The 60948-nt window shown below is 44.5% G+C and overlaps 3 protein-coding genes and 1 long non-coding RNA gene across 10 annotated transcripts; 2 read left to right on the top strand and 2 right to left on the bottom strand.

The window, feature by feature from the left end:
- Positions 1-14636: 14636 nt before the first annotated feature.
- On the top strand, positions 14637-19432 carry LOC132469565 (podocin-like). The gene is given in 7 exon segments (XM_060067556.1): positions 14637-14787; positions 17641-17723; positions 18144-18369; positions 18372-18393; positions 18807-18893; positions 19173-19202; positions 19204-19432. Coding segments are annotated over 7 exon segments (828 nt in total).
- Positions 19433-19501: 69 nt separating this feature from the next.
- On the bottom strand, positions 19502-38067 carry axdnd1 (axonemal dynein light chain domain containing 1). Of its 7 annotated transcripts, none has more exons than XM_060066841.1 (24): positions 36889-38067; positions 34470-34609; positions 34049-34155; positions 33872-33950; positions 33676-33761; positions 33530-33586; positions 33088-33196; positions 32800-32921; positions 32362-32502; positions 31997-32101; positions 31710-31830; positions 31517-31618; positions 30478-30644; positions 30297-30357; positions 29654-29888; positions 27744-27960; positions 27379-27472; positions 22437-22618; positions 22190-22271; positions 21539-21868; positions 21195-21332; positions 20912-20976; positions 20523-20653; positions 19502-20143 (listed from the first exon to the last, which is right to left on the bottom strand). In XM_060066841.1, the coding sequence occupies exons 3-24, from the start codon at positions 34141-34143 to the stop codon at positions 20007-20009; spliced, it is 2856 nt and encodes a 951-aa protein (XP_059922824.1). In that variant the 5' UTR covers positions 34144-34155; positions 34470-34609; positions 36889-38067; the 3' UTR covers positions 19502-20006. The 7 variants fall into 7 exon arrangements, 6 of the variants coding, with proteins under 6 accessions (XP_059922824.1, XP_059922822.1, XP_059922823.1 ...); XM_060066839.1 differs by lacking the exon at positions 36889-38067 and adding an exon at positions 34827-35120 and having other exon boundaries at positions 33530-33583; XM_060066840.1 differs by lacking the exon at positions 36889-38067 and adding an exon at positions 34827-35120 and having other exon boundaries at positions 21195-21329.
- Positions 38068-48725: 10658 nt separating this feature from the next.
- Positions 48726-49834, top strand: LOC132469567 (uncharacterized). The gene is made up of 2 exons (XM_060067558.1): positions 48726-49465; positions 49600-49834. The coding sequence occupies exons 1-2, from the start codon at positions 48726-48728 to the stop codon at positions 49649-49651; spliced, it is 792 nt and encodes a 263-aa protein (XP_059923541.1). The 3' UTR covers positions 49652-49834.
- Positions 49835-51809: 1975 nt separating this feature from the next.
- LOC132469077 (uncharacterized) lies at positions 51810-53393 on the bottom strand. Its single transcript, XR_009528338.1, has 2 exons — positions 53049-53393; positions 51810-52427 (listed from the first exon to the last, which is right to left on the bottom strand). It is a non-coding gene; the product is annotated as an uncharacterized LOC132469077 (long non-coding RNA).
- Positions 53394-60948: the final 7555 nt, after the last annotated feature.

Here is a 60948-nt window from a genome sequence, read left to right on the forward strand (position 1 = left end):
TTCCAGCTTCTCTTTATACACACATACATACAACAATTCCTTTGTTCTAATGGAGGTGTTACGTATTTTAAGAATCTAAACTACCCACACATAGACCCAATGAAGCAGGACCAAACATATAAGCCGTAAATACCATACATAGCCACAAGGGGAGCAAGACCTTACTGAAGGCGGCAATAAATACTTTAGCCACAGAAGGCAGCACCGCAGACCAGGCGAGAAAGCCGAGGATTATTTCAAATAGGCTCCCCCCACTACTTCCGGACCACGCTGTTCAGACCATTAAAAGCCTACAGATCGAGCATTGGCTTCAGAAACTTCTCGGCAGCTATAGACATAGATGGGTTTATGTTTTTGATCAGCTAGGAGTCGCTCAGCACGTGTTTAGAATACATCTTCAATCTCTCTTTGCTTCAGAGTATCAGTTTACCATACCGAAAATACTTTATACAAATAAAGTCTCTTTAAAGCTATTCCTTTGGATTCGATCACTTCCCTTGAAGAACTCTGCAGAGGTTCCCGCCCACATCAATCTTTGTCTTACCCCATTTTCAACAAAGTGATTTTGGACACCAGTCTGAGGTTAGCATGCATTAACCCCGTAGCCAAGATGACCAAAGGCTGAAGGCTGAGGTCAACATGCCTTATCCCCGTAGCTTCCTGCTCATATCATGTGTCCCACCATCTGTTCTTCTGACCCCAGGCTCTGCAGGTATCGTGTGTCTTCTACCATTAAGATATAAGGCCTAATAATAATCATAGTTTACCATAGAATATACTCATTAATTTCTACCACAGAGTCATCAAAACTTTGGACTTTGTGTTATTGTAAGAAATATTGTGTTGCAAAAACACTTTGTGTCTTACCCTTACCGTTACCCTAACCTTAACCCCAGTAACATTTCTTCATCATAAACTACAAGTTACGCAAAATGGCATACAAACATCCAGTCCAATATGAAAGAAAAAAGCTAGCTTCATTAAGGAATCGAACCCCTTATCCCCGCGTTAGTGAGTTGTTCTCTGACCACTAACCCATCAGGTCTTAGTACATGTGATTCAAGAGTTAACCACTGGACAATCTTTAAACTTCGGTTGCCTAGAAATTGTAAAGACAGTGATGTGTGTACATTGTGCGAGTATCCGTCACTCGCGATGTGTGTGCAGTCCAAAATGAAAGAAAAAACCTTGCATCACTAGGGAATCGAACCCCCCAATCATCATTCTTTAAACGTTGGTCGTTGGTAACTGTAAACAAAGAGATCTCATTTTGTTAAACTGCTAACTAACAAACGGGTTTATGCGTTCACTGAACTAAGATTATGGAAATAAAAGACCACTTTTCCATCAGAAAAATCATCAGAACCGTTATTACCAACCCATAGACATTAAAAGCCAAAACCTTTCTCACATGCACACCCATCGCGAGTGACGGCTACGCGCACACTTGCACACCCATAGCGAGTGACGTAGGACGTAAAGTCCCGCCCCGGGAGAAGTGGCGTCGATTTAGAGAGTCCCTCCACCACCGACGAAAACTTCTCCCCTCCCAGACCCGTAAAGATAACACATATATCATCTTATTTCTACATTAATCAGAAGTGTGCACATATTTACGTGCTTACAGGTCAAAAGGCGCAATGTTAAACATATTTGTAAGATAATGCGCGGTTAAAAACATGCTTTAAAGAAAATACTCACCATCAGCCTAAAAGGTAGCAGAAACTGATGACTGAAATAATTCACTATCTTGCTCGAGGAGTAATTACTCATACATCATTAGCTTACACTAAGGATTCAATGCAGTTTGAAATTTGTTTGAAATAACGAACCTCATCATCACTCGAATGACTCGATGAGGTAGTATTGGATGTCATGACACAGCTTCTTGGCACATACTGCCCACCGTAGTTTTTGAACAAGCGAGCACTATTAGTTTGAATGCAATATACAATTGTACCACTAGATGGGAGTAATTTTTACACAGTGTCCCTTTAAGCACAATATCTCTCGACCGGAAGGAACTATTAATGTTCTTTGGGAGGAACGCAGGATTAGGTCTGAGCAGCGCAAAGAAGCTGTCCTCGTTTAGCAACAAGCAGCTCGGGCTGCCAGACAGAACGGTCAACTCACAGGCCCGCTTGGCAGAAACCAAAGCCAATAAGAGCGCCGTTTTAAAGGACAGGGCATCCAAAGGGGCCCGAGACAGAGGCTCGAAAGGGTCCCTAGACAACCCGCGCAACACAGTGGGGAGATCCCCGCCAAACCTTTTTCCAATAAGTATTGTAGAAACGCAAGCACGCTTCCCACCTCGCATTGAGATGGGACAGCGTGGTTCCTGTCACACCAATCAGAGAAAGCGCACCACTTCGCCGCATAGAGGGAAGAAGTAGAAGGTGCACGAGCACCCTGGATAGTGTTGATAACCGCTTCAGGCAAATCTTTGCCCTGCAGGATCAACCTCTCAGGAGCCAAACAAACAGCCGTCCCAATACATCGGGCGGGTGGTGCACTGTCCCGTGGGCCTGTGAAAGCGCCTCCGATCGGAACGGTACCGGCCACGGCGCCGTCCGTGAGAGCGGCGCTAGCTCTGGAAACCACAGAGCTGAGCGGTTCTCTGGAGCCACTATAATCAGGGACAATCTCTCCTGTCTGACCCGTTCCAGAAGAGGAAGGATCAGCTGGAGCGGAGGAATCGCATACAAGAGAACCCGTGTGGTAGAAATTAGTGAGTATATTCTATAGTAAACCATGATTATTAATAGGCTTAATATTTTAAATAGTGGAAAACACATGACGCCTGAGTCAGGTTTCACACCAGATGGTAGGTACGCAGAAATGCCCTGGGAACTGCAGGGTCAAGTCATGTTGACCTCCACCTTTCAGGCGTGGGTCATTTTGACTGACAAGCCTAATCCCTGCGTACCTCAGATCGGGGCACGGTTGATAACATGCTGAGATGAAGAGACAAGGCGGAAAACCTCATTAGGGACAAAGGGAACCTCCATTGGATTTCGAAGTTCCTGTATGTGTATAAAGGAGGGCTGGGACCGAAGTCCAGCCAGTGACTTTGCAAACTTACTCAGGCTGTTGTCGATGTTGTTTTTCTGCACGATAAAGTCTTTTGTCAATTCTTGCTCCGGACCCCTCGATTTCTTTTGCACTCTCTCTCTTGAATTAGTCTAAGTGTTTTAAATCTCAGTTAATCTTCATTATATTGGCGTTACGACCAGGAGGAAATAGGGACTCGTCAGCTGCCGGGCCAGAGGACGGGACGCGAACGGATCATACGACCAGAGCTCAAGGGTAAGTTGTCTTGCCATATATAGGATAGAGTCGTTTGATCTGTTCTTGCCCCGTCTGAACGCCGAGCAGCAGGTAAAGTGTCTCTTTGATCAAACGAACTAAAATTATAGATAAACGAGCGAGTGAGAGAGACGGGAGCTCCGGAAGAGATTGACGTGTGCGCGCACATATGCCCTAGGCGCTGTGGTTTTAAATGACCAAGACGCATTGTGATTCCCTATTTTGAAACGAGTAAACGAGTTGTTGTTATTTGGTGTTTTGGTATTTTGTTTAAATAGGCCTTCTGTCAAATCCTGTGGCTGTCTTCTGGAGGAAGGAAGGACAGTGCAGTGTTTTGTTTAAATAGGTCTTCTGTCAAATCCTGTGGCTGTCTTCTGGAGGAAGGAAGGACAGTGCAGTGTTTTGTTTAAATTGACTTTCTATAAAGTCCTGTGGCTGTTTTCTAGAGGATCGAATTAGTGGGAAAGTTCCAATAGGACAGTAACAGGTCCGCAGGTCGATTGAAGTGCCTGTTGGATGTTTGAGAGAATCTCAGAGAGCTGAGTTGGAATTCATTGCCGTTGATGAATTCATTTTTATTTTAGAGGTCTGTTTGGGATGTCGACTAGTTCCGGTGTTGGCATTTTTGAGAAAGCAGATTCTCGCACTTTTGAATAGATACGTTTCTTGTCTATTGGAATTCATTGCCGTTGATGAATTCATTTTTATTTTAGAGGTCTGTTTGGGATGTCGACTAGTTCCGGTGTTGGCATTTTTGAGAAAGCAGATTCTCGCACTTTTGAATAGATACGTTTCTTGTCTGTTGGAATTCATTGCCGTTGATGAATTCATTTTTATTTTAGAGGTCTGTTTGGGATGTCGACTAGTTCCGGTGTTGGCATTTTTGAGAAAGCAGATTCTCGCACTTTTGAATAGATACGTTTCTTGTCTGTTGGAATTCATTGCCGTTGATGAATTCATTTTTATTTTAGAGGTCTGCTTGGGGTGTCGACTAGTTCCGGTGTTGGCATTTTTGAGAAAGCAGATTCTCGCACTTTTGAATAGATAAGGTTCTTGATTGGAGTACCGTTTGAGTTGGTATTTTGAAGAGTCTCTTGTTTGTTCGTAATCTGGTCGAGTGTGTATGTGATTAGCCATTATTTTGAAGGAATAGACTGGTTGTGCGAAACATCGTTTGTATGAGTTCATTTAAACTGCAGATATTGGATCTGAAGGTGGGGCCAGTCTTTAATTCTGATCTTGGTGCTTTGTGGCAATCATTCTTGTTTGAAGTTCTGATTGATTCATTATACATCCGACCGTTCATGTGATTAACCAAAAGGCCAGTTTCTATGCTCGGTCAACTTTTTATTTGTAATTAATTACAAACAATTCGGACATTTTTTAATATAAGATAAAGAAATTGTATGAACCGGCTTATTGTCTGTATTTAAGTCGTGTTAGGATTAAGTCCTCGGAGGTTTTTACGACCCGGTTCATTTTTTGTTGTTGTTGATTCTGTCATAAATAAATTAGGTGGACAGAGAATAGTTAATTTGTTTAAATTAGTTGATAATCATAAATAAATTAGAGGGATAGAGAATAGTTAATTTGTTGAAGTACTGAAAAAATGTGTAAATCCTCTTTGACATCACCGCGCTGACTAACTGCACGTGCACGAGCAAACACACAGGGGTCGAGCAGGAGCCTGCAAGGCAGAGTTGGTAATTGGTAGCAGTAAAGGGTGGGGGCTACATTCCAATCTTTGGGAGAGAGATGAGCGCTTGGGGGGAGTTCACGTTTGTAGCTTAGAGATAGTAAAGTATTTAAACTAACTAGTAGAATAAACTCAAATAAATTGTATTAAATAAATAGTGTATTTCAGAAAAAATAGATAAGTAAAGTAATAAAGTAATAATTAAAAATGGCACCAACAGCGGTAGATATTTTGAGTAGAGACCGTCTATTGCTCAAAGGTGAGATGAAAAAGATCTCTGAGAACTGGGAAGAAAGGACAGAAGCAGCAGGTACTATATGGCCCATGGGAGGGACTTTTGATTCAATAATGTATCGAGACATGGAGGTAGTAATAAGGAATTACATAGATAACAGAAGTGGAAAAACGGCCTTAGCAAAGAAAGACAGGGAAAGGTTAGTGCTAGCTTTGTTCGAAAAGGAGGGAGAGAGGTGGCGCGCAATACAACGAGTGGCCAGAAAAATAATCACAAGGGAAGAGTGTAACAATGCTGACATTTGTTGTAGTGAGGGTGAAAACGAGAATGAAGGAGAGGAGGAGGATGACATTGAACATGTTGGTGAAGGGTCATCACAACCATGTGTAAAACACATTACTAAGAATGCTAAAAGGAAATTAAAGAAGCGGAACAAAAGAAAGGAGGAGTGGTCTAGTGGGACACAAGGGGCAGAGGAGCCTGGCTGCAGTACATCAGTAAGCCCCACACCACTCGAGTTAGATGAGAAACTAAGGAGATCACAGAGAGAAGGAAAAGCACCCGAAACTTCTCCGGGAAATTATCCTACTCTAGTCAACGGACAACAGGCCCATTATCAACCGTGGGGTTCACAGGACTTAAAGGGAGTCATTTCTAAACTCCCTAACATAATTAACGGGGCGTCTAAACGGATTAGAACATTTGAGGAGCTCACAGTGGGAAAGCTAATTGCAGTGGGTGACCTGAAAGCTCTGTTGGCAAGAGTATTGGGGTTATCTAAAATGGAGTCTGTACTGAGGAATGGAGGGTTGGACATAATGGATGGAATGTATGATGGGACTACACTTGATCGCTACAGAGTGGCGATGTGGAACACACTCAGAACGGAGTTCCCTACCCATATCGATCATAAAAACATGAGAGGCCTCCCCATCAATGACACAGAGAATCCTGCATCCTACCTCCAGGCCCAAGTGGACAGATGGCGCTTGGAGACGAATGAGGATCCTGAGATCCATCCGGTGTTCTCTGTCATGTTTAGAAACTCTGTGATAGAGACACTTCCCAGCCAAATCAAAGCCAAACTAGAGGATGTGGTTGGACTGTCTACATCAGGATCTCATAGAAATTTTAATGGCCATTTAGTTCATGCAGTGGATGAATATCGTCAGAATAAACAAAGAATACAGGAACAAAGCAAAGAGGTCCAGAGGAAGCTATATCAACTTCAGCTGGAAGATCTCACAAGGAAGGAAAGAGATAAGGAGAGACAGGCAGGTGTTTTAGAACCAGCTGCTGTAATTTCGCAAGCCGCCCAGCAGGGCGCACTTCAAAACCAATATCCACGATTGGCATTTTCTCTCCCAGTACAACAGCCTCAGAGCCAACTGTCACCTACTCCACCTGTTACACATGTACACATCCATAATTATGGGAACCCCACAAATAAAAATAGACAGAATCAGGGGCCCCGAGGACAGTTTAGAAACAATCAACAACCAGGATCCCAAGGACAACGCAGAGGTCCTTTAATATGTTATGGGTGCAACATGGAAGGACATATGAAGAGAAATTGTTTGACTAACCCTCTTCCATCCCAGCAAGGACAGGGTAACAGCGACCAGGGACAGGCGGGTCCCTTTTTAGGTCAGGGATACTAGGGGTGCCCAGAGAATCCACAGGGGGAGGGTCAGCTTGTAGCAATCACAAAACAAGCTGATGAGGAACCAGTACTGCAGGTTCTGATAAATTATAGAGGCACGCCAATGATGGCCCACACTACACTGGAGCCACTTACACTTGCGTAGGTCCAAATTATGCCTCTCACCTCCCCATGGCAGGAAAATTCACCAAAACTTTAGGATTCTCGGAACACACGCAGTTAATGCCTATGACAGCTCCAAGGATGAGAATCGGTGAATTCCTATTTTAAAGTTGTATATGTGGGTGAGTGAGTGAGTGAGTGAGTGAGTGAGTGAGAAAGAGTTAGCATTGAGTTAAGTTAGAGGGGACAGATGAAGTGATTTGTGAAGAGTGAGACAGAGAAGAGGAAGAGTGTGTAGATTGGCAACGAGAAGTGACGATGAGATTGGAGAAGGCTTTCCGGTTAGAATTTTCTTTGGGGAGATTCATATCTTTCGATGGCCTATTTAAGATTAATAAATCTAGTTTTGGAGAGTGTCCAAAAAACGAATAAACCAGAAAGGAAAGGAAAGGATTACTGAAAGTGAAAATGGTTATGGAGATTTGTGAAAGCAAAGGAAGTAGATAAAGAGAAGTAAAGAAAGTTAGAGAGAAGGAACGTAAGTAATGAAAAAACCCGCAGGTGGGGGCTGGACAGAGAGACAACAGAGAGAAAGAGATTGAATTTGCATTGTGCCTAATACATGATTTATGTGTTTGGATGTACTCTGTAATTGGTTCCTGTATGTAACCCATGTCCACTGTTTTAGAAAAAACCTAGAACCACCGCTGGGATTGGTGATTCTGTGGCTCTTGGAGACTCTCCATCGCGTATATATCATTACATCTTGGTACACAGAGCACTGGTGAGACAACAGGTTGGATCAGAGGGAGAAGGTGTTTGGAGAAGGGAGTGGAATGTATAGAAAGCAAAAAGGGCGGATGAGGACCGACCCGGAGGTAATAAATCAGCGGAGAGGTGGCTGGGGTCGTTTAGCTCAGGAGGTAGAGCCGTTGGCTAGTAACCAAAGGGTTGCTGGTTCGATCCCCATCTCTCCTAGCTGAGTGTTGATGTGTCCCTGAGCAAGTCAAATGGTGATTACAGGATTTAGGAATAATTATTTAGACTCCAAAACATGAGCAATTAGCGTTAAAAAATTGTCTGCACACCACACTCCACAGGAGTCAATGGGTTCAATGGCGCCAGGGTAAAATGACTCAACAAAAGAGGAGCAGACCCAACCCATGGACTCTGCGTGGATAGGTGGATGTTATTTTGGTGCTTGGACCTGACGAGGTCTAGGTGCCAAGATAACAACACAAATAAAATATTTCCCTCGAGATTATGATAAGTAATAGACAATATATTAAAAGTGATCTTATAATTTAGAAAAAACAATCGGCAATACTTAAAAATTAGACCGAATAAGTATGATAAAACGTTATCCAAATTTCTAATTTAGGTTATCCACAATGACATGTCATTCAAAATAAATAGGTAGAATAAAAGGTTTAATTAGGTCGTTCAATTTAAATAGATAGTGAAGGGCAATCGGGTAGGATTATGAAGAGAATTATGATTTTGAGTAATGGTTAAGACAAAAGTGAGTCGCGCAATATTGAAAATGCAAGTTTTAATATTGTGATTTTTGTTTTCTTTCACATCTCCCTAGTAAAGGACAGTAGGTGGGTTGACGCCACATCTGCTGGGAAGGAGTCATACGTGCTATGTTGTCAAATTGGATTCGGAAGTAGTGGGTTTACCTTCAAATGCCACTAATACTGCTGCAATACTTTAATAATTTTAACTCTGATAAATTATCTTTTGTTTTATAGTCGCCCTGATTTGTATTCATTACGCACACATATGGTTGCATAAGGCAGATGCGGCTGATGACTCTGTCTCCATCCCTCCACTTTGCGATCTATACCACCATATAGGTGGGGATTGATCGTATCCCAGGTACGGCATCCTGCAATAAGCCAGTATGGAAGGCTGGTTAGCCAACGACGGGTAAGATTCCACCTTGAAGCCCGGGACAACCTAATTCAGGCACAGTCACGATTACTTGGCAGAGTCACTGTGAGCACTGGCTCACTTTATCATGGAGTGACGGACTGCAACCATCATAGGAAAAGCCGGCTGATGAAAGGTGGAGGGGGAACTGGAGTCAGATATGTCAGCTATGGCAGCAGAAGTGGTCTTGGAACGGGGCATGTCGCGTTTTTATTTAATTTAATTTTTCCTTTGTGGTATAGAAGGCCACTAATGCATGTACGTTTTTTTCGGTTTAGTGCATGACTTTGGAACAGCGTGGTTTCAGGCGGCTGATGGTAAACCCACCCATATTGGGCTTTGGATTTGAACATACAGGTTTCGATTTCCCTTCCCAAAAGATTGGTTTCAGTTTGCTGATGCTTAAGGTTACACGTTTCGACGTTGGTTGCACCAACGGCGTTATTAGATTTGCTTATCATTTACTGCGCATGGCTTTGACCATTGCGCAAGGGGGGAGGTATTGAGGAGAATTAGAAAAAATTTGAAAACAAGGTTTTTCTTCACCATACTTGCAAACAATGATTAACATCCAGCTAAATGAGTGTGAAATATTTGAAAAAACAGTGTTCAACAGATGGGTAGAAGCAGTCCCATCAGAAGACCAAAGTGCGGTTACGGTAATCAAGGTTCTGACTAGAGAAGTCATGCCAAGGTTTGGAATTCCGTCACAAATTAGCTCAGGCAATAGGGCAGTGTTTATTCAGAAAACACTCAAACAAGTGATTTAACATCTGCATGTCAAACAAAGATTAGGCTGTGTCTACATTCCTCAAACCACAAGGTATGGTGGAGAGAGGAATCGGACGCTTAAGACAAAGATTAACAAAATTAAATTAGAGTACTAACTTAAAGAACTAATGCACTACGACTGACACTAATGAGTTATCGCATGAAAACTAACCGAGCGACGCATCTAACCCCGCATGAAATGTTTACGGGTCAACCCATGCCTTCATCTGTCATTCGAGGGCCTCACAAAGGACCTCCATTGGAACAATTGGAAACTGAATTAAGACGCTATATGGGACAACTAACTGGCATACACAGGCTTATTTACTAACAGGAGAAAGACAGAGTTCCAGAGTTGGAGAAGGAGCCACCAAGGGGGGTGGAGCCAGGTGACCACGTGTATCTCAGAGTCTTCAGGAGAAAGTGGAACAAACGAACCCAGGAGAGAAGGACCATACAAAGTCACCAACGCAACATCAACAGCCATCCAAGTGGAAGGAAGTGCCACGTGGTATCATCTCAACCACTGCACGTGAGGAGTGAGGAGGAGGAGCCAGACGCAGACACACGTGGGGCTGACCAGCTGCCCCAGGACCAGATCCAGTCGAGCCAAGAGATACAGCAGCATGGTGATGCTGAAAACGGGGAGCCTGTTTCTGATCCTTTACGGGTTGTGCCAGATTCAGCTGGCACAAGCACAGACCCCGAGGAAGGATGAAACCATTGGGGCAACACAAACCTGGAAGGGCCAGGAATTAGGGGGTAGTAGGCCAACTGAAGAGAGCCAGAGAGGAACACAGGATAATCCGGCCCAAAATCATTCAGGACTGGTTGACAACAAAGGGAAAATAGTCTTGTATTCTCAGATACCACCGCAAGACCAAATCAATGACTTTGTGTATACTGTTATGTCGGATGATGAACACCTATGTGCATTAACCCTCCACCAGAATTATGAACATGCACATAGGAAAGATCGGTGTAAATTACATATCCAATTTGATTCAATGAAATGGTGTCTAAAAGTAACGTCAGGAAGAACATGGGACTACAACGGAAATTATCAATTGAACGTGAGAGAATTCATATTTTTTTTAAAGCAGTGTCAGACAGAACGTTTAATTTCACATTAGAAGCAGAAGATCCTTGTGTAATCAAAAATAAACTATGGCGACAAGGATCTTTACATCAACATCCATGTCTCTTGAAGAGACTCTTGTAGAACGAACAACTGTTAAGCATTGGTCGCCGCTCTACAGCGTTTGAATTTTGCTTAGAAGAACGGACACCGCAGGAGTATGATATAGAGGTCAATTTAAATAGAACACGAACAGAAGGTATTCCATATCAGAAAAAGTATGTTATATGTTCAATGAAATGTTTTCTGCTGGTAGGATCGAGTCAACATAACAAATATCTTGAAGATAAATATGACGGAATGCCATGGAATGTAATCATGAAAAGATGCCGAGAATTTGATATAACTCTATCACAAGAAATAGGCGAAGTAACACGACCAACACAAATCAATTTTCAAATTGAAGAAGGATTAGAATGCTTTCAAAATGACGAAGGAAACGAAAATGCCAGCGATGTAGGTAGTATAACAGAGGAACAATGTAACATAATTTGGAATGTCACGCTATTCGATATAGACGGGAAACGAATGTTATATCAGCCACCTGCGATTAAAAATGTTCAGCTTTTACCAGGCTCTCAGCAGAAGTCTAGAGAGAATTACATGTCAATACTGTGTAGTGATGGAGCATTCGTGAGCCAGGACAGAGTGGTGGCAGATCAGTTTTGGCTTTGCGGTAATAACATTCTTCGTCCCATACTTGCTAAAATGTGGAGAGGACGATGCGCGAAAGTCCAAGTGGTTACGGAAATTGCAATACTACCATCAATAAAAGATGTAGTCGATAACTTAGAAACAGATAACCTAAATAGGCGGAAGAGAGCATACGAGGCAGACGAGAACATACAAATTGATAAAATAGGACAACCCAGGGGAATACCCGATAAATTTAAGGCACGAAGTGAAGTAGCAGCAGGATTTGAGGCACTACTGCCAGCAATCGGAATTGCTAAAAAATGCGGAATGGATCAATTATATCTTTTACAACCAACAGAGGTTCATTAACTACACAGATGATGCATTATCTGCATTGGGCGAACAGCTGACAGCCACAAGCGCTGTGGCTTGGCAGAACAGACAGGCGTTAGATTGGCTTCTAGCAGAAAGGGGGGGAGTTTGTGATCTTATTGGTGAAATGTGTTGTACCTTCATTCCAAATAATACTGCCCCAGATGGATCATTTACACTTGCAATGAACAATTTAAAACGTTTAAGAAAAGAGTTAAAGGAAAACGCAGGCCATGATCAGGGAATGTTTGGATGGCTTGAAACAAAGTTTGGCATGTGGGGAATGATGTTCGCTAAGATAGGTGTAGTGCTCCTAATAGTACTAACAGCAATGGGTCTTATCTTCTGCTGCTGCATTCCCATAGTCAGATCAGTAATAGCATCCAGGCTTTCTAAGGAGATGGCCCTCATGGTGTCTGGCATAGAGGAGTCGGGGGAGTGGGAGAGGATACTCTATGGGGAGATAGATTGGAGTGACACTAGAAAGGAGACCGGAATGTGAGAATCGGACATCAGGGGGAGTTCCTATTCTCTTAACTGGTGCCCTAACCCCCCACATTATATAGCATACCGGTACATGACAATAATCAGAACTATCCCAATCCATGCAAGCTTGTTGACAGTTTTCAGTTTTAATTTCTTTTAGTTTTAATTCCTATTGTTTACTTATTTTTTGAAATATCATTTTTTGAGTTTCATATTGTTATGTCATATATTTTGAAATGCTTATTTTCAATGCATGCTGAAAATACTGTGTTATGTGTGAATTCTAGTTAGACATGTTAGACATTTGATAGATCTTTTTGCCTTAAATCAGGTTGAGACTCCTGAACATGTTTAAAGGTTTTTAACGATGATCAAATGTAGTGCAAAATATGACCCAAACGACTGTTATGTTTTTGTTGTGACCTTAGTAGTCACAAAGGGGGGATTGTGGTAGAAATTAGTGAGTATATTCTATAGTAAACCATGATTATTAATAGGCTTAATATTTTAAATAGTGGAAAACACATGACGCCTGAGTCAGGTTTCACACCAGATGGTAGGTACGCAGAAATGCCCTGGGAACTGCAGGGTCAAGTCATGTTGACCTCCACCTTTCAGGCGTGGGTCATTTTGACTGACAAGCCTAATCCCTGCGTACCTCAGATCGGGGCACGGTTGATAACATGCTGAGATGAAGAGACAAGGCGGAAAACCTCATTAGGGACAAAGGGAACCTCCATTGGATTTCGAAGTTCCTGTATGTGTATAAAGGAGGGCTGGGACCGAAGTCCAGCCAGTGACTTTGCAAACTTACTCAGGCTGTTGTCGATGTTGTTTTTCTGCACGATAAAGTCTTTTGTCAATTCTTGCTCCGGACCCCTCGATTTCTTTTGCACTCTCTCTCTTGAATTAGTCTAAGTGTTTTAAATCTCAGTTAATCTTCATTACCCGTGGCCAAGGTGTGTGCGCCAACGCATCCATCCCTAACGGGAGAAGATCCCGAGGGTTGAGAGAGAACCACCACCTGCAGTGTGTGTTCTCCCTGCACGCGAACAGCTCCACCTGAGCCGTCCCGAACCTCAGTCTGCCAGATCAGTCTGACATTGTCGGGATGTAACCGCCACTCGTCTAAACGAGGACCGCCGCGAGACATGAGGTCCGCCCCGAAGTTCTGGGCGCCCGCGATATGCAGGGCTCTCAGACTGAGGAGATACTGATGAGCCCAAAGACAGAGCTCGACCGCCTTTTGGTGGAGAGTAGAGGAGCGCACTCCCCCCTGTCTGTTTATGTACGCTGCCGCCGACACGCTGTCTGTCCTGATCAGAACGTGGCGACCACGTACCAGGTGAAAGAAATGCTGCAGCACTTTCCTCACTGCAACGAGTTCCAGCACATTTATGTGGACTGTAGGGGGCGTGCGCCACTCGCCTCCCACCGAGTGAGAGAGGCACGTTCCTCCCCAACCCGTCAACGAGGTTGACGGGTTACGTAGGATGTCACTCTGCCCAGGGGAACACCCCTGAAAAGGGCGGGGGGGTTTCCCCAATATTCCAGGTCTGGTGACACCGAACGGGGTACGAGGAGCACCCTGAGCTTGTGTCGCATGGGGTCCAACCGTTGGCGAGCAAACCCAGGGGAACCACGGGATGGGCGGCTGCCATCAGCCCTAACAGGCGCATGGTGGACAGTGCGGAGAGTGCCAACAGGATGGCGTCTCGCCGAGGAGGCGAGAGCATCGCCGTCATGGTGGCTGAGTCTAGGCAAAGCCCCAAGTAGACTATCTGCCGGCCGGGGAGCGGGAAGCTCTTTTCCCAGTTGATGGCAAAACCCAGGAAAGAGAGATTGTTTATCACTGTCATGGTGTCCCTTCTCGCAGCTTCCTCTGAGTTGCTCAGAATAAGTACTGTAAGTTGTTGAGGTAGAAGAGAACCCTCTTTCCCTGACGCCTGAGCGGTCCCAACGCCGTCTCCACACACTTTGAGAAGGTAGCCGAATGGCAGGCACTGGTACTCGTACGCCACCCCCATAAAGGCAAAACTGAGAAACTTCCGGTGCGCCTGCCGAACAGGGACGTGGAAGTAAGCATCCTTGAGATCCAGGGATGTGAACCAGTCGCCCGCTCTCACACATCGGAGCAGCGCTCTGATAGTGAGCATTCTGAATTTCCTCGCGGCAACACATCTGTTCAACACGCGAAGATCCAGAATAGGTCTCTTCTCCCCTGACTTCTTGGAAACCAGGAAGTAGCGGGAGTAAAACCCCACGAGTCACACACTCGTGGGGAGGAACGGCAGTGATGGCCCCCTTCTCCAAGAGACGGGCCACCGTGGTTACTCAAAAAATGCCCTTGATGGTCGCCGCCGGTCCCATGATCTCGCCGAAAAGATCGGCCATCCGGCGTGGTTTCTCCTTGGGGACGACCGTGGAGGTGGAAGCCCTGGTACACAGTACCGTGGGAAATGTGGGCGGTGCCCACGTTGATTGGTGCATAGTTGAAATTTTCAGTGCGCGCAAGCACGCGCACGGGACAAGCCCATAAGGCGAAGTAGATGGCGTGGCCTACATGAAATAGAACTGTCCTTCTCAACACTCTCTGATCTCACTAAAAGGCTAGCAGCAGGAAACAGCAATATCGAGAGATGCGCTATGCATAGAGATGAAAGAATACCGACGTTGAATTTGCAACATTTTGCAACAAATTATTCTAAATCTGCCCACACCTCAGAATTTTGCGGTTTTCACTCGCTACAATGTTGCATTTGTGGCTGCTGGTAATTCAACCACAAAGTAGTAAACTCTACGGGGCTATTTTCATCATTATGTTTGTTTTATTCTTTTGACGCCACAGCGATCCGGGGCTATTCACAAAAGATCCGGGGCTATAGCCTCGAATGCCCAGGTCTAACGACGTGCCTGCATGGAATCCAGGCTGCCTAGCAGCGCGAAATCAAATCACACGCAAGGCAGCATGGGTATACCCAGGCTAACTTACGATGTAATAGCTAGCGAAATAGATCATGATCATTCAGCCTTTGGACCACATAAAGTGTGTGTCACCGCCGCTTAAGTGCATTTCTATTTTTATTGTATGGGATAAAGTGACCGTTTTATATTTTTCATTGACCACTCGATTTTCTTTCTCATGTTCCCCAAAGCCTGTTTTGAAACTTGTGTGTTGCTACTGTTTGACCTCACCATAGCCTACTTTAACCTGTTGATTGTGGATTTTACAGTGAGGCATTTCTTACAGGGATATTGTTCTTTCATATGGTTTTATACACTATTTTGTATAGATTTATACAATAAATAGTAAATGATGATTGGGCTTTGATGTTTGTAAAAAAAAATACGTTATAAGGAAGCCGGTCATGGGACACGGTACAAACAAGGACAAGATGTAAAAACACTCACGTTACGGTTGCGCTGGCTTCCGGGTGCCGGGGGCTGTGGGAGGACCCGACGTGAAGTCCGGAAGAACATTTGTGCAGTGTGGGGGTGACGTCAGACGGGCGAGATCAAGTGTGTGGGAGGAGAGGCGTGTGTTGGGGTACTTGGAGAATATTTAAGGTGTCAGGGAAGTAGGGGGTAAGGATGGGTTTTAGACAAATAGGTCGGGAGTAAGGTGTGTAACTAGCAGAGGTGGGGGTAAGTCATTCATATGCAAGTCACAAGCAAGTCACAAGTCATAACCTTCAAGTCTCAAGCAAGTCCCAAGTCACTGTGGTGAGAATCAAGCAAGTCACAAGTCAAGTCATTGCTCAGGTCAAGCAAGTCACAAGTCAAGTCATACAAAAATCTGATGATCTAACCCAGTTTCCACATTTAAAAATCGGTAAAGAGAGTGGTTCATAAGTTGAGTTTTATTTCAACATTAACAATAACAATGTCTTAACAATAACAATAAATCAAACTATTCAAAACATTCCAAAACCATTATGTGCATAGTTTGAAAATGTTTTTTATGATCATTACCTCCAACCTATGAACAGAATCAAATATAACCTCTAGGTAGCTGTATACGACAACAGTTCAAGTCAATCACTCAATCTCCCTACATGTTGTAGAATAATATTTGCAACACATGGCATCAGACATGAAAAAAAAAGAATATTTCAAAAGTAATATCACATACACATACTGTAGGAAGGGGAAATAGTACAAGCCTGAAAGCTGGTAGCAATCTTGCTGCCTCGCAACATACATCGACTTACAATGCATTGCATTTGCAAAAAAAATAATTTGACAGTACTTTGTCACTGAGTTCTGAATGATGCGGTCACATTATCACCCCACCATGGCTGAACACACGTTCAAGAGGTGCACTTGATGCAGGGACTGCTATAACTCGTACCTCCACCTTGAACAAAAAGACACTTAAAACCACTGAGTTAGAAGCAGTGGCGTAACTATCGGTAAGCAGGGTATGCGGGCGCGTACGGGCCCGGGCCAATCAGGGGCCCCAAAAAAATAAAATAAAAAATCGCTCCATACCCCCCCCCCCCCCCCCCCGTCAACAACCCCGTCAACAATCTGCTGGCGTATCGCAAATCACATATCCAACCTATAATCTAACTTTAGAAAAGTCATTTCGAGTCATCTGTCTCAAGTCTAAGTCAAGTCTCAAGTCATGAGGACCAAGTCAAAGTCAAGTCGAGTCTTTTATCAGTGTTAGTCAAGCAAGTCTCAAGTCCTCAAATTTGCGACTCGAGTCTGACTCGAGTCAAGTCATGTGACTCGAGTCCCCCATAACTAGGGTTGGGGATAGGTAAATCGGAAATGTATAGGGGAGGGTTAATTGAATTAAAAGTGGTATGGGTCGGGCCATGTAGGATATATTCAGGTCCAAATCATGTAGGTGGGGCAGAAGGGTCTGAGGTGAGCGGGTGACAACACCTGGCCCTTAGACCAGCCAAGGGCTTTATTAGTGCCGAGGGTAGGACGGTTGTTTTTAGATTATTGAAAGTTTAGATTATTGAAAGTTTAAATTATTGAAAGTTATTTTGAATTATTGATTTCGGTTTTTTTGTTTATTCATTTTTATTTTTTTGCCTCCTGATGGACATTTTTTGTACCTGAATAAATTCATGCCAACGGCCTTGCTAACATCGGTCGCACTGCCTCCAATCCTTCCACCGCCGCAAGGCCAGCCTGGTAACACACCCCAACACTTGAGGTGACAGAACAGAGATGTTATCGTTTAACTATTTTTCAATGTGGTATTTGGGTACGAGTTCACATTTGAGGCATTTCAACTTCACTTGAGCTAATCTATATTGGGGTAACATAACCTCTATCTCCAGGCCTGCTGTTTTTCCTGCCTTGGCTGGATGTCTTCAAGAAGGAGGACATCAGACTCAAAACTGTCCGTATTCCATCTCAAACGGTATTTTGATCACATGATCCATTTTCAAACTAAACATTTGGAGTAGAACAGGTCCTCCAGAATAGGTTGTTGACTGTAAAGGGGACTGACCAGAAACACTGTTTTAGGAGATTTAACCAATTTCTTGTTCAGTCTGAGGGTTGTGTTCATTGGAAAAAGGTGTTTGTCACCCATGTATGCTTTGCAAGCATAAAACTTACTCTTGATGTTTAGTTCTCTGTTAAGTGGACTAACTAACCAGACATACCATTAATGAGCTTTAAGAACCTTCAAAAAGATGGAATATGAAAGTGGTTTGGCTCCTTAAAAGCATACCTCCATGTATTTTCAAAACCACTGAGTTGCTTTGGATAAAATCATCTGCTTAATAACCAAACAGTGAAATAATTATCAAAATCTTACACACACACCTCTGCATAGGTGGTCACCAGATACCTGGCGCGCGTTGAGGTGAGTGTCGTGTGTCTCTTCCGCATCGAGAACGTCCTCAGCACCGTGTCTCTGTCCAACCCTCGGGAGCTGCTCCAAGCTCTGGTCCAGGGAGCGCTCCGGGACGTCCGGGCCCGCCACGACTTCCACCAGTTTCTGCTCTACAGGAAGCTGGTTGGGCGAGAGGTCCGGGTGGCAGCTGACTCCCTGGCCGGTCGTTCAAAATGGAAAGGGCGGACATGTGAGTCCCTGGCTTAATATGGATGGATGTGAGGCTAGCGCTGTGTTAGTTGTTCAAACAACTAACCGCCTGGAAGTGGTCATTTGAAGACACCAAGCAAACAGTGAAGAAGGGGGGAAAGAGTGGAAGTGATGGATGTGTGGGAGGTCTGGTGTTTATTATACGATTAAATAAAAGCTCAAATAATAACAATAGGATGGCGTCTCCTGGTTTGTCTCGTTTTTCCCTGTATATCTTCTGGTGTGTCTCATTGTTGGTCTCCTGGTGTTTCCTTGTGTTTATCCTGGTCTCTCCTTGTCTCTCCCTGTATCTCTCGTGTTTCACACTGAGTGTCTCCTTGTGTGTCACTCTGTTTGTCTCCTGGTATGTCCCCCCCTTGTGTTTCTTCTTTTGTGTCTCCTGGTGTATGTCAGAGAGGAGGTGAGCATACCAGAGGAGCTACAACAGAACATGAGGGAGCAGCAGAGAGACGTCCAACGACGAGCTCAGATCATAGTGAGAACACACATGAAGAGACAGACGACACAGATGGAAAGATGATGAAACTGACGTGTGCACAAGGAAGTGATACCAGTCTCATATTTATCGCTATGTCACTCTCCTGCTATATGTCCATCTCTCTCTTCGTCTCGTCTCCTCCCTCTCTCGTTCTTCTCCTGTTTTCCTCTTCCTGTCTCATCCCACTCTCCTCCGTGACGTCCTTTTCTCTTCACCTACTCTATGTTGCTCTCCTCCCCCCTCTCTCTTCTCCTGTCTCCTTCCCCTCTCTCTCCAGGTGACGGGGCGGAGGGCGAGCGAGCGGCCTGCCAGACTGAGGGAGTCCCTGGACTCCATATCCGGTTCTCCTGCTGCCATCCAGCTGCGCCTCCTCCAGCTCCTCACCACCCTCCAAAGATTTGAGCGACCCCCGCTGCTCCTCACACTCCCCTCCGACCTCCTCACCATGACCCAGGACCTCTCCCGGCTCCCCCCACCCCCACCCTCCCTCTCAGCAGCAGAGGAGAGGGAGGAGGAGCAGACAGACTCACCTATGATGTAACCATCTCTAATCAACGGATGTTTTTCCGTACAGTATTAATGTTCCATAACAAATATTTATATAAAAAAATAATATATATATTTACTTTTTAATTCATCTTACATTACCAAGTGTCGGGTATTTAACTAAAAGTTAGTACAAGGAACCATTCCATTCTCACCAACACGTTTATGCATTAAGGATGAGGTTCATGAGGATGAGTCATTTTCTTAGTTAGATAGTCAAATATGTTTCAAGTAGGAAGTTTCACTTGAGTAGAATAATTTTGTCTCTCTTTGAACATTTGCTTCTCTGTGATTAATTCTGAAACATCTTACGAAGAGAGAAACAATGATTAAATTATGGATTCCTTCTCAAATCAGAGTTTTAATTAACCTAAATGTTCTCAGATGTTCGTCAGAGCTTTTCTCTGAACATCTCACCGTTAGTCTGTATATCTTCTTTATACAGTCTTCATAAAGCATAATTTTCCAAAAAAAACAACTTATAGTGAATGTTATGTGGCTTTCAACCCTTGACCAATAACTTGTTCTGTCGCTGTTAGACTGGCATAAGGATAGGGTGTTTGGTTCCGTTAGTGTCTCTTGGATCTCTTGGTGGGCTTGGTTCTTGAACTGGTTTTCTTTGGAGCAGCTGGGGTCAATTCTGGTACCATATCTTCTTCCGTACATGCTGAATCTGCTCGTTCTTGTTGGTCTGCTTCAGTATCAACTGCAAAACAAACTAACATTAGAATCAGTGTTTACTATAGACATGGAAGTTCAATCATAAAAAGTTCTGCCGAACGTACTGTTGTTCAAACAGGACTTGGTCTTGTATTTATTAAATATGTATTCAGGTTGTGTATGGACAATGAGAGTTTTGGATACCAAGCCACAAGGTTCTTGGTTTGAACCCTAATTTCCACATGCTAAGACATGGATGTCTTTGAACAGGATGCATAACCCACAACCAGCTCATTAATGACAGGAATCTAAAATGAACTGCCAAATTCTACTGGATAAAAGTATTGCTTAATCAGTTATCATCTGGTCATTAGGATATTCTCAGACCCAATAGCCCGCCGGACCCTCCATGGTTCTGGTTGTACCTGCAGGCTCCATGCTTATCTTGTCATGTAGTTGACTTTCCAGGTGCAGGATCCTCAGCCGCGCCTCCTGTAGTGCCTCCTCTGCCGTTACAGCCCTCTGCTCACAGAGCTGGAGCTGGACCACATAGGCACTGACACACACACACACACACACAAATATATAAACATAACACAAACACACACACACACACACACACACACACACACACACACACACACACACACACACACACACTACTTTTGTTACGTATATGAATAAGTTGTTTCAGTAAAACAAATGAAAAAGATGGGAAATGTTAACAGTGGCACACAGACATACAGGCAGGTAGAAAGGCAGAAAGGCATGTAGCAGGTGTGGCAGATAAACAGACAGGTCAAGGTATATTTACTGTAGTTCTCTCTGTAGTAGGTCCATCGTGCTCAGAGAATCCTTCTGAGAACTATCCCCTTCAGTCTGATACATAAACAAAACAACAGAGAAGTTGATATAGTCACTTTGAAAAGGTTTCATGCAGTAATATTGATGGTATAATGGTAAAATAGTATCATACTTTTAAATAAGAAACTATAAGCAATGTATTCTGCTTGTCTTGCTAGTCAGTGAAAACAAGTTCACAAGTTATTTGTAAACAACATTCAGAAGTACTACGTGTGTTGTTTGTGGTTCCCAACCGTATCTCGCTGGGCATCGCTCTCTGCCAGGGTTCTCTCCGTGATGTTTCCATCATAGCCAATCATCTTCACCACACTGACAGAGCCTTCCTCTGGACCTTCCTCCTCCTCCTGCTCTTCATAACGTGGTGGCTCCTCCTACAGAAGAGCAACAGACATTACATAAACATCGACCCCAGTCCCTAAACACACAAGAATGACTTGCTTGAGGGCAAGATGGGGGGTTTATTATTATCATCTAACAAATTTGTATATAGTGGCAGCAGGCTCAGTATAAGACACTCCCTCTTGTGTGATATAATTATGATTATGAATGACATCTGATGTGTGTGTGTGTATGGTACCAGAGAGTGGTGACTCAATGCTGTTGACAGCAGGAGCTCAGGGTCACTTAACAAGGGCTTGGAGAAGGAGCTAGGGGGGTTTGGGGCAGGGCAACAACGTTTGTAGTCTGGGTGTGCCATGTTGGAGTCTGGCTCAGGGAGCTGCTGGGAGGCGGAGTTAGGGGGGTGGGAGGCGGGATCATATTGGTCGGAGGCAGGGTCAGTGTGGTTGGGGGCAGAGTCAGGGTAGTTGGAGGAGGGCCGTGGTGGGCTGATTGAAAGCTCCACCGGACCGCGCTTCACGTCCAACAGCAGAACCCGACACGTTTCTATCCAATCACTGCATTCTTGCTGTGGACACAAGCACACGCACACACGCAATGAGAGTTTTGGATACCAAGCCACAAGGTTCTTGGTTTGACACACACACACACACACACACACACACACACACACACACACACACACACACACACACACACACACACACACACACACACACACACACACACACACACACACACACACACACACACGTCATTTGTATTAACATCATTCTTCATAACAAATTTTAGAAAGGCTCCATCAGCAGAAAGGATAGGACAGTAATACAGGGCCCTGGCTAAATTGATGTGATGTAGGCACAAATCCAACCCCCGAGAACTTTTCTACCTGGAACCTCTGGTGCTCGTACATCTGGCTGTCTGCATACACGTTCTTCTGCAGCTCCTCGTTGACAATTAACTGGCAGGACCTTGGGTCAAAATACAAACATTCATCAAACTGCTCCATTCAATGCCTGCATCATACAGGAATCCCGAGAATTAACCCATTGTACAGGATTCTTCAATCTTCCTTTAACAAAGTGAATCAATAGATTACGCAGGAATATTTCAGATCTGATATACTGATCTTGTACCTGCTGATGTTCTGGGACAGGCGCTCTAGTTTCTGGACTAGCTCTCTGGCGTCTCGCTCCAGGGGGTCCAGATGGCCGACCTCAGTGAGTGAAGAGTCCTGAGGGTCCTGGTCATGGTCAGGTACCAATGTGATCAGCAGGGCCACCGTCCAGCGGATCAGGGATGTGTGGAGAGAGGAGATCTGGAAGAGTTGAAGGGAAATACCCAGTAAAGACCAGAAATTAGAGACTGTTACGTTAGGCTGGGGTTAAAGAAGTAGACAGAGACGGAGCTGCATTCAACGTGTTCACTCTTGAACTCCGGAAATCATCAGTGGCCCCTCTAAACAGGTCCGTGAAACAACATACATATAGCTCCGCTATATTCTTTACACAACATCTCCCCTTAAGTAAGAAATCCCTCCAATAACAAACAAGTTTCACTGTTAACACTCTGACAGTTATCTCAACATGTATAACTATATATTGCCTAAAGCTTAATATTGTAGGTTCCTTAGTAACACTCTTGTAAGGTATCACATAAAGCACAAAGCTGTAAACATAAACAAAAACCCTCTTACAGGTATCACATAAAGCATAAAGCTGTAAACATAAACAGAAAACTTAAACCTAAAAAGTGCACAACCCTGTATCACCCCTCTCTCTTTTTTTCTTTTTCTCTTCACCAGCTCATAGCACAGTCCAACAGTCCTTAGAGATCCAGACACCCCGGCGGGCTGAAGAGGTCCCAAGACCTGAAGAGGTCCCATATGTGTCATTTGCCTCTGTATGTGTGTGGCTCTTTGTTTCCCTAGTAGTGTCAGTGGGTATGTCTGCGTTACCTGGATTTTGGCTTGTATCAGGTGTTTCGGCTGTGGTGTTGTCTGGGGTTGTGTATTTTGTACTGGGCGCAAGTGGGTGCGATTACGCCTGAGCTGTCCTTCATCAGTGTTACCGCCTTCTGAATGACAGTGCCCTGCTTCCTCTCTCTTGTCAGCCACAAGTCCTGACCTGGCTGCAGCTGCGGCAGGGAGCGAACTCTATGACGCAAGTTGTAACGGCGTTGTTGGTCCTCCTTCGCCTGCTTTTCAGACCTTCTGAAGCCCTTGATGTTCGGCCACCGAGGACGGAACGTTGCTGGATGTTGTGGTATGTCGGAGCGAATTTGTCTTCCCATAAGAAGTTCTGCTGGGGAGTACCCACTCTCCAATGGTGTAGCCCGATATTTCAGTAGCGCTTTTGCTTTGTCACCTCCTCCTTTCCACAATCCTTTAATTGTGGCCACCGCCCGCTCCACCTCTCCATTTGCCTGGGGGTATCTGGAGCTACTTGTGACATGAGTAAACCCATACTCCATGGCAAAGGACTCGAACAGTGAACAACTGTATTGCGGCCCATTGTCAGAAACATCGGTCTCTGGTGTTCCATGGCGACCGAAAACATCCTTGAGGGCAGCAGCTACCTACAGTCACAGCTGAAGCTACCTTGAGGCGGGCCACCTTGATCTACCTTGAGAAATAGTCAACTAGAAGAAGATATGTCTCATTTTCCCAGAAAAACAAGTCTGAGCCGACTCGTTTCCAGGGTCTATCTTGCACAGGTGTGGTCAGCAACAGTTCTCGCTGTTCTGCCCTATGCTGTGAGCACGTGCTGCAGTTTTCCACCATCTGACTGATTTGGACAGACAGTCCTGGCCACCAGACTGACTGGCGGGCCCTCGCTCTGCATTTTACAATCCCTTGGTGCCCACAGTGGAGATTATGAAGAATCTCCCGTCTCATGTCACGTGGGATCACAATCCTTTGGCCTCTGAGAAGTAGGTGTCCAGTCAGTGTGATGTTACTCTTTTCAGGCCAGAAGGGGGCCAGCTCTGGGGGGAGCATATGTCTTTCTGGCCACCCCGTCTCACAGTACCTGATCAGCTTTGCATAGACCGGGTCAGTTTTCTGTCTCTCTATAATTTCTTTCAATCTGGGCTCTGTGGCAGGAAGACTCTGAGTGACCGCATCCACGAACACGGTGACCGCAGCCTCGTTCACTCTTTCCTCCTGTTCGAAAGTATGCTCTATAGGGGCCCTTGACAATGTGTCAGCAGTTATCAAGCTTTTAGCCGGCACATGCACAATGTCATAAGTAAACCTCAGCAGCCTAGGTCTAAATCTCAGCACTCTCGGGGGAAGTTCGTCGAGAGCCTTGGTGCTTAGCAATGGCACTAGTGGCTTGCGGTCTGTCTCTAATCTGAATTTCAGTCCCATGAGATAGGAGGACAGACGCTCACATTCCCACGTAGCTGCCAGAGCTTCTTTCTCTATTTGTGCATAGTGTTTTTCGGTATCAGACATACCTCTGGAGATGAACACAATGGGTCTCCATGTTCCTTCTGGCTGCTGTTGAGTTAGGGCCCCCCTAGTCCAAACGATGCGGCGTCCGCCGACACGCACGTTTCAGCTGTCGGTGAGTATGCAGCCAACATCTGTGTGGAACTCAGTTCTGCTTTGAGCCTTTGAAAGGCCTCCTTCTGTGGCTCTTCCCAACACCACTCGTTCTTTCCACATAGAAGGTCTTTGATCGGGTGTGTGGAGGATGCAAGATTGGGCAAAAACTTACTGAGGTAATTGGCCATTCCCATCACTCTCTTTACCCCATCGATATCTGTTGGTGCAGGCATCTCTTGTATAGCTTTAGTCTTCCCTGGGTCAGGTGTCACCCCGTCCACAGTGACAAAGTGGCCCAGAAACATCAGGCTGTCTTTTGCAAACTCACATTTTTCCCCATTTAGTGTCAGTCCCTCTTCCTTGAGTTTTCTTAGGACCTGTGGCAGTCTCTTATTGTGCTGGGTCTTGTTCTCGCTATACACAAGTATGTCATCTGCGTGACACACTGCACCTGCGCATTCTTCCAGCATCTGAAACATGCAACGCTGAAAGTGTTACCCCGAACGGGGTAATGAAAGTCGTCAGCAGCTTGCTTTCAACTGACAATAGGATCTGCCAGAAGCCCGACGTGGCATCCAGCTTTGAGAAGATTTTCACCCCAGCGAGCATTCCCAGAGTATGATCTACAGCTGGGAGAATGTGTCTCTCTCTCAGAACCCACTTATTTAAGTGTGTTAAGTCCACGCACAGCCTTATTTTTCCATTGGGCTTGGGTACAACGACGAGGCCAGCACACCATGGTGTAGGTTGTGTCACTTTGGAAACCACCCCCATACTTTGCATACGGTCAAGCTCTGTTCTCACCTTATCACGCAATGGGAGAGGCACACGCCTTTGAGAAGACCGGGCATATGGGACAGCATCCGGCTCCAATGCAATCTTGTAGGGCTCCTTTAATTTTCCCAGACCCGAGAATACAGTGGGGAACTGCGCTTTGAAATCCTGCTGTTGCACTTCCACTGTATGGACACGCTTCACTAGCTTGAGAGCCATAATCGCTGGGAGACCCAAAAGAGGCTTTGTCAGTTCATCAACAACAGACACTTGTGGTTTAGTTGCCTGAGTGTTCCATGTATTTTACTGGAATAAGTGCTGCTCGGAATTGCAGTAACTGCAGCTCCTGTATCTAGTTTAAATGCAGTCTCCTCACCGTTCAGCTGCAGCGAGCCCAACCATTCTTCCTCTTCACCCGAGCACACTTCTCCCAAAAACGCAAACTTCTCGTCTTCCAAATTAGTGTGCCCCTGTGTAATGTCATGCACACTCTTGGCTGACCTGCATTTTTTAGCGAAATGTCCTTTTTTATGGCACTTCCTACATTTCTCATTACGGGCAGGGCAATCTTTCCAGAGGTGTCTCTTGGCATAGCCACAGTTGCCACATTCTGTGGGCTGTTTATCCGCTGTGTCATGAAATCCTTTATGCCCTATGATGTGTTTTTTGTGTATCGCTTCAACATGCCCTGCTGAAGACTCTGCCCCTCTCAGCACGGGCTGTTGCTTTTTTTACTGCTGCACTTTGTCTGACTTTTGTCATTGCCTTAGCTAATGTCAGTTCTGCATCTATCTGTAGACTCTCCGATAGCTTAGCATCTAGTATGCCGACCACTATTCGATCCCTTATCAGCTCTTCCCTCAGAGCCCCGAACTGACAATGTTCTGCAAGCGTGTGCACCGCTGTGATAAAAGATTCCACACTCTCACCCAGCTGTTGACTTCGGCGATTAAAGCATGCCCTTTCATAGATCACGTTCCTCTTGCTGACGCAGTGCTTTTCAAACGCATCAATCACCGACTTGTACGACTTCTTGTCGGTATCAGACAGAGGTAAAACACTGAGGATGTCCTCTGCATCGTCACCAGCTGCATACATAAAAATGTTCACCTGGAATTCCTCTGACTGTTTGTCCAGCCCTTATGCAATTCTGTAGCGTTCAAACTGCTTCATCCATCTCGGCCATTCATTTGTATTGGAGAAGTTGAATTTATTGGGCGGGATTAAATACGGTGCTAACTGTTGCTGCTGCTGTCAGTCTTGCATCTTGTTTCTTTTTTTCTTTTCCCGCATTTCCTTTCCTTTTCTGCTCGCATTCCGTGTTATTGCCGTTCTACTGCCCTACTTCTGACACCATGTTACGTTAGGCTAGGGTGAATGAAGTAGACAGAGAGGGAGCTGCATTCAACGTGTTTACTCTTGAACTCCGGAAGTCATCTGTGGCCCCTCTAAACGGGTCCGTGCAACAACATACATATAGCTCCGCTATATTCTTTACACAACAGAGACCAGGAGATGGAGACATAATAGAAAGCCCTAGCGGCTAGGGTGTGACTCCCAACCAAAAAGGTCCAGAGTTTGATCCCGAAAGTCCACCTCTCTTCGTCGAGCATTCAAGGGAAACATAACCAAACTGAATCAAAAGGAGGGGGAGAGGAGAAGCTACAGATAAGGAGCTAGAGAGGAGGTGAAGAAGAGAGAAGGTGAGAGGAGAATGGTGAGGAGTGAATGATCTGTTTCATGTTGTTTCTCACCGAGTCATAAAGGCTGCTGTTCTCGTTGTTGAGGAAACGGGATTGGCTGGCAACAAAGTCTCTTAAGGAGTCCAACACATCTGCTGTTTTAACGCTGCACACACACATTTGAATTATATTATTTCTGTCCACATCAATACAAAAGATTATGTAGGACATAAATATCACTAGATGCAAACAAATGTAATAACTTGTCAGTAGAACGTAAAAGTAAGATGCACGCAGGCAAGAATGCACGCACACACACACATGCACACACTAACACAACCACAAATAATCTTGCTAACTCCTTGAGGTTGAGTTTATGAATTAAATATATAGTGCGCTTCTTAGTTAGTGTCTTAGCTAGGTTTGTGCATACTTACTCAACATGTAGTTTCTCCTGGGTTCTCTCGTACTCCGATTGGCTGCAGGAGACAAGCTGCAGTATTTCATCTGCTATACTCTGCCAATGAAAGAGGGCCTTCTCCAGCTTTAACCAATCAGATGCCTGCATCGTATCTGACTGCCCAATGGCTGTCCTCATTTTGTTGGCCCAGGCCTCCATCGGGCTTACTAGAGACATGGTGAGTTTATGGATGCCTGAAGCAACCAGTGTCAGAAACAACATGAAAGTTGACTACATGTAAGCTAATTTCCTCAAACATATACACATTTTGATCATGATATAAACTGTAAGCAGGAATGCAAATGATTTTAACATTTTAAACCCCTACTTGCTCCTTAATGACATGTATTCTCTGAAAGTAGCTTTGGATTAAAGCATCTGCTAAATTACTAAATGAAAAACATAATTATAAAACATTTCTAATCCAAAATGCACCAACATGTCTTTTTTTGGACCTGAGGAATTATTTTGCACGTGTGTGTTTGTTTGCATTTAAAAGGTCTAAAGTGTGGTAGGCTAGAGTTGATCTATCCATCATACATCTGGGTCGACATTTTCATGTGTGATGTCAAAACATTTTGAAATAGCTTGGAAAGACGAACACCTGACATCCGTACACCTTTTTGCAAAATAGGGTGCATTCAAGTATTTGGGCCCTATTTTAACGGTCTGAATCGCAAGTGAGAAGCGCAAGTAGCTTTGTGGGTGGTTCTATGGCGATGTTGCTATTTTACCGGCGCATAAATGACTCTTGCGCCTGGCACAAATCTAAAAAGTGTTGGTTTAAAGAAGCCTAATTACCCGTAGGTGTGGTTTGGGCGTAACGTGCAATAAAGCAATGAGAGTGCCATCTCCCATCCCCTTTAAGAGCTATGAGCGCATTTGAATCTGCGCGTTTGCAGTCTCCGATGAGACAGATGCATGACCACATGAATTTCAAACTTCAAAAGGCTCAATTTATGGCCAAATAATATGGCCTAATTCACACATGGAATAGCATTTTCTTCCACAACTTCAGAAATCCTAAAAAAAGAAATCCAGAGTCCTCAAATAAATTTCGGCAACGAAAACTTAACACATATGATATGCGGTAACTGTGGTTCTATTTAATGATATACGCGATACATTAACAAACAAAATTTCTTACCAGTATTGTATGCATTATCGTTATCGACTTGTGTTCGTAATATGCATGTGTCCCCCCGTTAATATACATTGCCATGGACTGTATTTTGCGTTACGTGTTTAGTTTGCGTGTGTTTAAAGAGACGCATTCATTAATTGTTTTACACATGCACCATGCGCGCCCGCATTCATTCATTCTTTTTAACACTCACTCGCGGTAAAACAATGTTTTCTCACGATCAAATACTCATGAATCCTAAAGGTTATGGGCTTGTACAAGATGTCTGTGTAAAGAAAATATGCGTTTGCTGTACAGTGTTTGCATTGCTTTAAAAGTACAACTTATTATCAGCTGTTCTTTCCCAAATAATTTACCAAGAATGTGTGGCTAGGTAGATGAGAGAAGCAAAGAGTATGCGCGAGGTGCACAACCAACATTATGCATGCGCCCTTAAAATAGCATCTGAACAACGCGCCACTGACTTTAAACCATGTATTTCCTGGTTTGTGGCACGATTGTTTTCTGAAACTGCAAAATAGCACCAGGGAACGTTTGCGCCAAAACACGCCTCCTCCTTTTGTCGAACCGCCCCTTGGGGCGCAAGATCATTCCCTAATTTACCGACGCGTGGCGGTGGAGGGAAAATAACGCTCTGCGCCAGTTGCAAACTAGCAACGACACAGGCGTCGAAAGTCAATTGCGCCGGATGCAAGATAGGGCCCTTTGTGTGTTTTCTGTTTGTGTGTGTTTGGGACTCTGACCGTTCTCTCCATTGACCCGTGTCTCCAGCTGTTGGTGGAGCTCAGACACCACTCTGCCCTGCTTCCTCATGGCCTTCTGGCCTCTTGGAGGCTCTCCATCTAGGCCGGGGTGTCTCCGGAAGACGCAGAGTGCAACCTCGACCCAGGAGTCCTCCAGATCCACCAGGTCCTTCAGGGAGTCCTGACAGGAGAGCATCTGTTCCCCGCTGTAGCGCTCGCATTGCACCGTCAGAGTCTACAGGACCACCACCACACGTTCAATACCAAACCCAGTGGATAAATCAGCCAGAACTGGTATGACTGGAGAATGACGAGTAACAGGTCTACACGGTAGCATCCAAGAGCAAGAGGTCTGAATCCTACCTGCTTCTTGATGATGGATCTACAATTCATATCAAATTGCTTTGGATAAAAGTATCTTGACCAAATCCTAATTATTTTAGCATCGTGTCATGTCTGATTAAGGAGGATTATAAAAATGTGCATGGTGTGTAAAAGCTGCTGAGGTGCAATCAAGCAAGCAATGAATAGCTGACAGGAAACCGTAGGTATGACTGGAGGCAGATGAGAGCAGATCAGAGGGCTGTTTATCTCATGTGGTTGTGCTTGCACCAGCCCGTTCAGAGTTATCTATTACACCTACATTGGTCCACTGCATCAGCTCAGAGTAAATCTCTTCCTCTTCATATTTTGGTGCTGCACTCCTAAAAACAAAACAGTAGCATCTCAACTCATCGTGACAATTTTTTAATATCATTAGCGGAATAAACAGTAACAGAAATAGGATTAGTTACAGCAGTAGGAGTCTTAGTACAATACTCTACCTATTGGTTGCGGTGCAGATGTCAAGGCGCTTGGTGATGCCCTGCAGTACGGTCTGGATGAGTTTACACTGAGCTCGCTCAGTGTCCCTCAGACGCTCCATGAAGCACGCAAGCTGCTCCCTCCAGCTGTCACTTAGCTGTACGATGATGTTCATCTGCTCCGTGTCCTTGAACACAACCAACACAACCAACCGCCAGATAGTTCTCAGCAATATGTTGGATAAAAGCTTCTGCTAAAGAACTCAAATGGAAATGTAATGGTATTGACTGTATTCAGCATAGCTGAGCATGCTGTATTTCATCCGTCCTTAATTGCAACCGTTTTACTTTGGTATTTGTTCTGTTGGTGTTGTGTACTATTGTGCAGCATTGTCTAGTGTAATTGTAGAGAGTGTTGCTGGTAGTCTACTGTGGTATTGTCTAGTGTAGTACTGTGTAGTATTGTGTCGTTGTTTAGCCTTACTGGAAGTGCAGCGTGGTGTTGTAGTAGAGTAGTGATTGTGTGAGTGAGTGTAGTGATAGTGTAGTTTTGTATTGGCCTGCAGTATTTCAGGAGGTAGAATGCAATTGTAATGGAAGTTTCCACAAGGCCTGGTATTTTCAAGCTATTAAGACACTGTTGCCTCTCAGTTATTATCTATAGTAACCATTTCACTGTTTGTGCCGTGCTTATCACCCTTGGGGGGAAACTGAGAAAGCCACGGCTGACTCGCAGCAATACCACAAGCTGCATCCTGAGATGGCCGAAAGGAGTAGTGGCATCCCTTTCTCCAGCTGTGCCCTCAAGCACATACCCCTGCTTTAACACTGGAATGTGGCCACTGTTTGGGGCCCACTACATCACTTCAACCTTTTTATGGTTGTTGTGCTGAGTGGCCTCTCTGCACAGAGGTAACTTACCTTTGGCAATACAGGTATGTTGGCAATACAGGTTTGAAGAGACAATATAAGAATACTGTTTGGCTGACCTGTGTAGGGTAGTGAGATTATAGTGTAGTATTGTGCAGTAATGTAGTGTATTGTTAGTGTGGTAATGTACCTTGATAGAGATAAATGTAGCGTACTGTTGGGCTGTCTTGCACCAGCTCTCTGCACTGACATGCAGCCGGTGAAACTGCTTCAGCTTCCCTAAACTGATGACCTGATGATGTAACAACCAATCATCTTCATCAACTCTTTACCTCACACTTACATTTTTGTTCTGATTTGGTTTGGATGCCCCAACTACAGACCTTAGCAGCGAGGCTGAAAGTGTCAGCCCTCCAGAGGTCTCTCTCCTCAGCAAGCGTCTCCATCTGGCTCTGCAGGCGCCTCCTTTGCAGCTCATACAGCTCGTGGTACTCCCGGAGAAGACTGTTATCGAGACCCGGGGCCAAGAGTTAAGTTAACGCAACAGACAGAGTGGGGACACAACACAGAGAAAACGTGGAGCAAAGACCAAGTAGACACAGGAACCCAAAATCATGCTAGGATTACCAAGGGGTCGTAAAACCATAAATCAAAATCTGTATTCCCTAACTCAGCATTCTTGGTGGCCTGGTCCAGAGCTTCTGCCAGGTTCTGCTGGGCTTGCTCGGCCTGCTGGGATAGGCTCTCATCGTGAGTCTTGATCTCAGCCAGTTCCCTGTGGAGAAACAATAGCCAGGGTACCCTAAGAGATAAACTAACGTACGTGTGAAGATGGAGATACACATGAAGAAAGGGATACAGATGAAGACAGAGTTCCAGATTAAGACAGGGATACAGATGAAGACAAGGGATACAGATGAAGACAGGGATACAGATTAAGATAGGGATATGGATAAAGACAGGGATACACATGAAGACAGGGATACAGATGAAGATAGGGATATAGATGATGACGGAGACTGCAGGCAGGTCTACGTGTTGAGGTGCTGGATGCAGGTCTTGAAGCAGACCACCTCCTGGGTCAGTATGTGGTTCAGGGCTCTCTCAGCCAGGCTGGCCGCATGGAGGCCTTTCAGCTGTCGGGGCACTCTCTCCAGGAGACACACATACTGCTGCCTGGAGACAAACAGATAAACGGAAGCGTTTAGCGTAACAGTCCATCTCTTTGTGTTTCTAAAGTCCATTTCTAATTTTAAAAAAGGTCTATCCTTATGTGGTCATAAAGGCCATCTTTATATGGTTTGAAGGTCTGTATGTTGTTCTAAAGTGTCTATGTAGTTTCAAATACAATCAAATTTTGAAGTCTTTGGCTTTTCAGGTCTGTGTCTATGTGGCTCTAGGATCCACATATCATTCAAGTCGAATTTTTGTTTTATTTGTGGTTCTGAAGGTCCGTCTCTCTGTGGTTCTGACCTGATTCTGTCCAACAGCAGGCCTCTCTCTGCACAGTTCACGCTGACCTGTCGGATCAGCTCGTGGAAGACGATGTTGTAAATGTTCTGTTCCACCTTAAGCAGCTCCAGCAGCGCCCCCATCTGCATACATAGAGGAACAGGGGTGTTGGGAATAAGGGTCTGTTGATGGCATGGTGATGCAGTCATCAGAGACGGGACTGTTTATGATGTCAGGGTAGGCCTGCTGATGACATCACAGAGGAGAGGCTTGGTTATGTCATCAGGGTCAGGGTCGGGGTGTATCCACCTGAGAGATGTCAGTAAGGTCCTCAGTCTGCTGGTGGATCCCTGTTTTCTCCATCATGTCATCCATCACCTGGATCAACTTGACCACCTCCCAGCGACTACTGGGCCTCCTGGTAACACACAAACTTACTTTGAAAAACAATGTAGTGAGTTAAACCTCAATTTCAACCCAAATCCGTATGAAAATGATATCAAATAATAATAATAATAATAATAATACATTTAATTTAGAGGCGCCTTTCAAGACACCCAAGGTCAAAATTATTATGCATACAAAATATATAAGTACACACATGTGTTCTTGTAAAAAAGTGGTTAACACTGGATTGTACAGAAATTGTAGTTGAGAATGTTGGTTGCAATTGGACTATGGTTGCACCATGAAAGATAACTATGATGATTATTGTATTTATTGTAATTATTGTTATTGTAAAATGACTCACAGTGATGGAAACAGTATCAGTGGGTGGTGATCATCTTGCACCTCGATGGTGGATCTACTGAGATAGGACAGACAGGCAGAGGTGAGAAAGTAGGAGTTAGAAAGAGTCTCCTCTGGTCTTCTTGGCTTGTTGGGAGGTGGACTCACTGTCCACATAATTCTGGCACCGGCACCCCCTGCTGTTTCACCACATGGTATTCCACTGGGATCAAATTCTCAGCTATAGTCCCTTCCTAGGAACAGACAGACAGATAGAGAAACTGTCTCTCAACACTGCTGTACATCTGTCTCATTACTACTGTACACCCGTCTCAAAACACTATTGTAGCATACAGCAGCCTACCTTTGTCTGGCCAATCATGGGCGGAAGCAATATCCTCTTGTTCTGGGTTGCCATGGAGTCATTCATGAAGGACACGTCCCTGGGTTTGAAGAAACACCAACATCGACAACAACAAAAAGGATTGGGCTTGGAAAACTGAATATCAAGCTATATGGCCACTGGTACGGTGTGACCAACCTGCCAGCTCCTTTGCCGGAACCCTGGCCATTCTGCTTGCTGTCTCGGAGGCTGAATGACTGTTGGCTATTCCGTTGGCTCCAGGCACCATTCATCCCACCACGCTCCTTTGAAACACAACTTTTAACTTAGACAAAAAAACGGTATCAATATCCTTAACAGCAAATCATGACCCCTTACATATGATTCACACAATTCTCCTCTGGGATGAATAAAGTAAGGCATTAATGTGTAATTTGATGTTGTACCCTAAATTAGCTCATGTGTAATTCTACCATTTAACTTTAAGCAATAATGTTTCATTTACTCTCTAAACTGTAAGCAGTAAAATGTAATTTTACCATGAAAAAGGTGAGCGGACTTCTTTAATGCATTATTAAAAGTAACTGCGGTAGCCAGCATGTTCCAGAGGGTAGGCTACCTTGCGCTGCGACCTGCTTTCCACGGGTCTCTCCTCCCCGCACAGAGAGGCTTGCAGCTCCCTGGGGATGTGCGTGTTCTCAACTGGAACAACCCGCGTTTTCCAGGACGACACGGATCTCTCACGGATCTCAGGTAGCTCTGATGTTAATAGCAATTTATACGTTCGAGTATTTTATATTTCATTATTAACGAAGCTGGTGTATAAATATGACCTCACGGCTCTGCGTAAAACTGGCCATTATCCACTGACTGTAAGTAATAATTAAACAATCAACGGTCTACAGCAGCTGACTACGAACTTGAAGAGAGAAGGAAATCTTGTGCTAATTTTACTTAATTTACCCAAAAAGCTTACCTTGAATCTCATCTGACGTGAACGATCTCGAAAACGTGGCCATAACGATATGGATCCTTAATTACTCAGTATAAAACTTTGTCAAATAAAAGGTACCATTAGGCACGGACGCACGGGGGCGTTACCATGGCGACATCACAGACGCACGGTCAGGTTTTATCGGAGGCAGGGAGAAATAAACAAAACAAACAAAAGTGAAATTAATCTTCCTTATTGTTTCGCTAGTCTCAACCCCCGTGTTTTCAAACAAAAACTAGAAAAACACAGTAGGCTATAGGCCTATATACAGTAGTTGTAATGGGGACTCTCTAAATCGACGCCACTTCGACCTGGGCGGGACTTTACGTCCTACGTCACTCGCTATGGGTGTGCATGTGTGCGCGTAGCAGTCACTCGCGATGGGTGTGCATGTGAGAAAGGTTTTGGCTTTTAGTGTCTATGGGTTGGTAATAACGGTTCTGATGATTTTTCTGATGGAAAAGTGGTCTTTTATTTCCATAATCTTTGTTCAGTGAACGCATAAACCCGTTTGTTAGTTAGCAGTTAAACAAAATGCGATCTCTTTGTTTACAGTTACCAACGACCAACATTTAAAGACTGATGATTGGGGGTTCGATTCCCTAGTGATGCAAGGTTTTTTCTTTCATTTTGGACTGCACACACATCGCGAGTGAAGGATACTCGCACAATGTACACACATCACTGTCTTTACAATTTCTAGGCAACCGAAGTTTGAAGATTGTCAATTGGTTAACTCTTGAACTAAGACCTGATGGGTTAGTGGTCAGAGAACAACTAATTGACGCGGGGAGAAGGGGTTCGATTCCTTAATGAAGCTAGCTTTTTTCTTTCATATTGGACTGGATGTTTGTATGCCATTTTGCGTAACTTGTAGTTTATGATGAAGAAATGTTACTGGAGTTAATGTTAGGGTAACGGTAAGGGTAAGACACAAAGTGTTTTTGCAACACAATATTTCTTACAATAACAAAGTTCAAAGTTTTGATGACTCCAGTAGGAAACTTAAGATACCTAGAGAAATGCCTGAGTGCTCACAAAACATCAACAAGTCAGCAGTGTGGTACAGGGTGATCATTTCTGATATACAGTACAAAAGCTGAAACTATTAGCCAGGAGTGGGAAAGATGCAGACGCAGACGTGGGAAGCAATAAGACACACCAACACACAGTTGCCTGTTGCAAAGTGGTTCAGAGTTTAATAGAAACAGTTAGGGTTAGCTGGTATGGCGTTATCTGGTATGGCTACTCTAATGTTAGCTTAGTTCGTGTTGTTTCGTCACGTCATTTGTAGAAATATAGCCTATCATCACAGACTGTAGGAAATGTCACCCACCCTCCATCGCGTACGACACTGACGCTCGAGTTCGTGCACAGATCCCTGAGACAAACGGCTACGCGCACACATGCACACCCATAGCGAGTGACGTAGGACGTAAAGTCCCGCCCAGGTCGAAGTGGCGTCGATTTAGAGAGTCCCAGTTGTAATGTGAGATTGAATACTGAAACATGATCATGTTCTGAAGACGATAGACCACTGAAGAATAAGTCCCGCCTCCGAGGCACTTGGTTCCATGTTTAAATGTCTATGGAAACTAACATGGGGGATTTGAAAGAGCGTACGTGACAAACTCTGTAGGAGGCGAAAAAGTAAAAGCTGCTCAGGTTTTGAACAACACACTTTTTCCATCTAGATTCCACTTGGGTTTTGGATTGTCGATGCCGTTAAAGTAGTTAACTATTATGAAGAAGCACACACGCCGCCGAAGCGGCGCGTCAAAAAGAAAGCCCCCATTTTTCCGTATGTACTAGCCCACACCGGCGCCGAGCACTGCTGTGTCCCCCACTGTACAGCGTCAGCCTAATCCAAAGGGGTATTACGTTTCCATGGCTTTCCGAGCCAAACTGACGTGAGGAGTCAATGGATTGTAAACATACGCGGGGATAAATATGTCATCACCACTCACTTTAAGGTCTGTAACAGACACTTTAGTTCTGACAAGATGATTGAGCCAACTAATCTACAGGGTCGAAGGAGACTTACAAAAGATGCCGTAGCGACCCTTTTTGAGTGGAACCAGTATCGAAACCCCAAGGCGCGGCGTATGGGAGAGAGTGGATCGGTTCGTCGAAAACTGCCCCTCCGGAAGATGAAGTTGATCTCCTTGTCAACGATCGAGAATGCTCTTTCCCTGAACCGGCTGCCATGGATACATCCGCATCCGCTACTGAAAGCGTCTCAAATGAAGTACAAGAGCTGAGAAAGGAGCCACAGGGTTTACGTCTCCAGCGAGAGTTTGAACTGCAACGGTTTGCTGGCTCCGACGCTGACATCCGAATTTACACAAGGGAAGTCACTCAATGTACTCACTTTTGTATTAGCCTATGTTATTAGCCTAGTCCCTACATGACGGGGATATGTGTCAGGCAGGGACATTGTTGGTTAGAAAATAGCTTTACGTTACAGATTAATTTATAGTACTGTACCAAATTATTTCTTAATAGGTCTATGTGAATGATAAATAGCACACAAGTAGTGGCATGTTGAGAGATGGTGTAATTGGAGTTGGGGATGTCCATGTCTTATCAGAATTGATATATATGAATGTGACCGCACCAATAGTACAGAAACAAACAACATTTATAATACAGATTTGTGTAAAGACTTACAGAGACTGCTTCCAGTTCAAGTCTACAAAAGTTTATTATTAAATAGTTGAAAAAAGTAATGTTACTATTCTATGAGATGAAAATAGGAGCACTGAAGCGACAGCGCTAGAATGTGACCGTCTCCAACTCCACCAATGCTGGTCCTAGAACAAAAATACTATTAAAAAACAATTGTAAAAATGTATGAATTGAGCAGGTAACACCCTACTTATCTGCATGCAAGTACACGGCAAACCACCAAACCGCGCCTCCCAAAGATACGGCCCGGACAGGAACACTACTCTAAAAAGAAAGAGCACAGAGACCACATTAGGGCATTGGATATCCAGATACATCAGGTTGTCTTACAGTAAGTTGGGGCAGTAATTGAACTGCACCCAAAGAGGAAACTAAATAAACCTGTCAGCTGAGTGCCAGGGATTAGTTACGACGCCATCCGGTAGAGCATCCGTTGCGTAGTGGCACAAGTCACAATACAGGTAAAAGAGAGGTGACTGAGGCTGAAACAGGTATATGGGAGAAATACAGGTCACCCTGCTATATATATTATATAATTATAATATATATTATATATGAAGTACAGTACAATATATATCTATATCTATCTATCTATATATATATATGGTAAAAAAGTTACTGTTGACATTATTTTGGTCACGATGTATACTTTTGATGTACACTTTTAATTGAAAAATTTTATCTGATGTCTTTTGTGAATAGTTTTGCCAGCTACAACCACCTGATGGCTTTTTGGTCTTTGATTGAGCCTTGTCGCTACAAGATGGTGCGTGTCTCCAGAGCCAAATCAGCTGCCCAGAAAAAATAAGTGGTCTCACCTGCACGTGCATCAACAGTACTTTATAAGTCGTTACAGATGTAATTATACGTGGTGCCATTGCAATTGTATTTGTTGTTTGACTTTGAGCTATACTTTTTTTCTTTTCCTCTCAGAGACAGCTGCTCCAGCCCGTAGATTAACTCTTTCTTTTTTCATAACTGGTGATGAATCACAAAGCTTGATCTAAGAGAAAAAGGTAAATCATTAGAAATATAACCTCAGCATCATGGGTGTAAAAAACAACTGTGCTAGAAAAAGCCTACCATCCTTAATGCTTACTGTTATATTCTCTCCCTCCAACCTGGTCTCACAGGAATCCGTGTAATGACTACGGACGCTGAACTCGAAATCCGTGGCCACATCACGGAAACACGCCGATTTCCGTGATGTGGCCACGGATTTCGCTCCAATGCAAGTTAATGACACCGATGTTCCGTGGCTCACACACGGATCCCCGTTTCAACGAGCGAGTCGACCACGGGGATTAATTCAAAACCCGTGGTGGTCTCACTGAAACACTTAAATTGTCCTTGATGTGTCCACGGAAGTTGCTCCAATGCAAGTAAATGACACTGATATTCCGTGGCACACACACACAGATTCCCGTTTCAATCTGTGTGTGTGCCAAAGTTGACCACGGCGGGGGCTTGACTCAAAATCCGTGCTGGTCTGACCGAATCGCTTAAACACATTCTCACTCCGAACGCGTAGATTTTTGACGAACGGTCAGTGACTTTGGCTTCAGTTTCTGACGCAAAAGGGTACCCTTGTGCTTCTTTTTTCGACGCATGGGGTTTTCAACTCGTTACAATGTAACCCCTTCACGGGGGACCCGACGGCTGCGCATAGAGACGCTATGAGCATTCATCCCATTGGCTAACGGTGGACCTTGCGCTTCTTTTTTCGACGCAGGGGTTTTTCCACTCATTGCAATGTAATCCCTCCACGGCAATATATGAAGCTATGAGCATTCATCCCATTGGCTAACGGAAGAGCCGATGGCTGCACATAGAGACGCTATGAGCATTCATCCCATTGGCTAACGGAGGACCATGTGCTTCTTTTTTCGACGCAGGGGGTTTTCCACTCATTGCAATGTAATCCCTCCACGGCAATATATGAAGCTATGAGCATTCATCCCATTGGCTAACGGAAGACCCGGTGGCTGCACATTAACAACGAAGTTGCAGTGAAATCTGTGACATTCCTCGACACAGCTACACCAACGTGTCCTTGTTAATTACAAAACATGGATGGGTTAAGTTTATGGGCATCAGTTGTCCTGTTTTGTGTTTTGATTGGGTGATTGGATGCCCCTTGCCCCCTCTTGGGGCCCTGTTTAACAGCAGGGCTCTGGGGAGGGCCAGGAAGATAATGGCGGACCCAGCACACCCAGGCCACGGTCTCTTCGCTCCGCTCCCTTCAGGCAGGAGGTTGCGGTCACTAAAGACTCTAAAAACTAGAGTCTCCCCACTCAGTGATCCAGTGATCTAATGGTCTGTTGTACCCAATCACGTGAGCTCTCTGCACTTTGGCACTCTACATTTATTATATTATTTATTTACATTTGCAATGTAACTTGGCCCGAAACTTGACCCTTCCTGCCCGAAACTTGGCCCGGTCAGACCCCGAGGGCAGGCCCCCCCTTCCTGCCCTCGGGGTCCGACCGGGCCAAGTTTCGGTGCGGAGGCCCCAGTTAGGCCCTAGAATCAGGTATTAAAATTTCAGGGCGGTAGGACCTTCCTGTCTCAAAAACTGTTTTTCCACCACATTCTGAACCATTAGGTCTTGCAGGCTACACTTCTGAGGGGCTTTGTCCTAATGACAATTTGGGAAAACTTTTTTTCTCTAAGGGCTAGAACTCCAAATCTCGGATATGTCGTTCACGGGGCCTCGGGAAATGTGTGTAAACATTTTTGCATCCCTAGCTATCTCGAAAAGTTCGGCAAAGGGGCGTGACCTCCAACAGTACAGTAAATGTACATGAGACAGAGGTTAGTTTCTAGTCCCCATTTTTTGTGGGATGGAGGTGTACATTTGTGGCTAAAGGTGTGTAGACACAGCTGGCCTGTGGCCACGTTTTTGAAGTCGGGGGTCAAAAGGTCAAAAGGAGCCGGCACCACGCCGCTTATGAGATAACAAAAAGTTAATGTGTGTTTCTCTCATAACTTTTTGTCATTATTAAAGAGAGGCCTGATTCTTAGATATGCATGTTGGATGGCTAGGGTGTAGGTCTGGGAAGAACTTCAGGCCAAAATCTTGCAAGCGAGCCGCTGGGTGAGTTGCAACGAGATGGAGCACTTGCTGAGTCATTTCCTGTAGTCCTGGAGCCACAGGTTGAAGCTTATGCGACCCTATACAGCTTACTTAAATGTTGTCGACTCAGTCACCTATTGCATCACTTCGTTTAGGGCTTCGGCCTCCTAATTGATCATTGTAGTAGGCTATAATTGAATGCCCTCTTTCATATATATATGATACCTCCACCACTGGGACGTGGCAACAATTCTCCAAATCCATATGGGGAGGGGGGGATGCTTGTGGACAGTAGGGGTTTACCCTAGACATAAATAGGAAGTAAAATCAGGAGAAGGAATGACCTCTCACAAATATTTATTGAATAAATTGTTTCAAATAACCCTCCCTCGTTAAATCAATGAGCTTGGTGTTTTGCTTTCAAAAATTAGTTAGAGAAGAAGTCTAAACTGCAGAAAATAAACACATCCAAGCTGCCTTTTAAGGATACCTTGGAATATCTGTCTATTTTTCAACCATCGGACCCCAGTTTACGACAAAAACAACCCAATTGACGGCAGCTCCTTTGCCGCGTGGTTTTTAGAGCCACGAGTATTAGAGGGGGCGGTCGATAGCAACCACCATAGCAACCATGACGGTCAAGTGACTGGATTCAGCCCCGTTGAAAAAAATAGAATACCTCCCTACACACTCAGTAGTAGATATATGATATTTAAATTATTATGACCATGAAGTCTTTATTTGCATGGGTTTACATTTCGTGGTGTAGCATGGAAAAATCGGAGAAACACTCCCATTCAGAATGCATTGGTTTACACTTCGTTCTTTGGAGCACGGTTATTTTTATTTATTTATTTATTTTCCGTTTTTGAGGATTTGAGGATTTTTCTGCAATAATCCAAAATCCAATGGAAAAACCCGTTGGCTTTTTGTCAAGGGAAACCAGGGCGACGCTCACTTCCGGGTTGGGCAACATACGTCAGCCCTCCACCACGCTATAGTGTAAAAACACATGTTCAAGTTGAATGATAATGCATGAATTTATTCTTTATTCTGCCATAGAATTTATTTAAGGGGGGGGGGGGGGGGCATACAAGTCTTTTGGCCATAGTGGATCCAGATCTGTTCCGGAGCATTTCAGCACCCCGGGCAACAGCGCAGGGTTGCCAGGTCCTGCAAAAAACGTCCCGCCCACATACCGTTCAAAATCCACCCAAAATGTCCTAGAAGCAGCCCAAATAAAAAGGATATTCCACCTTGGCCAACGTTTTGAAAGTAATAATAATTGAGGGAATATCTGCAGCGAAATGCATTGTGTGTGTGTGTGTGTGTGTGTGTGTGTGTGTGTGTGTGTGTGTGTGTGTGTGTGTGTGTGTGTGTGTGTGTGTGTGTGTGTGTGTGTGTGTGTGTGTGTGTGTGTGTGTGTGTGTGTGCGCTAGTTTAGCGAAAGCAGCGTCCTTAGCAACCTGACGTCATTGAAACATGCGAACGAGCCGATAAAATCTTCCTAATAACTATAAAACTAAAGATCAGACGTAATCACTGACTAAAGATTATGCAAGTAAAAAGTATATTTCTCGCTAGAAATGTTATTAGAAACAAGTTCAACGGTGATTCGGTCCTAAAATAGACCTATTGCATTTCCCATTCGATTAATAAAGAAACCAATCCCGAGATATCCCCGGACCCATGCAAGTGAACGGAGCGTTCCACGGCATTGAGAAGACCCGTGTAATAAAGACCCATAATATTTCTGTTTATGGCATAGATTTCTCCTCAGATTAGGCTCATTTATGATAATGATAAAATAAAAGTAAAAACGCTTGGGCAGAGAATCTAAACACTGACTGGAACTACTTAGCAGGTGTCTGTAGCCTATATCAGGAGATAATACACACCCTGCAGCCAATCAGAATACGAGTATTCCCCCAGACTGTGGTATAAACAATAAACAAGAGTTATAATCAACCCCTACGCATCAATATTAATGATAACCCATTATTATACGGTATGACTTCTAGATGTCACGTCCGCTCGCGACACTGGACTTGCGAGGCATCGACGCGGACTTCCTGTCAGGGTGTGGGTGTCTCCCTGTGTTTCCCTCCTGTGTTGATTACTGTTCCCTCCCCTAATGTGTCTCAGCTGTTCCTCGTTGTGTTTGTTATTTAAGCCCTCGTCTTTCCTTTGTTCCTGTTGCTGTCATTGTGGTTGTTAGTTGTGGTTTGCTGTGGTTGTTTGTGGTGGCTAGTCCTGCGTGTTCTGTGTTCCCTGTAGTCTCCCGAGTTCCCTGTAGTCTCCCGAGTTCCGAGTTGTCTCCCGAGTTCCCTGATTCCTGTGCCTTAGCCTTTAGGCCTGAATAAAGTGCCGTTTCCTGAAACCGTCTGCGTTTGGGTCCTACCTGCCTGCTCGCACCACCACCTACCTTAACAGAATGACAGCACCACGAATGGACCCAGCGGACGATCAGGTTAGCCGTGAGCGGCAGGATTTATTTATTTTGAAGGCAATAGATCGCTGGAAGAGTTTGGGGTGCCACCCGGTTAGCCGTGAGCTGCAGGATTCATTTTTTATGAAGGCGATAGCTCGCTGGGAGAGTTTGGGGTACCACCCGGTTCCTCCTGGCACTCCAGCTCCCACTTTGACTCCGGTCCCCGAGCCCTGTCCGGTTCCTGAGCCCACTCCTAGCCTTCCAGAGGGGGACCGGCCTCTTCGCCTGCTTGAGGTGGTCCGCCCTCCGCTCCTGCCTGAGGGGGCCCGCCCCCTGCTCCTTCCAGAGGGGGACCGGCCTCTGCTCCTGCCGGAGGGAGTCCGCCCTCCAGACCGTCCAGGGGAGGCACGCTCCCCGCTCCTGCCTGTGGGGGCCCTCCTCCACTCCTTCCCGAGGGGGGTTCCCCTTCAAGGCCTTCCACCGGAGGGGACCCGCCCTCTACCTGGCCTTCCACCAGAGGGGACCCGCCCTCTGCCTGGCCTTCCACCAGAGGGGACCCGCCCTCTGCCTGGCCTTCCACCAGAGGGGACCCGCCCTCTACCCTGTCCACCAGAGGGGACCCGCCCCCTACCTGGCCTGCCACCAGAGGGGACCCGCCCCCTACCTGGCCTGCCACCAGAGGGGACCCGCCCTCTGCCTGGCCTTCCACCAGAGGGGACCCGCCCTCTACCCTGTCCACCGGAGGGGACCCGCCCCCTACCTGGCCTGCCACCAGAGGGGACCCGCCCTCTGCCTGGCCCTCCTCCTGAGGGGACCCGCCCTCTGCCTGGCCCTCCTCCTGAGGGGACCCGCCCTCTGCCTGGCCCGCCTCCTGAGGGGACCCGCCCTCTACCTGGCCTGCCTCCTGAGGGGACCCGCCCTCTACCTGGCCTGCCTCCTGAGGGGACCCGCCCTCTACCTGGCCTGCCTCCTGAGGGGACCCGCCCTCTACCTGGCCTTCCTCTGGAGGGGACCCGCCCTCTACCTCGCCTTCGCCGGCCTCCTGAAGGGTTCCGCCTTCACCGCTGCCGGCCTTCTGAGGGGGTTCTGTGCCACTGCAGGTCTCCTGAGCGACTGAGCCCTCATCGTCCTTGCCGCCGGCCTCCTGAAGGGTTCCGCCGTCACTCTGCCTCTGCTTGCCCCTCAGGTCGTCCGCCTGAGGCTCCCTGCCATGCCCTGGGGCAGTTTTCTGGCCGCCCGCCTGACGTCCCTCGGCTCTGCCCCAGTCCATTTTTTTTTTTTTTGATTCCCCCCTCCTGGCGCCCCTCCACCCACCCGTTTTGGGTTTGACTTTCTTTGTTTTTTGCTTGTCGTGGGTCGCCTGGGAGTCGACCCTTAACGGGGGGGTACTGTCAGGGTGTGGGTGTCTCCCTGTGTTTCCCTCCTGTGTTGATTACTGTTCCCTCCCCTAATGTGTCTCAGCTGTTCCTCGTTGTGTTTGTTATTTAAGCCCTCGTCTTTCCTTTGTTCCTGTTGCTGTCATTGTGGTTGTTAGTTGTGGTTTGCTGTGGTTGTTTGTGGTGGCTAGTCCTGCGTGTTCCGTGTTCCCTGTAGTCTCCCGAGTTCCCTGTAGTCTCCCGAGTTCCGAGTTGTCTCCCGAGTTCCCTGATTCCTGTGCCTTAGCCTTTAGGCCTGAATAAAGTGCAGTTTCCTGAAACCGTCTGCGTTTGGGTCCTACCTGCCTGCTCGCACCACCACCTACCTTAACACTTCCATTCACATAGCCAAAAACAAGACAATAGATCTATGGCTAGATCAAAACATCAAGACATACAATTCAGATTAAGATTAAGCAGCTACCCTTTTTTCTTTTGCGGTTTGCCTGAGCAGCGCACCTGCATTTAATGGCCTATATCCGTGAATTGTCAATTTCTCAGAATCAAAGGTGAAAGTAGAAACGGGTGGCCTAAAGCTGTCATATTGTTCACAATTTTTAACAATAAATGTACTGTACGGAGCTCCTTAAGGGACATTAGGGAGAACGCTCCCACACAGAACCTTAGTTTGGAAGTCGTGCTGGTGACACGACAAATACTTCCAATTGAAATACATGGGTTTGAAATTTGTGCTTGTTAACACGAAAATTTTGAAAATACGTGATCCTGATCACGTTTCAATAGATTAAATAACGTGACAGTGTCACGTCTTTTCGTGAGACCGGGTTGTGACCTCAGCCTTCAGCCTTGGGTCATCTTGGCTACGGGGTTAATGCATGCTGACCTCAGACTGGTGTCCAAAATCACTTTGTTGAAAATGTGGTAAGACAAAGATTGATGTGGGCGGAAACCTCCATTAGAGCAAAGGAATTGTTGTATGTATGTGTGTATAAAGAGAAGCTGGAATCCGTGGTCCAGCAGTGACTCTTAAGACCTACTCGGCTGTTATCGTTGTTGTTTTTCTTCACGATAAAGTCTTTTGTCAATTCTTGCTCCGGACCCCTCGATTTCTTTTACTCTCTCTCTCTCTTGAATTAGTCTAAGTGTTTTATATCTCGGTTAATCTTCAACAACTCCAGTAGGAAACTTAAGATACCTAGAGAAATGCGTGAGTGCTCACAAAACCTCAACAAGTCAGCAGTGTGGTACAGGGTGATCATTTCTGATATGCAGTACAAAAGCTGAAACTATTAGCCAGGAGTGGGAAAGATGCAGACGCAGACGTGGGAAGCAATAAGACACACAGTTGACCATTGCAAAATGGTTCAGAGTTTAATAGAAATAGTTAGGGTTAGCTGGTATTGCGTTATCTGGCATGGCTATAGTCTAATGTTAGCTTAGTTTGTGTTGTTTCGTCATGTTAATCGCTAGTAATAGTAAGTCATTTGTAGAGATATAGCCTATCATCACAGACTGTAGCTGTGTGTTCACACCAAACGCGACGGGCGACAGGATCCGATACAAAGTGAACGTATAGACGCGTTTCGGGCGAATTTTTTGCGAGAGAAAACGGGCGACAAGTTTTGATTTGCCGCGCCACACTTTTGCCGTGCACAGGCGAGCGCGTTCACGAGAATTTGTCGCGCGAAAAATTCGCTCGAGTTCAAATATTTCAACATTGACGCAAATTTCCCGTAATGACAGCCAATCAGCGTTCAACAGCGTGGCCACTGAGTCACATGTGTAACGTAACAGCCAATCAGCGTTCAATCGTCAAACTCAGTGCAGTGCAGTCCGGGGTGAACTGCAGCATGGAGGAGAAAGTGAATGTTGCCGTTTGCCACTCCCGGAGCTCTATATATAATATAATATTTGTATGCATAATATCACGGCCAAAAGCTCTGTGCGCCTCTGGATGGCCGTAGCGCGGGGAGCTCTCATAGGGATTGGGCTTCTCGGGGTTTGTTTACCGGCATTGCTATGTGTCCGGTCTTGTGTGTTCCAACGGTTTATTAGGTAGGCCTATCTAATAAATCTCTGTCTATTCAATACTTCATTCACTGCCTCTTCCGTGGTCATTACAATATTATGAATATACTGCGTCGGGTCCTCCAACATCTCTCCCTCTTCCACAAAAGGTAAAGACATGCAATGGTGGTTACCTTGTTGTTGCGCGACATATTCAACAAAACTTGCACAGCGACAGATTATGATGTGTGGCGCGACAAAACTTCGGCGACAACGCGAACGGGTGAAAATTTCGCGTTTGGTGTGAACACACAGTCAAGAATGTCACCCACCCTCCATCGCGAACGACACTGACGCTCGTAATCCTGTAGTGCAAGGGAGTTCGTGCACAGATCCCTGAGACAAACGGCTACGCACACACATGCACACCCATAGCGAGTGACGTAGGACGTAAAGTCCCGCCCCGGGCGAAGTGGCGTCGATTTAGAGAGTCCCCGGTGGGGAAGGGGGAGGGGGGACGACGACATCTTCTCTTGTTATAACAAGATATTTATCGTGTTTGTTTTGCATAAATTCTAAATACCAGTGTTTGTAAAGCAATGGAAACAATCGTTTGACCTCTAGGCCATAAGGTGAACACGTTTTTCGTTTCATCTCGTTCCCACGTCTGGGCACTAAATAATTTTTGGTCCTTAAAAAAGATATTTTGGTTTTCAACAAGAAAGAAAAAGTTCTCCACTTGACATCCTGCAGTATTTTTTTAATTAGTGTTTACTACGGGACTATTTCTTGCTTAGCGTAAGAATATTTTCGTCCCGAAAGGTGAGGTTTTTGTCACGTGCTTCACATTCGACCGATGTCAACAAAGTCTAGCAAGGAAAATACTCTAAAACATCTGAAACACCTTAAAAAAGTTCGAAAAAATAACAACAAAATATGCTACATGCATGTTACGTCTGTACGGAATTAAGAGGTGAATGATTTCACTATCACAAGGTGGGATACTTACAGTAATTGTCTACAACGGTGGCTTTGCTGTCATGGAGAGTCTCATAAAGTAGCCGAGACATTCAAATCCTGTATCGATGTTGAATATAAAGATATTCCTGATGACGCTGGGTTTCACCCGACTTGTTACCGGCGGTTCATTGATAAAAATCGATTGGATTCTGCCGAAAAACGGGCCAAACGGCTGGCTGTGGGTCAAGATGAGTCTGTGGCATCGGACAACGCTTCAGGCTCGACAAGTGACATTCCACGAAAAAAACTAAGATTGAAGACGGGCCTGCCTATCGGTTCTGCTGGCCCTGTGCTCCCTGCCTTTTGTATAATTTGCAAGAAAACGGACAAGAGCGTTACTGTGGGAGGCAAACGGCAGAAGGACCATCTTTCACAGGCAGAAACTACGGTGGCCGAGAGGGGTCACAACACATGCATTTACAGAAAACACCTGCAAATTCAGAAAACACCTGCAAATTCAGAAAACACTTTCATCGATTACACAACACGTGCGCTGCAAATGCCGTAACACATGCAAATTCAGAAAAACACCTGCAAATTCAGAAAAACACATGCAAACTCAGAAAACACCTGCATCGACTTCACAACACGAGCAAATAGGGAAATTAAGTTATGACAACGGAAATGTGTCCTGGGGGACCATAATCAGTGACGGACCCATATCCGGTTGGCGGTTCTTTTCAATTACGAAGGTCTTCAGTCGTTCGATTGTGCTACAAGAGGTACGTGTTTCTCTTTTATTATGATAACGAAGTGGTTTTGTGTGTTTTCAACATATTAGATGGTATTAGACAGATAATTGTTAAACGTTCTCCAAATGTTGTTAGCTGGAAGCTAGCTGGCTAGCTCGCTCCCGGTCACTAAATAGCATTATTTGTGGTTGTTTCTACATTGTTGTCATGACGTGTTAATGCAAGAGAAGGCCTGATATCTGAACTATTTTTATTATTATTTTTATCTTTCAGATTGACATGTTCTGCCCGTTCTGTGCGGTGCAACTGGGGGACGCTCCCAAGTTCTGCCCGTCATGTGGGCAGAATGTGGGGTTCCTTACGCAGCTTCCATCAACTCCATCCACCTCGTCAAGCGAAGGCTGTGGGCCTACAGGTAACATCCCTTACTGTGCTTCCATTACTCTGTGCTGCATCAAAATGTCCCATGGTCTTAGCTGTCAGCAAGGCCACAATTTATCAACCTCCATTAAATCATATTAGTTACATCAATTAATCAGCCTGCTGTGTTTGTGTGTGCCCGTCCGTGTGCGTGTGTGTCTTTGTGTGTCCATGACTTTAGATGAGGCCTCAGAGGAAGACCTTATCCGGGACTTCTTCAGAAAGGGCCACTCCTACAACGTTATCTGCGATTTTTTGGAGGCAAAACACGGGATGGTAATGAGCCTGAAAACTCTCAAAAGAAGGCTGAAACAGCTCAACCTTAGTCGTAGGGCAAGTTATGCTCCGATGGAGACTGTGAACTCTGCCATCAGGACTGAACTGAATGGCTCAGGACAGCTGTTGGGCTACAGGGCTATGTGGCAGACCCTGCAACAGACGCATTTGTTGACCGTCAGACGAGATAATGTTATGGAAGCACTCAGATTCCTTAATCCAGAAAGAGTATCTCTCCGTCATAGGCGCCGATTTTTCAGGCGATCCTATTGCGCTGCAGGACCCAATCAGGTGTGGCACGTGGATGGATACGACAAACTTAAGCCCTTTAGGATTGCCATCAGTGGCTGCATCGATGGGTATTCCAGGCGGCTTATGTGGCTCAGTAGTGGCAGCACCAACAACAACCCTGCAGTAATAGCACGATATTACCTGCAGTGTGTTTCTAACTGTGGCGTAGTTCCAGCACGTCTTCGGACAGACTGTGGGACAGAAAACGGAGACATGGCTGCCATCCAATGTTCATTAAGAGAGGACCACATGGATGAATTTGCGGGACCTCTCAGCCACATGTATGGCACTTCAACTGCCAATCAAAGGATTGAAAGCTGGTGGTCCATTTTCAGGAAACAGAGGTAAGTTTGAAGGTGTCAATAGAAGAAGGCAGACACGCACGCGCTCTCTTAATATTTAATTATTTATGTTTGTGTTAGAAACATTAATACAACACTGAGGTAAATCACTTTGTATACTCTCATTCCATTATTAGGACACAGTTCTGGATGGATCTATTTAGTGACCTGAGAGACAGACACCCATGAACACAAGTGCCTTGTACGGTATGTCTTCCTGGGCATTTTTTCAGAAAGAGCTTGATGAGCACCGAGAGCTTTGGAACAACCACACCATCAGGCCTGTCCGTCAGTCTCTCTGTCCATCTGGAAAACCGGAGACCATGTACCACCTGCCTCACAGGTTTGTATATAGCACCTGTACTGTCATTTTCATTAAATGCTAGGTTGCATTTTCACTTGTGTAGGTCTATTTATTCTAAAGCCATCATGATTGACTGCCTATACCCTAGCCTTTGAGATTGAAATATAACTATTCATGAGTTCACTGTTGTGCTTTCTGTGCGGCCTTAGGTTTGGTGGAAGGGATTGTGGATTCCAAGTGGATCCCCAAGTGTTACAGGAGTTCAAATACCTTCTGCCACCCACAAACAGTTTGTGTGGAGATGATAATCTCCAAGCATTTTTTGCCAACTTGGAGAGACAGAGCCAGCTCGCTCCACCCATCAACTGGCCAGCTGCTGTTGACAATTACCTAACACTTAAGGAGATGGCTGGACTTTAGAATATAACCTATTCTTTCTTCAAATCAGCCATGTGTAAACAGCCTTGTTGGATGGTGTGCTCGCTTTGAACTGGGACGCCCTACCTGATGGACCCTGCATGGAGACACCTCCTCATGCTTGACCAGCAGCACATTCCCCCAGTGTTGGACAGTAGAGAGGACTAAATATGTAAATAATATGGACATCGTTTTTTTTCTATTCAGTTATTTTGTTCATGTTCCATTTATTTTAGGCGACAGTAGATCAGCGTTCCCGGCACATTAAGCAGTACCTGCTTAATAAGCAGGGAAGCTAGACTTAATATGCCACTGTTTTTTTTTTTTCTTTCAGACAGCCTCCAGTGTGTATTGTTATGGACATCTTCAATGCTTAAAAAGTTTGACCCATGGTTAAATTAAAACCTTTTCCACCACCACAATGACTGTTTTTGGGGTTCACCTAGTATTAACAAATACACTGAAGCTAATAGTGACTTTCATGCAAGATCAGGTTACATTTCATGACCAACTTATGCAAAGAAAAACAAAGAAGTCTGTCAATTCTCACTGGTAAGCCCTCACAAAATGTTTCAGAAGAGACAAACGTACACCTTTTGAAAATAATTTAATTTCTTTAAACAATGTTATAGCTTTATATGTACAGACGGTGACAAACTAACAGCCACTGCAGGGCTGTACGCTTACTTTTTAAAATGGTAGCACTGGTGCTAGCAAGCAAAAAAATTCAGTAGCACAAAAATAATTTTGGTAGCACCCATACTATAGTCAAAAAATAAAAATTATTCAGATATAACTATATGAACAGAATAGGACGTGTATATACAAAAGTAACACAATATGAACAAATTTAACAACAGTAAAGTGACAATGAACATATTAAATAGTAAAGTGACTGTGAGAGCCTCTTTTAAAACATCAGCAGCCAGAAGTGGTGAACACATTCAACAAAATTAAGTAATTATTACAAATCAGACAATATAGACTTCTTGGATTGGTCGTAGACCAGTCAATTGAACGTTTTTAACCACTGGGGGTTAAACCTGTACATTTTCCCGTTGGTCGAGACGGAGTCATGGGTGGAGTCGGCTTTGTCCGAAGGTGCCGGTTACGTGCTTGCGGTCGCCGAGTCAATCTCTTCCATACGTGGATTTTTTTCGAAGTTTCCATCTTTATTTGATGAAGAAGAACTTCTGAATACAGAGAAATACCTTTTCATTTTTCTGTTTTGCTTAAAAAGTGAATTTCCCGCGACCATTACAAAGCCTCTTCCTCAACGTGTGAATGTTCGGGAAATGTAGTTTTTTAGTAGTTCAGCGGAACTGGCGAGCCTATAATTCAAAATACATTTCATGTATGTATGATACATACATCATGCTCCCACACACTCGCGCTTAGCAGTGCTATTGAAAGTCGTACAGAAAGACGTATTTTTTTAAGTCCATTATGGGACCCTAGAAATGTAAGTGTAAGCATGAATCTAACCGTAAGCATTACGTGCAAAGTTAGCTGTGTCAGAGTGACGTTACTCATCTTGCTTCTGGAAACATTGGACCTGAAAATTGTATGCGTTTCAAATACGTTTGTATTATAATTGATCTATTTAGTGCTTGTACGGATTCTAAATTTTTGTTTTGAGTGTCCCATTCCTTATTCTGAGCTGATTTCAACCTTCAACCTTGATTTAATATTCACACTACATCCCTCCTTGCACATTGCTTCAGCCATGCGCATTAAAATTAACCAATCCTAACAACGGTGTAGTGCAACCAAGTTGAAGTTCCTTTCCTTAATCATCTGTACATTAACCAATCCATTATGAAGATAAAAGAAGACCACTACATACAAAACCAAAGGTCGATAGTTGTGGGTCTATGCAGCCGTCTTGAGACCACGCTGTTGTTAAATGCAGTAAACCGTAAATGTTTCATGAGTCAGTATACCTGTGTGCCGTAACTTATCAGAGTAAAAATAAATATCAGACTATGAGACGCTGACGTTGTAACAAAGCGTTACAGCAGTAGCAGTGGCATTTGAAAGGTTAACCCACTACTTCTGAATCTAAATTGAGCCTATATTGTCCCTGGCGAGCAGATGTATTGCTAATCCATTTCTTATCTTATAAACCCAAAAAGATGTAAAAAGGGAAATTACAATGTTAAAATTTGTATGTTCAATATCACTTCTTTGTAACTGTATCTGGTTCCAACAGTTACCTTCATTATACTACCCGATTGTCCTACACTAACTATGTATATTGGATGACCTAATCTTCATTTATTCTACGTATTGTTCGCATTTGATGTTGTCCACACTTGATTCACTCCTATGTAAATTGCAAACCACATCAAACGTGTATACGCCTTATTCTCTGCCTTTTGCATACCACATCAAACGTGCATATGTCTTAGCAAAGTGAAGTAAAGTAAAACACAGTTTTATCTTTACTTATTTATAGCTAGACATGTCCCGGACACGTCCATTACTATTTCCAAAACAGTTTTTTTAGCTACGCAGGTCCCAGACCCAACTATACCATTACATGAACTGTATTTATTATTATAATTATCTAGTTTTTTGTTGGTCAACATCAAATCGATACATTAATTCAACCTTTTAATCCTGACCCACTTGAATTCTCCCCGAAGGAGTCTGTGATTGTGAATTCTCCCGGAGCCTCCCATTGAGCTCCACCGTCACCACCTCAGAACACTGCAGGAACGATTAGTCGATTAACGCGTGGCTCGGAGGCTCCCAAGGAGCGCCACAATCCAACGTCTGACACCATGTCTATGGGGGAATCTTGAGCCAGGTCAATTAAAACTGTCTAAACTAGGTAGAATAAGAGTCATCCGAACTCACAACAATTATGCACATCTGGGTATTAAATATAGGCTGATATTCTAAAACAAAACAAAAACTGAACCTAAAAGAAAAATTCAGAAGTTATTGGGTGAAGCAAAAAGTTAATTATAATGAACCATTTTCTAATTATCTTAGTTTTATATGTGGTATGCTTTCAATATCCCCTCGTGTATGTAACAGTCGAGTAACCTCCATTATTTTGGTGGCTCTGACACACACAAGAGGACATTCACACATGGTATATGAATCCACCATTTGTTTTCATTTTATATTTTTACTTATTTTTATTTTCATTTTATTTTTATCTCTATATACACATTCTTAAGAAAAGCACGAACGAAGATGCATCATGATGCATCACGAAGATGAATAATATGCTTATCAAAATAAGCATATTATTCAACAATTTGAGACCTGAGATGGGATTTCTTCCTGCGGAGCCCTTCATTTTCTAAAGGGTCCGCAGAGAGGTCCGCTGAGTGGCCAGGAGTTCTTACACATTCAGAAGTGTTGCTGAGGACAGCTGCCTCACAACTAACCAAAAGCCTTTGTTAACCATATGGTCATCTAAGTCATCATTCCTTAAGATGTCATAAATATGGGGTTGGCCGTTCCTTATCACTTCTCTGGGGATCAAGGATAACGGGCCCAAACCAACACAGGACAACAAAGGAACAGAGTGAGAACTGGGGCCGTATTCACAAAGCATTTTATCTTACCGCTAGGAGTGCTCCTAACTCGCGCTAAAACATTTTACGTAGGAGTTTTTTCTTAAAAGTTATTCACAAAGCCGCTGAGACCTACTCTTACTAAGGATAAATCACAAAGAGTGAACTAAGAGTGACGCGCCGTTGCTATGGATTACGTCAATTCTCGTGCACGAGTTTAGAAGCGGTCAGTTCGGTGATTGGTTGTTCAGACGAGCCCACTGAATCACCGAAAAACAAGGAAATAGCCTAGGCTAGAAATGAATTCCTATTAAGTAGTTATAGTGCAGTTAGCAGAATACACGCATGATGACAATTTTGTGCAGACCACGATAATGACGTAATTTAAAAGAAAATAAATGTTATGAACTACACAAGTGTTGACTGATTTGTGCCAAGGTGTTTACCTAAAATGTGTTTTCAAAGTGATCCCTAAATGCCAGTCCACTCGGTTCCACACGGCCAAATTCATTGTCATGTTGATCGCCATCATCCTCATCATCATCGTCTGGCTGTGGAATGTTCCTACGCTTGCAGAGGTTGTGTAGAATGGCACATACAGTGATTACTGTGCTTGCCCTCTCTGGGGTGAGGCGTATTTCGCCGTGGAGGACATGAAACCGACGTTTCATCTGCCCAATTCCTCTCTCCACAACATTTCGTGTATGTTTGTGTGCGCTAGCATATATGGAAGAAATAATCAGTAAACAATAATAAATATGGATTCAACAAATAAAAGGCGTCAAAGAGCCAATACGATGTGTTTTACGCATAGGACTAAGCGTAATCTGCGTAATCACTTACATGTTATACTTTAACTGTACTCCCGGTTGTGGATTGAGGTAGGGTGTCTAGAGCCACGTCTTGCATGGATAGTCACGGTCACCCAGCAAGTGACACCCAACTGGTACATCTCAAAAAGCTGCCTCAGACCGCTCACCATTAAAATGCGCGAATCATGGGTAGCTGAAGATCCAGGCCACTTTGCAACAACATCCAGTAGGCTATGTTAAAATTTGCAACAAGTTTAATACCCTAACATTTCGTCTCGCAGGCATTTACGATTCTTTGTGAATAGGTCTTACTGAGTTAGGAGTCCTCTTGAGGACTTTTAAGCTCTCCTAGACTTAGGTGCTACTTTTAGGCCTAAAATACTTTGTGAATTGCTCTTAGTGAAAAAAGTTAGGAGTCCTACATTTAAGAGTGACACGCCCATTATTTTTAGGAGTTACTCCTAAATTCGCCAGTTAGGACCTACTTTTAGCCCTAAAATCCTTTGTGAATACGGCCCCTGATTTCCACTAACCTCAAAGGATTTTGAACGACCCTGCAGAATAACAGGGTGACAAGACCACATGGGAAAATACTGACGTGTGTCCCGATAGGACTCACTATATTGATGCACCTAGCCGTTCCAGAATCACTCCAGAATCATGCTGTGACCCCATGCTGTCACCATATATATCTTATGATAAAGTAAATTGTTTACTTTATAATTTCTTGTGTGCTTATATATATCTTATGATAAAGTAAATTGTTTACTTTATAATTTCTTGTGTGCTTACATATATCTTATGATAAAGTAAATTGTTTACTTTATAACTTCTTGTGTACCTCATATATCTTATGGTAAAGTAAATTGTTTACTTTATAACTTTTGGTGTATCTCATATATCTTATGGTAAAGTAAATTGTTTACTTTATAACTTCTTGTGTACCTCATATATCTTATGATAAAGTAAATTGCTTACTTTATAACTTCTTTTGTACCTCTTATCTCTTATGATAAAGTAAATTGCTTACTTTATAACTTATTTTGTACCTCTTATGTCTTAGGAGAAAGTAAATTGCTTACTTAAAATATTCTTATGTGTTAAAATTGTGTGCCTTAAAATGTCTTACCATAGAGCCAACTGATTACATTATATACCCTTTTTTTGTAGTAAATTGAATGCTTAAACATGTCTCCTTGTGGAGAAACATTGGAGGAATACAAATAACATGTGTCCCTTTAGACCCCATGATGTATGAACACTCGGCACATGATAGCATGTGCACAACTTCAAGCTTCTTGTGTTGCCCCTCGGGCAAAATAAGGGAAACTCTGGAACGTTTATCAAAGGATCTTTTGTTATTAGGAGAGTAAAGCAGGGAGATCTGCAGAGAGAGCTCAGTCGTGCTTTTTGGTTTTCTGCTGTTGGTGTGGTGTTGTGTGCTCTGCTCTGCCCTGCTCTTCTGCTTCCAAAAAACTGCGGCCTTCATAGCAATAGATTTTCATCTTAGGGACTCTGACACCATAGCGCTCGGTTCAGACTCTATTTTCTTTTTAGTTTAGATTTAGAAATCCAACCTCGGGCTCCACCTGAGAGAACGTTGTTGGGAAAAATAACCTGCTGAGTACATCACATGTACATTATAAATATAGCTAACTCCTACCCTAGCCTGATGAGCACATCACATGGACACATTATAATATAGTCAACTCTTGCTCTAACCCAACAACACAAACATGATAATATATAGTCAGGTCAAGGCCGGAGCTGAAGGCCCCATCTCCCAGGCAGGCAGATGGTGGACACTCAGACAATGCACCAGTATCATCTCCAGAACGGGAGAGCCACATTAATTTATCACACAGGAGACATTTTGAGAGCTCTTCCCCGTTAGGAGGAACCAAGAGATACCTCTGCCCACACCAGGGGCCTGAGAGCCACATTAAATTATCACACACGAGACATTTCAGGGGGGCACTCCCCGTTTTAATTTATCACACCGGAGACACGAGGAACTCTCCCCGTTACGAAGCTCTCTCAGGGCCTGGGAGCCAAAACACACAGAACCGCACACACCTCAAACGCACACACCTCATGGAGAGGAGGATACAGCATAAGACTGCATCACACAGGGACTCTTCACCTTCTTCTGAAGCAGACCTTCCACGGAGGCGAAGCTCCAGACGAACCATCAGCGCTGATTAGGGACTTAGACATATTCGATCTCTCACGCTTTATGACTCTGTATAACCGTTGCCACTTTACTTAATAAATCCAAGGTCCTCGTGCCGATAGACTTTATTACCTCTCCGTCTCATTTCATCTGGTCCAGTAACTAGACAGACCGTTTTTCCCAACAATTTGGTGACCCACGACGTGATTTTTTCTGAATTGAACACGCAACTGGGAAACGAGAGACGGAGAGCGGCACGACCTCGGGACCCCGGAGCACCGGACCGATTCCTGCAGTCTCACCTCGCGCGCGCCCAACAAAAGGTAGGCAGAACCTGTTGATAAAATCCAAACTCTGCATAGTTATATAGGAATCACATTAGGAGGTGAGACTGTGAGAGCGGTTCGCTACGGGATATCTCGTGGGGACGAATAGGACTGCATCCCAGTATTTCCCCCTAAATCCGATTGACCCTGAACGCGTGACACATCGACTATTGGCTCGTTGCATGGTGAAAGAATACCCTCGAGACCATAGGGCCTATAATAATCGGTCATAGTGATACAAGACTACCGATGGCCTAGTGATAAATGCCTGGGCCAAGAGTGGACCCGGAGGGATGCCTGGACCGCGGGTGGAATCCAGAGGGAATGAGAAGAAAAACACTAGGGCCTATAATAATCGGTCATAGTGATACAAGACTACCGATGGCCTAGTGATAAATGCCTGGGCCAAGAGTGGACCCGGAGGGATGCCTGGACCGCGGGTGGAATCCAGAGGGAATGAGAAGAAAGAAAAAAACTAGGGCCTATAAGAATCGGTCATAGTGATACAAGACTACCGATGGCCAAGTAATAAATGTGTATTAAATAATTCTATGTGGTAAGAAGGTTAGAGTCCCTTTGCAGAGGGAACCGTATGCCTGGGGCACGAGTGACACACAGAGAGACAGTGTGTGTATGCGCGTGAGAGAGAGAGAAAGGCTGTGAGCGACTCCGTGTGTGCGCGTGTACGCAAGAGGTGATGTTTCTGTGTGTGTAAGAGGCTGTGAGAGACAGAATGAAAAGTCTGTTGATATGTTTCTGTGTGCATCTGCGAGAGACAGAATGAGAGAAGTCTGTTGATATGTCTCTGTGTGTGCGTTTAGAGGAGACAGAGTGAGAAAGGCTGTGTGCGTCTCTGTGCGCGTGTACGCAAGAGGTGATGTTTCTGTGTGTGCGTTTGGAGGAGACAGAATGAGAAAGGTCTGTTTAGGTGTGTGTGTGTGTGTGTTTGTGTGAGAGGGAGCGAGAGAGATAGCAAGGAGAGATAGCAAGGAGAGCTAAAGTCGGAGGACGATCGAGAAGGACCATTTTCCCTCTAGACAGTTGGAGGTAGTGATAGAGTGCGTGTTTTTCTAACAATGAACGGCTGTTTCAGGACCACGAGAAGGGACTCTGTATGGTTTTCAGGCCCAGAGTGTAATCCCCTTTCCCATATGTGTAGTCCTCCCATTTGAGGTCCCCGTCCACCATATTTGAAGTCCTCTACTCCACCTCATGTTGTAGTTCCCCTCCCTAAAATTGTATGGAAGTTAGAACCTGTGAGGGTGTTTTGGTTCGGCCTGACGAGGCCTGTACCAATTTCGGTGGTCAGCTTCTAGTTTTGTGTATATAGAAATTTGGAAAGGGGGAGCAGTATTAAGTTATATATAATAAAGTGAAAAGTTATTTGTGAATGAAGGGACAGAAGGATCTTTTTGTGTGTGAGAGATAGTTATTAGGCCTTGTTCCATGATGGAGAGTTGAGGATGTTGCATTCCAGGCTTATCTGTTAACGGTCCTAGCTGCTGCTTGACCCTAAGGGGAGCGAGGAAGGGTGAGAGAGAGAGAACACATTTCCCCCCCCATTTGTCGACCTACACCATTCAGGCAGTACAGAGAGACACACTAACACACAGTACAGAGAAAGGAAATAGAGTGCGTTCAACTGAAAGCGTGTGGTGGCCATACGCCATAAAATACCACATATCAAAGGAATGCAGGTAGAGCTCTGTTGAGTTTTCAGGCTTTGATAAATTTGTAGTTCCCTGTCTGCCATGTTTGAAGTTCCTTGTAGTCTCTGTCCATAGGTTTCACCTGAACAACCCCTCTGCTGGCCGAGAAAAGGAACTACCCATGGTTTCTCTCACACCCAGCCCCCAGAGCACACTCGCTTTCAAGGCGTTATGGCCGCACCCAACGTGGGAGGGAGACACGCAGAGAGAGAGAGAAGCCACATTCCACCCTTATCTGTTGTCTTGCACCAAACAGCACCCCGTACTGAGGAGGGAGAGAGAGCGTGTTCTCCCGAAGGAGGGAGAGAGTCACAGGGAGACACGCAGCGGATATTCACATTATGGCTAATTAGTTTTTCTTTAAGTTTAGTTTTAGTTTTGTTTTTTATTAAGGATGATGAACATCCTGACACAGTTACCATTCAGGATGAAGAACATCAAAGTTCATGAGGAGGTTATAAGGACAATAACGTTGATACTTTAATAGGACAACAGTGATGATAATCTAATGCAATTGGACTAAAGAAGGTGTTGCTATTAACTAAGTGATTCATATTATTTTCACACAGGAAAGAATAATTGAATAAATATGGATATGATAAAGAAGGAGTATAATAATAAAATAAAATAAAGTAATCTTGATAAACTGTACAAGTAGGACTACACCTATTAAAATATGGGGTGTATCTCTTTGGTCAAGGATGACAGGTGGATTGAAGCCACATCTGCTGGGAAGGGGTCCTACATGCTATGTTGTCAATTTGGATTCGGAAGTAGTGGGTTTACCTTTCAAATGCCACTACTGCTGCTGCAACACTTTAATAATTGTAACTCTGATAAATGACTTTTTGTTTTATAGTTTCCCTGAGGTGTATTCATTACGCACACACACTTGGCTGCATAGGGCAGATGGGGCTGAAGACTCTGTCTCCATCCCTCCACTTTGCGATCTATACCACCATATAGGTGGGGATTGATTGTATCCCAAGTATGGCATCCTGCAGCGAGCCAGTATGGAAGGCTGGTTAGCCAACGACGGGTAAGATCCCACCTTGACACCCGGGACGACCTAAGGCAGGCACAGTCACGATTACTTGGCAGAGTCGCTGTGGGCACTGGCTCACTTGATCATGAAGTGACGAGCTGCAACAATCATGGGAAGTCCCGTCTGGGGTGTAGGGTGGAGGAGGAACAGGAGTCAGATATGTCAGCTCTGGCAGCAGAGGTGGTCTTGGAACGGGGCATGTCGCGTTTTATTTTATTTTACCTTTGTGGTATAGAAGGCCACTAACGCATGTACGTTTTTCGGTTTAGTGCATGACTTTGGAACAGCGTGGTCTCCGGCGGCTGATGGTAAACCCACCCATATTGGGCTTTGGTTTTGGACATACTGGTTTCGATTTCCCTTCCCAAAAGATTGGTTTTAGTTTGCTGATGGTTAAGGTTAGACGTTTCAACGTTGGTTGCACCAACGGCGTTCTTAGATTTGCTTATCATTTAATGTGCATGGTTTTGACCATTGCCCAAGGGGGGAGGTATTGAGGAGAATTAAAAAAAAAATATATATATATATATATAAAAAAAATAATATAATAATAATAATAATAATAATAATAATAATAATAATAAAAAAATTAGAACACAAGGTTTTTTCTTCACCATACTTGCAAACAAACAAAAAAAAAACACAGTGTTCAACAGATGGGTAGAAGCAGTCCCATCAAAAGACCAAAGTGCGGCTACAGTAATCAAGTTTTGGACTAGAGCAGTCATGACAAGGTTTGGAATTCCGTCAGAAATAAGCTCAGACAAAACGTTTATTCAGAGAACACTCAAGTGATTCAACATTTGCATGTCGAATAAAGACTAGTCTGTGTCTACAATCCTCAGACCACAAGGTATGGTGGAGAGAGGAATGGGACGCTTGAGACAAAGATTAACAAAGTTAAATTAGAGTACTAAATTAAAGGACTAATGCACTACGACTGACACTAATGAGTTATCGCATGAAAACTAACAGAACGACGCATCTAACTCCGCATGAAATGCTTAAGGGTCGACCCATGCCTTCACTTAACATTTGAGGGTCCCAAAAGGGACTTCCATTAGAGTAATTAGAAATAGAATTAAGGAAAATATGTTTGAACATCTAACTGTTGTACATAAGTTTGTAATTCCAGCAAGAGAAACACAAAGTTCCAGGGCCAGAGGA

The sequence above is a fragment of the Gadus macrocephalus genome, chromosome 12 (genome assembly GCF_031168955.1).
Source record: "Gadus macrocephalus chromosome 12, ASM3116895v1".
Taxonomy (NCBI): Eukaryota; Metazoa; Chordata; class Actinopteri; order Gadiformes; family Gadidae; genus Gadus; species Gadus macrocephalus.

Bases quoted from the DNA above. Each gene is read 5' to 3' on its own strand.
- LOC132469567 (XM_060067558.1), top strand. From the start codon at position 48,726: ATGACTTTAGATGAGGCCTCAGAGGAAGACCTTATCCGGGACTTCTTC. The intron at 49,466-49,599 runs GTAAGTTTGAAG...TTCCATTATTAG, and splicing joins TCCATTTTCAGGAAACAGAG to GACACAGTTCTGGATGGATC.
- axdnd1 (XM_060066838.1), bottom strand. From the start codon at position 34,869: ATGGCCACGTTTTCGAGATCGTTCACGTCAGATGAGATTCAAG. The intron at 33,762-33,871 runs GTAGGCTGCTGT...GTCTGTTCCTAG, and splicing joins CCATGATTGGCCAGACAAAG to GAAGGGACTATAGCTGAGAA. The intron at 33,587-33,675 runs GTGAGTCCACCT...GTCCTATCTCAG, and splicing joins GTGCCAGAATTATGTGGACA to TAGATCCACCATCGAGGTGC.